Raw genomic sequence first — 72089 nt, 5'->3', positions numbered from 1 at the left:
AGAGCTGCTCTAGAGCCAGAGAAACCAGGTCAACAGAGCTGCTTTAGAGGGAGAGAACCAGGTCAGCAGAGCTGGTTTAGAGCCAGAAAACCAGGTCAGCAGAGCTGCTGTAGAGCCAGAGAACCAGGTCAGCAGAGCTGCTTTAGAGCCATAGACCAAGGTCAGCAGAGCTGCTCTAGAGGCAGAGAACCAGGTCAGCAGAGCTGAATTAGAGGGAGAGAACCAGGCCAGCAGAGCTGCTCTAGAGCCAGAGAATCAGGTCAGCAGAGCTGCTCTAGAGCCATTGAACCAGGTCAGCAGAGCTGCTTTTGAGCCGGAGAACCAGGTCAGCAGAGCTGCTCTAGAGCCTAAGAACCAGACCAGGTCAGCAGAGCTGCTCTAGAACCAGAGAACCAGGTCAGTAGAGCTGCTCTAGAGACTAAGAACTAGGTCAGCAGAGCTGCTCTAGAGCCAGAGAACCAGGTCAGCAAAGCTGCTTTAGAGCCAGAGAACCAGGTCAGCAGAACTGCTTTAGAGCCAGAGAAACCAGGTCAGTAGAGCTGCCTTAGAGCGAGAGAACCAGGTCAGCAGAGCTGCTTTAGAGGGAGAGACCTGCTTTAGAGCCAAGGGTCAGCAGAGCTGCTTTAGGGCCAGAGAACCAGGCCAGCAGAGCTCTTTAGAGGGAGAGAACCAGGTCAGCAGAGCTGCTTTAGAGCCAGAGAACCAAGTCAGCAGAGCTGCTCTGGAGCCAGAGAACCTAGTCAGCAGAGCTGCTTTAGAGCCATAGAACCAGGTCAGCAGAGCTGCTTTAGGGCCAGAGAACCAGGTCAGCAGAGCTGCTCTAGAGTCAGAGAACCAGGTCAACAGAGCTGCTTTAGGGGGAGAGAACCAGCTCAGTAGAGCTGCTTTAGAGCCAGAGAACCAGGTCAGCAGAGCTACTCTAGAGCCAGGGAAACCAGGTCAACAGAGCTGCTTTAGAGGGAGAGAACCAGGTCAGCAGAGCTGGTTTAGAGCCAGAGAACAAGTTCAGCAGAACTGCTTTAGAGCCAGAGAACCAGGTCAGCAAAGCTGCTTTAGAGCCAGAGAACCAGGTCAACAGAGTTGCTTTAGAGCCAGAGAACCAGGTCAGCAGAGCTGCTCTAGAGCCAGAGAACCAAGTCAGCAGAGCTGCTTTAGAGCCAGAGAACCAGGTCAGCAGAGCTGTTTTAGAGCCAGAGTACCAGGTCAGCAGAGCTGCTTTAGAGCCAGAGAACCAGGTCAGAAGAGCTGCTCTAGAGCCTAAGAACCAAGCCAGCAAATCTGCTTTAGAGCCAGAGAACCAGGTCAGCGGAGCTGCTATAGAGCCAGAGAACCAAGTCAGCAGAGCTGCTTTCGAGCCAGAGAACCAGGTCAGCAGAGCTGCTGTAGAGCCAGAGAAACCAGGTCAGCAGAGCTGTTCTAAAGACAGAGAACCATGTCAGCAGAACTGCTTTAGAGCCATAGAACCGGGTCAGCAGAGCTGCTTTAGAGCCAGAGAACCAGATAAGCAGAGCTGCTCTGTAGCCTAAGAACTGGGTCTGCTGAGCTGCTCTAGAGCCAGAGAACCAGGTCAGCAGACCTGCTGTAGAGCCAGAGAAACCAGGCCAGTAGAGGTGCTTTAGAGGGAGAGAACCAGGTCAGCAGAGCTGCTTTAGAGCCAGAGAACCAGGTCATCAGAGCTGCTTTAGAGCCAGAGAACCAGGTCAGCAGAGCTGCTCTAGCTGACACTGACTGACTGACTGACACTGACTGACACTGATTGACAGACACTGACACCGACTGACACTGATTGACTGACACTGACTGACTGACACTGACTGACACTGATTGACTGACACTGACTGACTGACTGACACTGATTGACTGACACTGACTGAATGACACTGACTGACACTTATTGACTGACACTGACTGACACTGATAGACTGACACTTACTGACTGACTGACACTGACACTGACTGACTGACACTGACTGACACTGACTGACTACTCTCTACTACTCACTCTCTACTACTCTCTACTACTCTCTCTCTACTACTCACTCTCTACTACTCACTCTCTACTACTCTCTCTCTATTACTCTCTACTATTCACTCTCTACTACTCACTCTCTACTACTCTCTAGTACTCTCTCTCTACTACTCACTCTCTACTACTCAACTACTCACTCTCTACTACTCTAGTACTCTCTACTACTCACTCTCTACTACTCTCTACTCACTCTCAACTACTCTAGTACTCTCTAGTACTCACTCTCTACTACTCTCGACTACTCACTGACTAGTACTCACTCTCTACTACTCACTCTCTACTATTCACTATCTACTACTCACTCTTTACTACTCTCTACTACTCACTGGCTACTACTCTCTACTACTCTCTACTACCACTCTCTACTACTCACTATCTACTACTCACTACTACTCTCTACTACTCTCTACCACACCCCCTCTACTACTCTACTACTCACTCTCTACTACTCTCTCTCTACTACTCACTCTCTACTACTCTCTTTACCACTCTCTACTAATCACTCTCTACTACTTACTCTCCACTACTCAATCTCTACTACTCGCTCTCTACTACTCACTCTCTACTACTCTACTGCTCTCTCTACTACTCGCTCTCTACTACTAGCTCTCTACTACTCTCTCTACTACTCTCTACCCCTCACTCTCTACTACTCTACTACTCACTCTCTACTACTCTCTCTCTACTACTCACTCTACCACTCTCTACTACTCACTCTCTACTACTCTCTCTCTACTACTCACTCTCTACTACTCGCTCTCTACTACTCTCTACTACTCACTCTCCACTACTCTCTCTCTACCACTCTCTCTACTTCTCACTCTCTACTACTCGCTCTCTACTACTCTCTACTACTCACTCTCCACTACTCTCTCTCTGCTACTCTCTCTACTTCTCACTCTCTACTACTCACTCTCTACTACTCTCTTCTACTACTCTCTACTAGTCACTCTAATACTCAGTGGCGTCACTAGGGTTGGTGTCACCCAGTGCGGGTAACTCATGGTGTCACCCCTCACGACACGACTTACCCCATAAATCCATCCTCCTCGAGGAGATGTATTCATCTGTGCAGCACCCACGGACGGGGTCCTTCTTCTGCCATCATTTTGAGTTACAACACAGGCCTTGTGCATATCTCCTGGCTAACTCCACCTACCTCCCACTCCCACCCATCCGCAGCCTTAAAATGTGCTAATCACTGTAGCTTTCATGGCTTGTTCAGCTCTCCACGCCATCGGCTTTCCTTCACAGTTACAAGATGACATCTCCTGAATCCTACTCCAGCATCTTACAGGTCCGGCCAGGGTAAGCATTGTGAAAATACTGCCCTCACCTCAAGGCTCCTGAGTCCGTATATATGGGTGCAGTCTGACTTTTCAATACTCTACTTATGTAACTCTGGAAATACAGGGAATTTTAGTTTTTTTTGCAGAGTTTTATATAGCGCGAACTAGACCCGAACTGAACCGGGTATCAGAGCGCTTTAGATAGCACCAGTTACGTTACACAAGGACACACATTCATTTTGTTAGGCACACTTGCAGCAAGTTAAGTAATCAAAAAAGGTCATTGGCAAATCTGTGAGACTTGAGCTTGATGGCTTATTCAGTATAAAATGCTATGGCTCTACCAACATGTTCACAACTGCAAGCTCACTCCTGGAAGGCACATACACTTGTGTGCGAAAACCATGCGGCATTTTCGGACTTCGCCAAACAGCAGGCAAACTCCCAATGTACCTATGCTGATTGTGTAGAAAGGAAAACCCTTGTTTTCGTTACCACTGCACAAGAGCAAAGAACAAAAGGAAGTGCTGACAGGTGATGTCACCAAAGGGAACAAATTCGACAAAGAGGTTCTATGGGACATCTTAAACAATTACCGCAAAATGTGAGCTTTCTATGATGTCACAAAGACCCGCCCTGTGGAAAACATCTTCTTTTTTGACAGATACCCACGGAGAATGTTGTTATGATATGGTTCCCATATATGGTAATTATTAACACACAGTTCTTTGTTGTAGTTACAGGTAAAAACGATGTTAAAATGATTATCAATGGAGAATGGTATTTTAACTGATAAGAACACGTCTCCATTTATATTTAGCTTACTTGTGTTTATGCACACCACAAAATCGCTTTTTTCATTTGAAATATCTTAGCCTGTGTTTATTCCGGTGTATTTCTCTTTATTTCATTTTTGTGTGGAAGTCATGTTTTCCGGACTGTTCCCTTTATGTGCGTTGAGGTCTTCTTGTATTTTAGGAAGTAGAGGGTGCTTAATGGGAATTTCTTTCGGCCGAATATCACATCAAAGCAGTGAAAATCCTGTGTTTGGTCACTGCTGTGACGTCAGACAATGAATGTCTGTATTTCGAAAAATAGTGAGATAGTGAGTGTATACTGGAACCAAAAATAACAAAGATCAACTTCTATAAATCACTCCATGCACAACAGCTAAGATTTCTTAACCCACTTCTTTCTACACAACAGGGGTGTAGCTGTCAATAGAGTACAGCACAGTGGTGCCGCCCAATGCAGGGATGGGGCCAGTGCACCCCAACTGTGGCTGTCTTTTACTAACCAATGGAGGAATTGGACCCACATTCTTGATTTCATACTCTCATCTAAAAGCATGGTTTAAAAAAAAGGCTCAGCACACACTCGCCCAACATTAGCATCATGTTGAGTCCACAAAAGCAAGCTGTCTAGCATGTGTTAACCACAAGGAGCAACAAAAAAATGGAGTAGGGTGGCACGCTCTTACCTGATCTTAGGACTAGTTTTAAGAAATGTACAAGGGTGTTCAGTCGAGAACAGAAGAAACAGAAAGCAAACAATCAGACGGCGCAAGGAAAATGCTGCTGCATGTAACTCAAACTGTTCAAGCATTTATGTTATCCTCGAAATCACACTACTTAATTTAATTCCATACACTGTCTGTTTTACAGTGCCTGGAATGCGGTAACTGGAGAGATCACGAATCGTTGTGTGATGTGAGCATAACATGAGTATAAGAACTGTGCAGGTGTAAAATGGACGAAGCAGCTGCAAACTGGAGTGACATCTTCGTAATCACATGCATGGAAGCGATTACAAAATAAAAAAATAATTTCGAGCGGGAATGCAAAACCAACAAAATGATTAACAAAGTTAAACATGCATTAAGTTACCGACGGGATCAACAAACGAAAGTGCAATACCGTCCAGGCTGCCGTCTTCCTTATTTTTTATTATTTTATTGAGTTAATGTGATTTTATATAGCGCGAACTTTACCCGAAGGTGTCAGAGCGCTTTACATAAGAGCCAGTTGCAAAACATAAAGACTAAGGATTACATGCGTTACATAAAAGATACAAACAGGAAAAATTGCAAATGTACAAGATGTAAAGTCACACAAAGAAGAGACTGGTGATTAGAGTTATCTCTATATACCATATAGCACTTTCTGTATGTCAGGTGTAGGTGCACATGTTATAGATGCATATGTGCAGTGTGACTTATGCTATCTATTAAACGTGTGTGTTGAGTCAGTCCAGACGCCCCTCCACTCCCAGAACAATTTTAATAATTTTCTTTATGATACTCTGTTCATCTGCACGTAAGGTTTATGGCCGTGGCATTTTCCAAGCACATCAGTTAAAATCACGCTGAGTCCTTCTGACCAACAGTAGAGGTGTTCACACTTGTAAAGTAATTGTAGTGTGCACTCTTTGAGGTGTTAAGCAGTGTCGTTTTTATGTCGATTACATTCTACTCGTAAAAAGCCGAAATTTGGCCTTCACACTGCGGCACGTAGGCGCAGCTCTTCTGTGATTTATTTACAGGCCCTGGTGTTGCCGGGTCAATGCGTTCCTGTCTAGCAGGCCTGATCAGATTTAGGTTAGGGGCCCGCCCATTCCCCCTAATGCAACCTGTACAGAGCAGCCTGGCTTGTAAACCTACCCGATCCTCAGCTTGCCGCTTACCTCCGGCGACTCCATTCACCGATGCCTATTCCTCCTTCACAATTTCATAGCAAGTGAAGTGGTGGACGTGGGCAGTGATAAAAACGGCGGGTCCGGGAGCCACGTCACGTGAGTGACGTTTCGAACGTCGTCAACGTCCGGACGCCAACGTCGTAGCGGTAGCCTTATTGTCCAATAATCTTTCCCGTGGCCGGGTAAGGTTAAACAGACATTCAGTAATATTTTGTTTTTGGGCAGGTGTCACCCCATGTCAGGGTGTCACCCGGTGCGGTCCGCACCCCCCGCACCCCCCTAGTGACGCCACTGCTAATACTCACTCTCTACTACTCTACTACTCACTCTCTACTACTCACTCTACTACTCACTCACTGCTACTCTCTCTATTACTCTCTACTACTCACTCTAAACTCTCTAATACTCTCTACTTTCTACCTCTCTCTCTACTACTCTCTACCTCTACCTCTCTACCTCTACACCTCTACCCCTCTACCTCTCTACCTCTACCTATCTACCTCTCTCTACCTCTCTCTACATGCATACATATGCACATATATATATATATATATATATATGCATATGCATTTATATATATGTATCTGTGTATATACATATATACATACATATATAAACATATATATAAAATGCATATCTATATAAATACAAATATAAATGCATGCATACATATACTTATACGCATACAAATGCATGTTATGTACATGAACGTTTGAAAAACCCTAATACAAGCAAAGCTAAAAGCCACCTAATACAAACAGAATTGCTTTAACTTAAACGAGGGCGAAACCTATTGCATTTTCAATGCTTGTTTACTTTGGTACCATCAAGAAGGCATTCAGATGTGTCACACATTTGCCATAAATTCGGAATGTTAGCACTCTAGTTGCTCATTAGATCACTGTAATAAAGATACTGCTCACCAGGGAAGTCAGCTGCTGGTATTCAAGGTGCATGTTTCAGTCTGCATGTCAGAATTTTTTTATAAAATAGAAGAGGATTTGAGAAGTCAAAATGTGCCCTAATTTTTCTTTCTGCAGCACTAATCATAATTTCTGTGGCAAAATGAACCCCCTCATTTTGTTCCTTTGCAAATTAAATGTTTTAAGTGTTACCACTTTATTCCAATCAAGATGGCTTCAGGTGTGCCATCATTTTGTCATAAGTAAGACTGTTAGCGTTCTAGTTGTTCTTTAGAACACTCTGGGACATTCTGTCATTGGGCTATATTTGGGCTACATCTGAGAGATATGTGTGCTACATTTGTGCTCTTTTGTCTCTGGTGGCCATCTTGGGAGATGTATTTGTTATGAAGTTTCCTAATTTCCTCATTTACTACAGTCTCCTCAGTAGGAAATACTTTCAGTTTTTTACTTTGATTCCATCAAGGAGGCATTTAGATGTGTCACACATTTGCCATAAATTCAGAATGTTAGCACTCTAGTTGCTTATTAGATCTCTTTAGTAAAGCTACTGCTCACCAGGGAAGTCTGCTGCTGGTATTGAAAGTGCATGTTTCAGTCTTCATGTCAGAATTTCTTAATGAAATAGAAGAGGATTTGAGAAGTCACTCAAAATGTGCCCTCATTTTTCTTTCTGCAGCACTAATCATACTTTCTATGGCAAAATGAACCCCCTCATGTTGTTCCTTTTTAAATTAAATGTTTTAAGAATTACCACTTTATTCCAATCAAGATGGCTTCAGGTGTGCCATACGTTTGTCAAAAGTAGGACTGTTAGCGCTCTAGTTGTTCTGTAGAACACTCTGGGAAGCTGCAGTAGAACACAAAGGAATCAACTGACAGTCTCTGCTCTTGTTGGATGTACATGTTTTACTGAGAATGTCAGACTTCATTCTCACATGACTGAGAAAGATAATGTGAATTTACCGAAAATATGCTCTCAGTTTAGCTTATAGATCACCTTCCAAACCTCTACGGGAAAAGCACGAGAAAATAGTTTTCTCTAAAACATGATTCATGATATCCCAGCAGAAGGCTTTTTCACGTGGTAAAATCACCTTAGAACACACCACAATTCCTAAAATTACTATGGTACTATCAACAAATGATTTATAATGTAACTAAATTCTTAAAACCTTCTATTAACTGCAATCCTTTTAAATGAGGTGCTATCACGTTTATTGGTCCCAAGATGGCTGCCAACAATTTCTGGTTTGGAGTGTTGACAGACAGTTGACAGCCAATCAGCATGCAGCTCGTGCTCGGAATGCTAGATATATATATATATATTTTTAACTTTTGATTTTCTCAGGAACTACTGGAGGGATTTACACCATTTAAGCAAAAGCGTGATCTGCGAATCAGACTCTACCATTTTGCCAAATTTCTTGTAATTCCGTTCAGCAGTTCAGGCTGTAGCCGTGTCTAATCGTCCTACGGAAAATAACATCGGGAAAACACGTTTTAGGACCCCTGTTTTTTCTCAGCCCCCACTTGACAGGTCCCCCCAAAACTTTTAGGGAAGGAACGGAGCGGAGTGGGCCATCTTCTTTGAGAGATTCGTCCACCGGCGCCAAAGTTATTCCAAATAGAATGTTGTGGATTTCCTATGGAAACTAGGTCCTAACTATAACTACCTACTGGCGACTGCCAGTAGGTAATATATATAATATATATATATATATATATATATATATATATAGCCTTGTGAACATTTCTATTTGATGTTAATCAAGATGAGTTCCAGTTTTCATAGTCCAGCCAAGATTGCAACTGAAGGTAGGGGTGGGTGGGCTCTGCACTATTAAATATACTTTTCAATGCTTATCCAGATTGTGTCTTCAGTTACCACCACATGACTGTCTCTGTCCCTGCAGGATGTCAGGAACAAGTTGTGGCAGGCACTTTGGGCCTGATTCACAGAACTAACTTAGGACAAAATCCTAAACTTACTACTTTTGGTATTCACAGAAGGCATTTAGTAGTAGTAAAGTTATGATTTTGTCTTAAGTCTGTCTTAAGTCTGTCCTAAGTTTGTCTTAAGTCTGTCTTAAGTCTATCTTAAGTCTGTCTTAAGTCTGTCCTAAGTTTGTCTTAAGTTTGTCTGAAGACTGTCTTAAGACTGTCTTAAGTCTGTCTTTAGTCTGTTTTAAGTCTGTCTTAAGTCAAATTTAAGACAAAATCCTAACTTTACTACTACTAAATGCCTTCTGTGAATACCAAAAGTAGTAGGACAGACTTGAGACAGACTTAAGACAAATTTAAGACTGACTTAAGACAGACTTAAGACAAACTTAAGACAAACTTAAGACTAAATCCTAACTTTACTACTACTAAATGCCTTCTGTGAATACCAAAAGTAGTAAGTTTAGGATTTTGTCTAAAGTTAGTTCTGTGAATCGGCCCCTTCATGAGTCCTTGCATCCTCTCTGAGGCCTATTCCTCACATTGGAAGCATGACATTATTAAATTACATTTTGTAAGATATCTCTGTGATATTAGTAAGGAATAATCGGATTAAGGTTCTAATTTTGGAAGGTGGATTCTGAATTCTTGCTATGCAGCTTGGAACTGGCGAGTCTCTTTGATAAATGATCTTGCATATTTTACAACATCCTCTCTGCTTCAATGTGGTGATGGAAGTTAATGTGACCCACCTGGAAATTGTGTGCACTGAGCAGTTCAGACTTTCTTTTGTGACCTAAGTGTCTTCTGTTTGGTGCTATAAGTGTAAGAGAGAGTAGAAGGAAAAGCGCAACTATTAGCTGTTTTCTTGTGTGGATGTCAGTGAGTCAAATCAGTGAACATTATGATTGCAGATGGGCAGGTTGTTCAAATATGCATCTCTTGAAACTGAGCCTTCTTGTTAAGCATGCTTCTCAAGCCATGTTTCTATGCACACCACCTTATGTTTTTTAGGATTTGAAAACCATCACGCTCAATCAACTTTCAGGATTGCAAATCATATTCTATGAACTGACTTTCTTGGATTTGATGTACTGCAAAGGGCATGGTGGAGCAGAGGTATGAATAACACACATATGATGATGTTACAGTGTTTAGAAGATTATGTCAACCATTGCATGTACTCGTTCTGATATATACACACAACTGCTTGTGTTTTTGCAAACTCTGCAAAGCTATGGAGAATAACTTAATTGGTTTACTATCTTTTCCTCTTTTATGACAAAAAAGGGTGTAAACTTCTACTTTGAAGTGTACAAGCCCACTTTGGTACCATTAGTAACTAGGCAGCTGTCACTCCACCACTTCTGTTTTTTCATTCACCTGGAGAGCCATCCATTAATAGGTGACTTTGGTTTAGAAGATTCAATGACACAATATCATGGTAAACAATAAATTTGACAAAAATATTGTCCAAAATATTGTTTACCACAATATTGGTCTATACGATGAAAATATCTGAAAAAATATATAAAAATAATGTCATCCAGTTTAAAGTAGTACATGTTAAATATCATAATACATAAAAAATAATAAAATACATAAAAAATAATAAAATATAAAGTAAATAAATTCCACTAATTATTTAATACTAAACATGCACACATGTCTATGTATTTACATGAATATATATGCACATATATGTAGTATAATATAATTATGAAACTATTTAATGTAATTATATTAAATGACATAGTTCAATATATTAAATGTACGACTATAAAAATCATATATATGTATATAGAAATATATATTATACCAAATACATTAAAAAAAATAAAAACAATAAAAAATTCACAATAAAACTCTCAAAAACGAATTTACTAAAAATACTTTGAACCTTTTAAAAAATAAAAATAAATAATGTAAAATATTCAAAATTATATATACATTATATTTCCCCAATATTAAGGAAAGTGTTAGACTCTAAAAATATTGTATCTACTATTCCCACTAAACAACAATAAGGAAAGTGTTGAACTTCATGGGGGTTAACTTTACTATTACCACTCCTATCTAAACAACAGTAGAAAAAGTGTTAGTCCTAATGAGGATGAACCCTCCGTATTTGACTCATTATTTGCCGAGCTGCCTCTATGGCCAGAGTCTCTGATACATTGCAAGGATTTTAATGTTGTCCTTGTCCCAGAGTAGAGTCCACATGTAAGGAGGTTGCAATGCAACAATAGGGGTAAAAAGCACCACAGAGGAGCATTGTGGCAGTTCACTAGCTTTTATGCTTTAGAGGATATCTTGTGGTCGTGTAGGTTATTGTACCCAAGTTTCACCTATTATTCAACATCGCAGAGGTCCCTGTCTAGGATTACTATGTTTTAATGAGTCACTCACTTCAAGCTTATGCTAGCATTTGCATGAATCCACAAATAATATTGGATCATAACTCCATGTCACTCTATATTGGCACAGACCTGCTACTAAAATCTGACGAGCTGGCACCTGGCCTTTTGATCGTAAGTTGGTCCTGGAGGAGGTACATATCCTGGCTATGGGGAGGGCCATCAGAGAATTTTTGGATATTAATATCGGGTCCGCACCCACAACTGTGGTTTGGGACTCTCTGAAAGTCTTATATAGTGAACAGACATGGACCTACTCAAAATATCAGCAGAAGTGACTACGTAGCGAGGAATCCCAGACACGACACGCTCAAGGTTCGAGGCCAGAAAGGTCCATAGGGTCATAGAGCAGGATTGACAAGGGGTCTCAGTGGCGTTACAGCAGATTCAGGTCTTGCAGGCTACCGTAAAGAAACGCATCTGGATAAGGTTAAAAAAAAATCCGGGCCAAACAACTGCTTTATTTCGAAAACAGTAAGAAGATGGGCCGTCTGCTGGCCTTCAGGTCTAGAGATAGAGCCGGTAGTAATCTGATTCGGGGAGTTGGTAATAAGTGAGATAAATGAATGGTCGATCAGAAGGGGATCAGGGCGTTACTTAGCCAATTTTATCAAAATCTACATAATCAATTGCCTCCATTGATGATGTCAATGACTACATAGAGGAGCACTGTGATTGTAAATTGAGTCAAAGGCAGTCTGATTGGTTAGTTAGAGAACCCCATCTCTTTAGAAGAGATGAATCAGATATTAGTCAACTAGTACTAGCAACTAAGATCCTTCTCAGGAGTTTTAGCACCCATTCTTAGAGACCTTTTTAATTCCACTGATTTCCTTAACCAAGTCCCCCACTCATGGGGTGAGACCAAGAGAGTTATCTTTTCTAAGAAAGGGAAGGATCCAACAAACCATAGATCTTATCTGCCAATATCTTTGATCAATATATATTACACTAGAATTCTGCCCAATAGATTATCCACAGTGATCATTCATTTGGTAGATCCTATGCAAAATGGGTTCATCTCGGGGTGTGATACCACCTTGCATGTTAGCATAACTATATTTGCTCTGGAGTTGGCGTCAGTGGAGGAGACCCCTATAGGATTGTTTATGTTAGATGCCGAAAAGGCATTTGATTGGGTCTACTGGCAATTTCTCTCGGCGATGATGGCTAGGTTAGGGAGAGGTTCGGGGTTATTACCCGGATTCATCTACTCTATAAGGGGCTACCAGCAAGGACCCATTGAAATTACATGTCAAGGGTACCTGTTATCACCACAACTTTTTGCATTATATTTGGAGCCCTATACCCAGACTCTATGACTAGCTGACTCTATTCATTCACTTTGTCTACATCACTTGGTGTTCAAGGTATTGGCTTATGCCGAGAATGTCACAATTTTGACATCATCTCCAGTGGAGGCTTTAAAGGTAGTAGAGTCACTACCAATGGAGTTTGGACGGGTCTCTTGATATAAGCTTAACTCGGATAAGATGTTGGTGATTTCTAATGTCCCTGCTCTTGATTCAGGTTCAGTCCCCCACTGACTTGAATATAGAATTGTTCATACGATTGGAGGAAATAACTAATTTGAACTATGACAAGGTTTATAATCACTCTTGGGAGACTTTTAATAAAAAGACTCGATTGCACCTGGGGCTTATAGAGAGGTGTAATCTTATTAAAATTATCATATTATACAGGTATCTTTATCTCTTTAGCTGTATAATATATCTTCTCAAGGGTTTCTGTAATAAGATTGAATCATTGCGGTAACAGTTCATATGGAGCTATAAAATGCCAAGGTGCAAGATACAGTGTCTTCAGCTGCCAAGGGAGAGCGGCGGAATCTCCCTACCTGCTATCTGAATCTATAAACTAGCACTGTTTATGTTCTGACTTACTATGGTTCTGGGCAAGGAATGATGGCCGCTCGGGTAAATTTTTCAGACTATCTACCGTGGAGGGCAAATATTGAACCACACAGAGGCATAATTGATACTGTTTAATTTAAGCGTACTAGGTTGAAGACTCCACATGTTGGCAGTTCGGGCTGGACTGTTCCCATGAGTCACAGGGTCAGACTGATTTGCATATAGCCATGTCTGAACTGGGGTGGCAGAGTGGGCTAAAGAACGGTGATGGATTAAACCCAGATCTTTTGACTGGGTGTGAGTGTTTGATTGATTCAGATGCTCCGTCCATCACCACCCCCTTTTGTACCGCTTTTGGCCGCCATGAGTGTGGCAGGGTATGCTCAGATGTGAGTCCCTTGCTCACTTTGCCACTGGATTCAAGCAAGCCGGGCTGAAGACGGCTGGAATGCCAGACACCGGTCCTCGGAAGCTTGTTTCCGGTCCAGGGAAGACATGGCTTGGCAGTTCGGGCTGGACTGTTCTCATGAGGCACAGGGTCAGACTGATTTGCATATAGCCATGTCTGAACTGGGGTGGCAGAGTGGGCTAAAGAATAGTGATGGATTAAACCCAGATCTTTTGACTGGGTGTGAGTGTTTGATTGATTCAGATGCTCCGTCCATCACCACCCCCTTTTGTACCGCTTTTGACCGCCATAAGTGTGGCAGGGTATGCTCAGACGTGAGTCCCTTGCTCACTTTGCCACTGGATTCAAGCAAGCCGGGCTGAAGACAGCTGGAATGCCAGAAACCGGTCCTCGGAAGCTTGTTTCCGGTCCAGGGAAGACATGGCTTGGCAGTTCGGGCTGGACTGTTCCCATGAGGCACAGGGTCAGACTGATTTGCATATAGCCATGTCTGAACTGGGGTGGCAGAGTGGGCTAAAGAACGGTGATGGATTAAACCCAGATCTTTTGACTGGGTGTGAGTGTTTGATTGATTCAGATGCTCCGTCCATCACCACCCCCTTTTGTACCGCTTTTGGCCGCCATAAGTGTGGCAGGGTATGCTCAGACGTGAGTCCCTTGCTCACTTTGCCACTGGATTCAAGCAAGCCGGGCTAAAGACGGCTGGAATGCCAGACACCGGTCCTCGAAAGCTTGTTTCCAGTCCAGGGAAGACATGGCTTGGCAGTTCGGGCTGGACTGTTCCCATGAGGCACAGGGTCAGACTGATTTGCATATAGCCATGTCTGAACTGGGGTGGCAGAGTGGGCTAAAGAACGGTGATGGATTAAACCCAGATCTTTTGACTGGGTGTGAGTGTTTGATTGATTCAGATGCTCCGTCCATCACCACCCCCTTTTGTACTGCTTTTGGCCGCCATATGTGTGGCAGGGTATGCTCAGACAGGAGTCCCTTGCTCACTTTGCCACTGGATTCAAGCAAGCCGGGCTGAAGACGGCTGGAATGCCAGAAACCGGTTCTCGGAAGCTTGTTTCCGGTCCAGGGAAGACATGGCTTGGCAGTTCGGGCTGGACTGTTCCCATGAGGCACAGGGTCAGACTGATTTGCATATAGCCATGTCTGAACTGGGGTGGCAGAGTGGGCTAAAGAACGGTGATGGATTAAACCCAGATCTTTTGACTGGGTGTGAGTGTTTGATTGATTCAGATGCTCCGTCCATCACCACCCCCTTTTGTACCGCTTTTGGCCGCCATAAGTGTGGCAGGGTATGCTCAGACGTGAGTCCCTTGCTCACTTTGCCACTGGATTCAAGCAAGCCGGGCTAAAGACGGCTGGAATGCCAGACACCGGTCCTCGAAAGCTTGTTTCCGGTCCAGGGAAGACATGGCTTGGCAGTTCGGGCTGGACTGTTCCCATGAGGCACAGGGTCAGACTGATTTGCATATAGCCATGTCTGAACTGGGGTGGCAGAGTGGGCTAAAGAACGGTGATGGATTAAACCCAGATCTTTTGACTGGGTGTGAGTGTTTGATTGATTCAGATGCTCCGTCCATCACCACCCCCTTTTGTACTGCTTTTGGCCGCCATATGTGTGGCAGGGTATGCTCAGACAGGAGTCCCTTGCTCACTTTGCCACTGGATTCAAGCAAGCCGGGCTGAAGACGGCTGGAATGCCAGAAACCGGTCCTCGGAAGCTTGTTTCCGGTCCAGGGAAGACATGGCTTGGCAGTTCGGGCTGGACTGTTCCCATGAGGCACAGGGTCAGACTGATTTGCATATAGCCATGTCTGAACTGGGGTGGCAGAGTGGGCTAAAGAACGGTGATGGATTAAACCCAGATCTTTTGACTGGGTGTGAGTGTTTGATTGATTCAGATGCTCCGTCCATCACCACCCCCTTTTGTACCGCTTTTGGCCGCCATAAGTGTGGCAGGGTATGCTCAGACGTGAGTCCCTTGCTCACTTTGCCACTGGATTCAAGCAAGCCGGGCTAAAGACGGCTGGAATGCCAGACACCGGTCCTCGAAAGCTTGTTTCCGGTCCAGGGAAGACATGGCTTGGCAGTTCGGGCTGGACTGTTCCCATGAGGCACAGGGTCAGACTGATTTGCATATAGCCATGTCTGAACTGGGGTGGCAGAGTGGGCTAAAGAACGGTGATGGATTAAACCCAGATCTTTTGACTGGGTGTGAGTGTTTGATTGATTCAGATGCTCCGTCCATCACCACCCCCTTTTGTACTGCTTTTGGCCGCCATATGTGTGGCAGGGTATGCTCAGACAGGAGTCCCTTGCTCACTTTGCCACTGGATTCAAGCAAGCCGGGCTGAAGACGGCTGGAATGCCAGAAACCGGTCCTCGGAAGCTTGTTTCCGGTCCAGGGAAGACATGGCTTGGCAGTTCGGGCTGGACTGTTCCCATGAGGCACAGGGTCAGACTGATTTGCATATAGCCATGTCTGAACTGGGGGGGCAGAGTGGGCTAAAGAACGGTAATGGATTAAACCCAGATCATTTGACTGGGTGGGAGTGTTTGATTGATTCAGATGCTCCATCCATCACCACCCCCTTTTGTACCGACTCCACAGGTTTACCATCAAATCTCCGTCTATTTAAATACGTTTTTTCATGGTGTTCCCCAGTATAATCAATACACATTATTAGGTTTTATACTGAATCTCCCTTTATCCATACATAAAAGTGCCCTCTGCTGCCTCGGGAAGCTGGAACTGCATAAGTTAGGGCAATTTTTTGAGGGCGATACTATGCTCTCCTATGAGGTACAACAACAGCAGTTTTCACTTCCTCAGGAAAGCTTTTTTAGATTTCTTCAACTGTGACATTTTTTGCTGGGCCTGGAAGTGGTAGAGATTAATTGTGCACAGAATTATTTCTTGAATTCCTAATGGATATGAATTATAAGGGGATTATAAACTCATTTTATAAAATGATCCTTGCATCTGAGGTGGAAGGTAGAGTTGAGTTATGTCAACTTAGGGCTGTAAAGTGGACCACCACTATGGGAGATATGATGACGCCTCAAGAAATACAAAGTAGTAATATCATGGCCCATACAGTCCTCAATGTGTCTCAAGCCCACCATTTTAAGTTTGTGAATGATTTATGCTAATCCCCATACCAGTTACATAAAATGAGGATAAGGCAGCACATTCAGGGCCCAATTACTATGTCAGTCAGAGTTGCCTCCGACCAGCACCGTTTCATGGCAGGAACTGACCGACCATAGGTTGATGGTTCCGACCATGCAATTAGGCTGCCACCGCACGTAGGGGCTCATTACAATTTCATGGCAAAGCCTCCGACCGACACCGTCTCTGACTCTGGACCAACTAAGAGGTGGCCGGCGGATCCGACTGCCTGATTACGATGCGACAGAACACTGTTCTGTCATATTTTCTTTGTTCCTTATAGGAGCTTGGGTTACGCCCATAAACTGGCTGTAGCACAAACTCCTGTGGGGAAATGGGCGTGCGTGTGTAAAACCCCTCCACCCTGTCCCAGGCAAGGCTTGGTGCCTGCCATACAGTGCAGGGTGTTACAGGCCACCAACCATAGGCCGCAGGGGTAATGGGGCCATGCTAGTGCCCCCAAAGTCGCTCTCCGACAGCCTTTCCATGTCGGAAAGGCCGGCAATGAAAGGCTGGCCGAAACTGACATCGTAACCCCAACGGCTGAAATGCCATCCATAGGGGCCATGGTGTGGTTCTGACCGACAGGAACTGGGTCGGAATGATCAGCCGGTGTACGGTCCGACCGAGAACATCGTAATTAGCCAGTCGGACCATAAACCGACTAAATCGGTCGTAAGGGCTAAACGCGGTTGCGAAGGTTCTGACTGGTGGTCGGAGGCTTTCCGACTGACATGGTAATGAGCCCCATAGTGTGGTCGCAAACTTCCATTATTCAAAGGGAGCTTGTGTGGCAGGCTGGAACCCCGCACAGCACAAGCTCCCATTTAAAAATGGAAAGTTTTTATACATCCCTGCACCATGTGTCAGGCACCTCACAGTGCCAGCCACACAGTGCAGGGATGTTTAGGGGGTACTGTAGGTACCCAGTTGCAAAATGCGGAGGGCCAGGTGGTAAGAGGGCTCTAAAGTCAGTTTCCAACAGCCAATCAATATCGGCAAGGAAGACATGGATTGGCTGTCGAAAACCGACATCATAATCCTGACGGTGGAACACCGTCCTTAAGGGATTATGAGGGCTTTTCCAATTGGCCCGTTGGAACCATGTCGGATTCCTCAGGCAGCTTAAACTCCTCCTGCTGTCATCATAATACGATGGTTGGACTTTAAACCTACCATGTCGGGTGGAAAGCCTCCGACCAGTGCAGTTCACATATTGGATGCTTGTATCCGTTAAAAGGAGTATTGGGACACTATCTTTTGGAAGCTGTATGGTTTATTTTCTATTGAGTGCCGATTGGGCTATGAGTTGATAATACTTGGATACCACCCTCGGATCCCATCACCTTTATCAGGGTTTTACTTTTTTGCTATTACATTGGCTAGGCTGGTCTTGGCATGACCCTCGTTATTAGCCATTGCCCCTGAACCCAAAAGGTGGTTGCAAGATATTTTAAATATTTGTTTGCTTGAAAGGCTAATTCTCAAAAACAATTTGCACAGAGTGAGATTAAGTCATATTTGAGACCTTTTACGAGATTGGGAGTCAGAGGAATTGTTAGACCTGACATCATTGGCGTGAGTCTCCCTTCCATTTCTGATGGATTGCCTCCTCTGTTTTGATATGTTTTTGCTGGATTTATGCTTTGGGCACTGTGCCACTGCTAATCAGTGCCACAGTGCAAGTGCTCCCTATGTTAAATTGATGTACTGATTGGTTATTCCACAATTGGGTTATTTAATTTACTGTCAGCCCCTAGTACAGTGCACCATGTGTGCCCAGGGCTTGTAGATCAAATACTGCTGGTGGGCTTGCAGCACTGGTTGTGCCACCCACAGAAGCAGCTTGTAAAGTATGTTGCAGGCCTGCCATTGCAAGGCCTGTGTGCAGTCTAGCACTGCCATGTCGACTTAGCCAAGTGCACCCACTTGCCAGTCCCTAAACCTTCCCTTTGCTTCATATTAGACACCCCTATGATAGGCCCAAGTGCAGGGTGCATTGTAAGTATAAGGTAGGACATGTTCTGATGTGTGTAGTGTTCTAATAGTGAATTACAGCCATTTTCGTTTTTCACAATTGAAGGCTACCTGCTCTCATAGGCCAGAATGGACAGTTAAGATTGTTACATTCTTACAATCCTAACTGACTCAGGGAACATGGTAGAAATTCTAATTTAATATGCCTGAACTCAGAATAATAAAATACATCTTTTAGTAAAGTTTATTTTAATATCCTGTGTTTGCAAATACCATTTTTAGAAAGCAGGTATTTGCTTGCCTAACCATTTAAGCCCGCCTCTGCTGAGTTGTGTATTCCTTGTCTGGGTTTGTGTGTGACAGGGCTGGGGAAAATCCAGGAGACAGTCTGGGACAGCCCAGTAGTGAATAGGGAGATTTACATCCAGATGGGAGGGAGGAGTGCACCTGGGACCTGGATAGGGCTGGGCCTTCCCTCTACAATGCTGGCTCCACCCCCTGTGGCTTGTCTGATGTCTCTGCCCTGCACAGTGAAAGGAGAAGAGGAATCCTGTCAACAGAGTGCTCCTGAGCTGTATCTTCCCTCCCCTGTGCTGGCTCCACCTCCTGTGGGCGGCTGATGTCTCTGCCCTGCACAGTGAAAGGAAGAAGAGAGTCATGTCAACAAAGTGCTCAGGAACTGGTTTGAGCTAGGCAGAGGTCTCTCTGCCTTCAGAGAACAAAGGATTTTGGGGTGTAAATATTGGGACCCAGTCCCACAGACTTTAGATCACTTCTGGATCAAGAAACCTCTCTGCCAAAGAGAAGAACCAAGGAAGCTGCGGGAGTTAGACTGCCCCTCTGCCAGTGTGCTGTTTGCTGGGTTGGTCTGCAGTGGTTGCTTCATTGCCAAGGGAAAGGAGAAGGAACTTTGTAAGGACTTTCATCTACAGAATATTCTCCAAGGGCTTGAACTGTGCTTGCCTCCTGCTGAAGTCTCAGGGCCAAAGGACTTCACCTCCAAATCCCTCCTGAATTTCCTTGCTGGGAATTCTGACTCCAGTCACTTGCGTGCCGCTGGTAGCTGGAAGCGCGACGCATCGAGAAGTAGCGTGTCGCCGCCGCAGCTGAAATCATCGCAATGCCGGAGAAGCGAACCTTTGTCGCATCTCCCTGAAAGCGTGTGTTCATCAAAGCTGCCTGCTGTCGCATCGCCGGAGAAGCGTGATGCCATTGAGAGAGTCGCCATCGCATCGCCGGAGAAGCGCGTCGCAGGGTCTGTCGCGGCTCCAAAGTACAGAGTCGTGGCAAGGCTGCCAGGGCGTCATCGCATCGTCATCGCATCGCCGCATCAAGGGCACCATCTTCTCGCATCGCAACTGGATCATCGCATTGTCATCACATCGCATCAAGGCGCCATCTTGCGCACCGCAACATTCCCGCAGGCCGAGAATCTACGCATCACCTCCGCACCGGTAAGGCTGATGATGAGTCCCCTACTCTGCGCAAGCATTAAGGAAGGACACAACCGTTCCCCAGGGTCACGGAACCGACGCATCTCGACTACTGCGAGTCTTTTTGTCTACGTTGCGTTACGCATCCAGGTACTTTGTTGAGAACTTTGTCGCATCTACCATCAACTTGAACTAAGAGACTTTAATCATCTTTTAAGTAATCTTAAGTGTAGTATTGTGGATTTTTGTCGTTTGTGGTCTTGTGTTTAAGTCTATATAAAAATACTTATTTTCATAAAACCTGTGTTGTGTCCATCTGTAGTGTTATCACTGTATTACTGTGTATATTAACAAATGCTTAACACACTGCCTCTAAGATAAGCCTATCTGCTCGTGCCAAGCTACCAAGGGGGTGAGCAGGGGTTATTAAGGAGTGTAATCCCCTTATCCTGACTTAGAAGTAAGGGTCCCTATTTGGACAAAGGTGAATACCGTTGCCGACTAGAGACCCCCAGATCTAACAGGAATGTATTTATTGAAATCTATACTGATGCACACAGCACTTTTCTGCACTTCGCTTTTGATATATATAAAAATTGTTTTTTATCATGCAAGTTTTGCGAGACTCTAATTAAAAAAACAGTGTTTAACTTCAAAGGGGTTAGATTTATTATTTCTACTCCAGACTAGGCAACAACAGAGTGGTTAAAATTACTAGTACCACTCCCGTCTAGGCAAAAGCAGAGAAAGCATTGGACTTCAGAGAATTTATGTTTACTATTCCCACTCCAGTCTAAACAACAGTAGGGTAAGTGTTTGACTCCAGAGGGGTTAAATTTACTATTCCTACTCCAGTCTACGCAATAGTAGGGAAAATGTTGGATTGAAAAAGGATTGCATACATGAATGCAAATTCTATTAATTTAGTATAATTTTTTGAACACATAATACAAAACATTATACAATTACAGTATTAAAAAATAAATCAATAAACATATTTGTTAACAAAAGTGAAATATATTAACCTATAGGGTAACATAAATAAATAAATAAATAAAAATGCATATAATATTACTGTCCCTAAAAAAACAATTATGAAATCATTATTTTTATTTCAATTAATGCATTAAACATATAATACATTTTAATAACAAATATCATTACAAAAAGAAAATTTCACAAACGCCATCAAATATATAAATGTTTTAAACAAACTAGTAAATATATAAACATTGTAGATAATGAATTTCCAATTAATTAATTATAAATACATTTCAGTCAATATAGCAAATATTATATATTTTTTTTCTTTGAAATCTATAGCCAAAAAGAAAAAAGCACAGCATTAAAAATACATGCATTAAAAAAGTATAAACACTAAAATACATATTAAAAAAATAAAACATTACAACAATTAAACAATAATGAAAACATCAAGTAATTTACACAGTGAATAATGAAATGATACCTAATTTTAAAACATAGCATTGAATTAAAAAATATTCAGTTTATTTCAACTTCCCGTCCTATTCCCCTACAAACCCAGCGACAACTAAAATATAATTAAAATACATTTGTTTTAAAATATTTACATAATAACAATAAATTAAATAATTAATTAACAATTAAAAACTAATTATCAATAATTTTCCATTTTTTATAACTTAAACTCCTTCCCATTCCCCTAGAAACTCAGAAACCTGCCTGTAAAATATAACTTACTATTACTAATAACAAAACTAAATTAACAAGTTAATATCAATTTTAAATAAAAAATATAACACTAAAAATTTACATAAATAATAATTAATTGATAATGAACTAGCAATTAAAAATTAACAATACATTAAAAATATTTCTTATTTAAATAACTACCCACCCTATATCCCTACAAAATCAACAACCTTTTACAACACAATAAATTATAGCAACATAAAAAAATGTATTCTAAATAACTTAAAATTTCTAACTCTATTTTATCACATTAACAGCAATTATACATCAATACTAACACCTAAATTTAATAAAACAACTAAAATATATTAAAATAAATAACAAACTATTTCTAACAACCATCTTTCTGGAAACAATATTATCAAAGATATACTTAAAAACAATATTACTTACCCAAAAAACACAATATTCTTGACAACAACATTCTAGACCAATATATTTTTGCATTACAATATTTTTTCTGATATTAATGTATTCCCATATTTTGAACTTTATATTTTGTCCAAAAAATGGTTCAGAGACTTTAACATATATCTGAGGGTGAGCGCATGCACAAATTTCAGTCCACATAGACATTCTTAATGCATCACTCGGGTTAGAAAGGCAACTTATTTCTGAGCACTTAAAGGTATCCATTGAGTATTAGAAGGCCATTAAATTAGTTGAAAAACATGTTAATGAATTTGGTACTGGATGTGTAGGCATTTTTTATAACAGACAACAAGTGCATAAATCTGTAAATTGTTATGCCACTTTATTATGTGTGCCAGCTGCCTCATTTTACGGTAAATATTTTACAGGGCAGTTAAATAGAGATCACTTAGTGGTTAGGGGTTGTAACAAAAAGTTAGCAGAAGTTGCTAAGATCATAAAACTCACATTTAGAAAAGGCCATTGAGTAGGAAGCTATATTGTGAAACGAGGGGGAGAGACAGACCTTAGTCTTGATATGAGCTGTGGCTGAGTGCCCGCAAAAACCAACCAATATAGCAACTAAAAGTATACAGTTTTCTGTAAGGGATATCGAGCTTACCCGTAGTAGCATTCAATGAGTGGCAAGCCCTTCCCAAGAGAAAAGTGTGGTATACAACAGCAACAACAAAACTGCATTATATTTAAGAATGAATATGGTAAAAAATTCCCAAACCTACTTAGTTAAAAATAGTAACATTTAGGGCCTAATTACAATGTCGGTCAGAAAGCCTCCGACTTCAGTATTATGATGATGGTGGCCAGGGTTTAAACCAGCCGGGGAATCCGACATGGTTCTGCGGGCCCAAGAAGCCTGTCAGCCAGTCGGAAAGGTCTCATAATCCATCAAGGATAGCGTTTCCGCAGTCGGGATTATGATGCCCATTTCCGACAGCCAATCCATGTCTGACATGGATTTGCTGTTGGAAACTGACTTTGGGGGCCACAAACAGGGCCCCCTGCCACTCTGCATTTGGCCCTGGGTGCTCCCCTAAACATCCCTGCACCGTGAGGTGCCTGCCACACAGTCCGGGGACGTTTGGAAATGTAAATTTTTCTATGGGAGTTTATGCTGCGGGCAATCTGGATTGGGTCGGTTCCCCTTCCTGAATGGTATCACATTGCCCCACATCGTAATCAGGGCTTTAATGTTTAAAAGACACCATAAAACATAAAATAAAATAGGGTTTATGGATCAGGAATTATAAAAATATTGAATAGCATTACAGACACCATCAATGTATCATCAATGATTTAATACGGTATTTAATAGTGGGTGCATGAAATAAAGCTTTGATTGAATCAATATGTGCCATGCCAGTGTTTTCACAATTACGCCACCCTCATTAACCAAATTTCCTCCTTTTAGCATTTGCCTGGACAAGCTTTGTTATTGTGCCCAGCTTGGCTGGAAGGCTGGGTGGAAAATAAGGTGTATAATGAAGTTTTGCAGGTTCAAGAGACTTTGGAATTGAAACAGGCAAAAGTGCGTTATGACTGTAAAATGTGTGTGTCTTAGAGAGGAAATTCGTGACTGGCAAGACATTATATCCTTGGAATATTTTGAAAAGGATTTCAAAATACCATGCTGGGCGGATGAATGAAAAGGAATGTAGTGAAGCTTTGAGGGAAGTTTATTTATGTATTTTTATTTTATTGTTTGGCCATGGAAAATCTGGACGAAATGTTGTAATCTTACTTGTTGTATGATTTCATCACATTGCCAGTATAGGAAAGATTCAGTATCTACATCTGTCAGTTGTATCTTAAGATTCAGCCATGTATTTGCACCTGCTGGCTCTTCTCCTTAAATTACCTTTCATTTTTTGATGTGTTCTCCTTGCTGGGTGATTAAAGGCTTGACATTCCCGATGTGCCTGAGTATTTACAACCAACCAGTTTAAACGGCAGGAGAGAGGTGCAATAGCAGAGGAGTTAGCCAGGATACATAGCCCCTCCTCTGTGAAGCTAAACAACTCTCTCTAGGGATATCTGTAACTATGGGCTGGATTATGATAGGGGGTGGTCGTACCAACTCCGCTATCAAGGGGGTCAGGGTATCACCCGACAAGCAGACGGCAGTCTGACCACCGAATTAGGATGCAATCCCTGTGTTGGCAGTCATAAAAGTGTTCTTTAACACGGCGGCTTGTGCGGCGGCCCAGGAAAAGGGCCGCAGCACAACTCGCAGAGGAAAAGAGCACTTTGTGCACATTCATGCACTGTGTGGTATGCAGCAGGTGGTGAATGGCACACAGTGCATGGATGTACGTTGAGACACTCTGTGTGCTCCCTGGGCCCCTTTGCAGTGTCCAACCGGGGAGGCAGCCCTGTTTGGGGCCCCAGAGAGGCTTTTAAGCAGCCTTTTCATGGTGGTCAGACCACCATGAAAAGGCTGTCGCAAAGGGACATCGTAATCCAGACAGCAGTGCCTGCCTCGGCATCGCCACCATTCAAGGGATATCATTTTGACCCAGCCTGTCTGAGGCAGCGGTCTCCCACCCACAATGGTTCTGGTCCGACCACTACTATCATAATGCTGCGGTCGGACCAAAGGGCTGTCTATCTGTGGGATGGCCACTGAGAGCCTGTCGGTGGCGGTCCCACTACATCAAAATCCGCCCCTATGTTTTAAGAGGCAAACCTTAAAACACAAAACCGAAATAGGCTAAGTTTGTTTGCATTCATTTTGATGAATATCTTATGGTATTAAAGAAACTTGCAGTCACTGAGCACAATACCATTAATATACAGAAGTGTCTTGAATTTAAAGGCTGAGAAATGTGAGAGCCAATGTGGTTTTGGTGTCCTGAAATGGATACATTGATTCAAGAGCATTTAAAGTCTAGTCTGATCTGCACACAATTTAAATCCTGTACAGAAAGACTGTGGCTCTCATTATGAGTTGGGGATCCAATGGGCTGTAGAATCAGTGGTGGCGACCTGGCCGCTGCGTTAGGACTTTGGTGGTTGGACCGCCACTGGACTGCAGCTTAAGCCCGAGATCCACGATCCCTGGCAGTGGCGCAGCGGTCTGAGGCACCAAATATGCTGGTGGTGCCGCTGCACCAAGACCAAGCATATTAGGAGTTTCCTCACGGAAACACTTTTCATTGCAGTGTGACCGCCATGAAAAGTGTGGCGTTGAGGAATCAAAGGGGGCCTCTTTTGCCTCTACACCATGGGGTGCATACAGCGGGGCACATGTTATACCCCCTGTGTGCATGCATCCACAGTTCCTGCAGGGCATGAACTTGACAGCCCATGCCCTGCAGAAACTGCCTCGTGATGCTCCCATAGCGTTGACTTTTTCAAAGGCGCCGCAGTGGGATCACCAAAAAACCGCCCGCCAGAGTAAGAATAAGTCTTACTCTGGCAGAACAGGGTCAAGACAGATTTGCATATGGCTGGGTCTGAACTGGGGTGGCGAAGTGAGCTAAAGAACGATGATGGATTCAACCCAGATCTGTGACTGTGGGTAAGTGTCTGAAAAGTTTCAGCACTCTGTCCATTATCTCAGTGTGTTTGCTTTGTTCGCCCTATGTTGGAAGTGTATGCCCAGACGTGGGTCCCTTGCTCATTGTGCCACTGGATTCTAGCTAGTCTGGCTGATGAGGGGTGTTACCCCAATACCGGTCCCAGGATGCTTGTTTCCGGTCCAGGGAAGACCTGGCTTGGCAGTTCAGGCTAGACTGTTCCATGAGGAGCAGTGTCAAGACTGATTTGCATATGGCATGATCTGAACTGTGGTGGCGAAGTGAGCTAACGAATGATGATGGAATCAACCCAGATCTGTGACTGCGGGTGAGTGTCTGAAAAGTTTCAGCGCTCCGTCTATTATCTCCTTGTGTTTGCTTTTATCTGTCTACATCAGGATAAGTGGCCTTGCCCCCGTTATCTCCACTCCTACCCATGCAAAAAACCTGTTTTCACCAATTCTCCCCAACTAAGCCAAGTGACTTGCATTGTTTAGCTTTTAAGTTTGCCTCTTCATACTCAATCTGTCATTCGTTTCTGAAAGCCATCCTTACTGCCTCAAAACTGTGATGCGCCTTTCCCGTCTCATAACTGAACCCTCCCTGTATCTAAGACCTTTATGGGTAAAAACCCTTAATTGGTTTGTAATTAACAGGTAGACCCACTCTCTTATTTCACTCTTCTGAATCCACTGGAAATGTGACATATGAAATTGAATTCCATAGAGACTGCCCTCATGCTTGCCTCTGTAATCCTTATTCACTTAACCTTGCAGTGTTTTTCACACTGCTAACCATTTTACCGTGCTTTTGAACTTTTTCTCTCTTGATGCTCCATTAATGGACTTGAATGAATCTCATCTTAAATTTGAAATGCTCGTTTTCATTCCAACATAGGACTTGAACTGATCCCACCCTAAATTTCAGATGCTTGTTTTCAGTCTAGTAACTAACTCTCCTTCGAGTAAACGAGCCCTCTATGGGACCAGTGCTCTGCTCTCCTTATACAATATTTCTATTTCTTTCGGGGGATGTTGTATCTCCAATGACCTCTCTTCCCATTGATATGCTCACATATCCCGCATGTTCCCTTATTTCATAGCCCAGTTTCAGTACAAAATTTCAAAGTAACTAAAAAATAGTCTTCAGAAGTGGATGGTGCTCTGACCTCAAACTCTGAATTTCTCAAACACAGAGCTCCTCCGAATCCTCGCCACATCTGTTTCTCCGAGCATGCTTCCCCCTGCCAAATCTACACTGTGGCACACCACAATAAATGTTGGGGTGCATTTCAACTCCAGCTTGGATTTTGGCATGTGCAACACCTTGGATACCACAATCACCTGATTTCAGCTCTTTAGTGACCAAAACGTTCTCCATCATTTCTCATTTGACATGACCACAAGCCAGATAAACTCTCTAATGTTCAGCAAATTCGACTATGGCAATAGTGTATTTGCTCCCTAAAACAAAGTTATCCGTTTCATCAAAAGGACCGTCTGTCAACTCACTCTAGCCACATAGCCATTTACAGCAGAGTCCCACCTTACTTCCCCTAACACCTGACACACAGACACCTGCTTAATCTATACACACTACTTGCACCTTCTAGCTGTTCACTGTTCCGACTTAAAATTGCTTCCAGTTTGTGATGCTTCCAATTTCCTATACCACAACTATGGAACAGCCTCCTAACCCTCTCCGATTCTAAGGTACCACTAATTCTTCAATCCCACTCTAGCGGTTCATAGACTAGGACTTAAATGAATTGGCTGCGTCATACATTTATGTAAATAGTAGCCCCTCCGTCAGGATCGTTAGGTGTTTTTGATGTCTCGCTATCAATAACACATTTTTAACTCGAGCACATTTGTACTCTACTATTGAATTTATTTCAAACAATGCACATTATTCCTGAGTAGAATTCTGACCACTTTACTGTAATAATTGAAAGGTACGACACAATTTCAGTTAATACTCGTAAGCACTTAAACATATGTAAATAATTCATAATGACGAAAGGTGTATAGAACATTCGATTTTGACAGGTTCCGTCATAGAAAATAAAATTGCTCAGGGCCAAAAATGGCTGGTACGACCCAGTTCCAACATTCCAATGCATGTCTATTTCTCCCTTTTTATGTGAACATTTACTCTCGGTGTGAGACGCCTTCTGTTAGCATTATAGATAGCCCTTGTGCCTTGGGCTTTGCAGGTTGTTAAAGGCCCTCTTCCTTATTATAGCCCCTGCCCCCCGCGTCTTGCAGCTGTTACAGCCCTTGGCAGTAGGTCATAATGCTTTATTAAGGTCCAACTAAGGGTTCTGCAACACGATAAAGCACAAAGCCAAATGCTCAGTTGTTTATAATTGTCTCCACCAGAACCCTAAGATTGTTGCATTATATAACCATAATGCCACTTACAAGTTATTTCCGTATCACATGTAGCCACGTGCTGATTTTTTCAGACATTTATCCTTTTTTCCCAGTTTGGAAAGTTGTATTCAACTAAATTACGTCATCCTCCTGCAATACACTCTTTAAATTATTGCTTATATTTTCAAAACCACAACAACAACGCAACGGATTTAATTATAAATACTTCGATGCAAACTTCATTATGGAGTAATGTTAAAAAATGAAATACCGGAAGATTAAAGCGTGCTTCTATGGGTGCTGTTGGATATATAAATTCTGTTCTAAGGACTTCACATCATGAAAATATTTGAGGAGAGGACTAGGGCAGTTCTTTGTGATTAAACTTTTAAAAATCGTATTTTTTATTTACCTTTTATTTGTGCACTGTCACGTCATCTCATGGCCTGAACTATATTTCCCAAAATGCCTGGCATTACAGACGCTTTGATGATGCAAGCAGCTGGCCAGGTCTCTTGTCTGAGGGGGTGGTGACACTGTGACACAGTGGATGCTATGTTCCCGGAGTTCCATTTATGTCTCAAGCAGAAACCTTTAGCAGCCGTCTCCCCAAGGTTGTACTGAAGGAGGTTGTGTAACACGATGCCACACACCTGATCCATCTACAGCAATAATAAAAAATTCAGAGGGATCTGAAAACGTGATATCAGGAAGAACCTTTAGATTCCTCTGCACACAGCTCATTTACGTGACGTGCGTTTGTGCAAAACATATCCAAGTTTGTTATTACTGAAACTCTTTCAGTTTAGTTTTCTAATGTAAAAAAGGATAAAGTGCCCACAGAGTCACTTTTGGAAATGAACAAAGACATGAGTCCTGAATGCTCCACAATGAATTATTGAAAGTATAAGATCTTGAGGGTGAAGGGACTGTGTGAGGATCCATGTGAGGGAATAACCTACTACAGGCCTCTGTGTTCATGTTTATTTATCCTGTGTATAGTTGTCGTGGAGTGTAGTGTACGATAGGCATCTCCCACCCTATCACATGGTCAATGTTTAGTTACAGTAGTTAAAATCAACGAAATTAAAAACATATAAAAATAAGATAAACTTGCTCTACTATGCTAACTCTAGACACATAATTTAAATAAGGGAATATTGCGACTCCTTATTAATTTTGCACTGATGTGCATATCTGCCACCGCACACAATGGCCATTAACTAGGATTTGCAGAACCTGCCCCTTTAATAAGTGACTGCACAAGCAAGGATGGAGGCTTGCTAGGGAAAACAGACCCTCTTCCCTGTATTTGCAAAATGCTAATTTTAGAGCCAGCTTTGACTTTCTCAGCAATTTCATGTACTAAAAAATAAATAAAAAATACAAACATATAGAGACGTTTGGTCAGCCCTCTTCATCTACTGGTCTGTTCAACTGTCATTCCCAGTTTGCTTCTACCCAGCACACCCATGTCTTGCTTTTGTCTACAGTTTTTTTAGGGTTTTGTCAAAGATTGTTTTTGAGTATTGCTGTTTCAGTGTCATTTCCAAATGCAGAAAATGAAGCTACATGTGTCAAGGTCGAATTGGAAAATAACAGATTTCTTGAGAATTTCGGAAATTGAAGGACATCCATCTTGGGCTGGACTGGAAACAGCAACCAGCCCTGACAGTTTGCTGCTCAACTGGGAACTAGAAGCGTGCACGGTTGGGGGTGCGGTGCTAGCAAAAGCACCGATTCCGCTTTGCTACAGGGGGCTGATAATGCAGCACTGCTGCAAAATGGCCCCCTGTGAAGAACCCGGCCCCACCCCTCTGGCTTCACTGGGGAAATGCCCTTTGCCCGCTACAGCCAGTAGCCCTAAATCCATCTATGAGCCTGTGCAATAGCCGTGCTATATATAGCATTCTACTTGCCTTTACCTTGTGGCCTTATGCCAGGAGATCTTGTTTCTTATGTGTTTGCCTTGTGCCTGAACAGACATTCCAGCAGCGACAGTTGGTGGTGGACGGTGTGGCTGTTAGATGTACACGAACAGCAAGGTACTCTTTATTATCCCAATAAAATTACTTTATTTGTGTAATCCGAATTCGTCATTTTTGAGGTGCAAATCAATGTCAGCAGATTTGGTGACGAGCTGGTTCCTAACTCCTGACCGCCTGAGGTTCTGAAAGTGCACTAAGATAAGAGCCCCTCTGTGAGTTTCAGGCTAGTGTTAGAAAAAGGCCTTTTCTGCAGGGTCTCACCCACACTTTTTGTCTTCCTCCTCTCCTTTTCGCTGAATTCGTTTTCGCTGGCCTTAGGACTGACTCTGAGCACTTTACCACTGCTAACAGTGCTAAAGTGCATGTGCTCTCTCTCTCTCTCTCTCTAAAACATGGTAACATTGCTCATACACAATTGGTATATTTAATATACTCATAAGTCCCTAGTAAATTGGCACTGCACACGCCCAGGTCCTGTAAATTAAATGCTGCTAGTAGGCCTGCAGCACTGATTGTGCCACCCACGAAAGTAGACCTATAAACTTGTCTCAGGCCTGCCACTGTGGAGCCTGTGTGTGCAGTTTATGCTGCCATGACGACCTGGCAAAATAAATCTTTTCCAGGACCAACCCATCCCTTTTTATCCATATATGTGCCCCCGAAGGGAGGCCCTGAACAATCCAGAGGGTGGAGTGCAGTGTATTTAAAAGGCATGACATGTACTTTTAAGTTTCAATATGCTGCAGTGAAAAAACTCTCAAAGTCATTTTTCACTACTGCAAGGCCGAGCTCTCCATAGGATAACATTGAAATTAATATTTTACATTTTATAAGAGTAATTTCCATTTGGGAAAACATAAACCCACAAGACTGGTGTCTCTTCAATCACAATATAAAATCTAAACTTATGGTGAAGTCTGATTTCAAATTGCAATTCATAAATGCTACTTTTACAAAGTTGGCATTTTCTTGAATAAGCCATTTGGTGCTGGTAGCTTGTCTCTGATCACATGACTGGGTGTGGTTGGCAGTTGGGCCTTGTGTATTCCTCCTAGACACCCACACACAATGGGAGCTTAGGTGTGTCTCAAGGGACATCTCTGGCAGGCTGGGACGGAGGAGCTGGGCACAGCCTCACTCACCCAGGGGTATCTTGTTGCTAATTAACAGATGTTTATTGTTACCTAACTCAATGGTACTCATTTTTTGTACCTCAAAAGGATGAAAAGCTGAGTGAACTCACCAGGATTTGAACCTGTGACCTTGAGGTTGTACACAGGCCCCAACCGTGGATGCATTAGTCCACTAAGCCACCAGACCCGGCTTACACCTGAATAGATTGTGTCCTGTTCACACACAAACGGTTGTATATCCCTCTAGTGAATATGGCTCCAGGGCAGGAATGGAGAACATCTGTGCACTTCAAAGACATGTCTTTGAAGTCTCCCCCACTTCAAGGGCACTGTTGGGTAGAAGTACTGGACCTCAGACACTGCCACTTCAGTACACTTCTGGACCTGTGGATATTCTGCTAGGAAGAAAGACAGCTGTGCTGCTGAAAGACTGCTACTCTGATGGACTGCACACTGCTGGACATCTGCTTTGCTGTGCTGATCTTTTGCCTGCTGGCCTTTTGCCTGGGTGAGAAGGACTGGACCTGCATCACTCGACCCCAGAACCCAGAGTGACTCCAAGGGCTAGCTGGTTGGCCTCCTGATCTGAATCCTCAGGGACATAACAGGCTTCCAGCCCCTGCACCTGGACTCTGTCATCTGTGAGTCTTCCCTGCCAAGTTGTGCAACCCCAGTCCTGGAACTTTGAAAGTGGGCTTAAGATGCTTGCCCACGAGACCAAAGTATCTTTCTTGCTGAGCAATGTATCCCATAGCAGAATCGATGCATCTCCTTACATGAGCGGTGCATCTCTTAGCAAAACTGACGCATCACTTTTGCTGCATGGACTGGAGCCGTTGCAAAAGCTGCGGCCTCCTGCATCTTGGGACAGTTGCATTACCTTCAGAGCCACCACTGCGCAATGCTTACCCCGGTGTAAGCCCTCATTGACAACCGCCTCGAGGATGATGATGGAACTCTGCATTGCAGCTACACCACTCATCTGAGCATTGTCTCTGCTGCTCCTCGTGCAAACTCAACACTAAACTTCACATCACAAGCCCTGTTGACAATATCCTTGATGTAGACCCAACAGGACCTCGCACCGCAACCTCGTCACGTCTTGGAAGCCATACAAAAAAATTGCATTGCCTCTGCTGCATGAAATATCTTTGACGCAGATCAACGAGATGCTCTGCAACCCGGATTTAAGGTACTTTGCTCAGCGGGCCTAATTGGGTCCCTGTAGTCGGCCTGCGCTCTATCACAGTTGGCCTGAATTTGTGACTTTGCCCGGTGTGAACAGATATCCCCAATTTTGCTTCTTGTCGCTATTTTTCACTGTAAACTTTAAAAACCAATATCTCCAGTTCTGCTAATTGGATTTTTGTCATTTGGGTCTTGTTTTTTTATCAAAATCAGAGTTGTGTTTCTAACTTGGTCTGGAATTTTTTTGTATGGTGTTTTCACTGTTTCACCTGGGGATCCCTGCCTATTTGCGAATGGGTTACCGCCTACTTGAATTAGGTGGTAAGATGCAAATGTTTTACGACCGCATTTCGGTCACAAAACATTCCTATATACCGATGCGATTCAGAATTAGGAAGGGACGCCCTAAACATACCCCTTCCTAATAGCGAATAGCTAACCCATCTTGCAATTTGGTACTAGGTTACCGAATCGCAAAATAGGGTTTGGCACATTGGGAAAGCATTTTTTCCGGTGGCAAATGGCCCAATTCTGCGAATCTGCCCTTTTGCAGCTTTAAATCGTGTACTCTTGTGGCCCTATATTTTTAGCTAAAGGTAACAAAAGATTGATGCTTTCGTCAAAAGTTGTAGCGCGTTGTGAATTTTTATGAAAGAGGTTTACTAGTGCTGTGTATATGGATGAAAGAAAGCTAAACACATACAAATCAGCGAAAAAAAATGTGAAGGTGTGTTATCACTGTGGAAACACAAACCCTAGTACATGTCCTACGTTAAAATGGAAGTGTTCAAAGTGTGGTAAGCTTGCAGATTTTGCAAAAGTGTTTAAGGCAAGGAATTCACTAGTTATGCATAAGTGAAGAACGACAAAAGTTGTCACTGTTGAAGATGAAGTAAGGACAGTTGGTGAATGCGAAATATTGTTTTCAAATATAATATCAACTATTTCAAATTGTAATTTGCTTTCAAAATGTAAAACCTTCTGCGTAGTTTGTATAGAGAACATCCAAAGAGAAGTGTTGATTGATTCTAGTTCCCTATTACCATTTTGGCGCAACAAATCATTCTCAAAAATCGGGACAATGTGACTCTTGCAGCATGTGATGTCAATCTGAAGCGTACAGCGAATTTGACATATAAATGTTGGCCTTCTTTCGTGATGAGATGTGGATTAGTGACAGACATATTAGTAATACATTTTTCGGGATGCATAATAGTTAGGATGTTTTAGACTGACACGATCAAGGAAGATTAGGCTTATCGTCAGAGGCAATGTGTAAAGCGTTTGCAACACACTCTCACAGAAACACAATGAACACACCACAAAAGAGACTCCACACAGGATTATATAAAATATATAGTATATTATTCATAACATAGAGCAATCCGACATGTACCATAAATACTGTGTATATTGTGCAAATACTAAAATAGTTCTTGCTGTCCTGACAATGCAAGAATCAAAATGATATACATACCATTAGTGCATGTAATGCCAGTATAGATTAGGGAAAGAAAAAACACATAAATCACCATATTTTACCATAAAGTCATAAATACGTTGCAGGCAGTGCAGTCTTGTTCAGAGGCAACCACATGAAATCCACAAGTCATCACAAAACACAGGGCCCAGTGCATCTGCTCCTAACAGCAGTATTACAACACATTTCGGAAACAAGAGTATTTTTTCTTTTTTTAACGTAGGGCTCAGGGACATCTGGGCACCTACTACGTATTATAAGGTAATTCACGCAGTTTCGTTTCTAGACCAGCGAAGCGGGGGCCTCCATCATGATCTCCCCATAATGTGGAGTCAGGCCAAGTGCCCTACTGTATAAGTGCCAGGGGGGCACACTACTAGACCACGTGGGGGACCTCGTTCAGTCTCTGCGTGCCACACACAACTGCCCGCGAATGTGCGATGCAGCTGCCAAGCCCAGTACCTTCTAGGCGCCACCCAGATCTCTCCTGAACTGGGCACGGCATCCTCCGTAGCAAAGAGCGGCTCACAACCACGATAGGCATCAAGTAGTTGAATCACACAATATGAAACCAGAAAATCTGGGTTCAATTGGGGCTTTCACACATAAACAAATTGTGTGATCCTAGGACTAGGTAAATATTTTACTTCACCAAGTGTCTTTTTTTCATTATCACATATATATGACAGTACAAGTGCATGAGATCAGGAACGGCACCGTTCGAAAACCTCATATTTGATTCAAAAACTATACTGTTGCTCCATCTATAATAAGAATCTAGGCCACAAATAGAGTATATGTGACAACTGATTTACCTCAGACTTAATTTAATTGTCACCATGGTGTGGAGAAGCACGAATATTTCTTAGCCGATACAACAATCACTTTTTAAAAATGCCTCTCAATGCAGTGATATAGTCTGAAGATCTAAAATGAAATGCTTCCACATATTAAAGAAATGCACTTTTTAAGATTTTGATGCAAGTTTATCATATTGAGTTCTTTACATGCCAAATATTTTCATGCATGCTCTCTTCGAACAAATACTGACCCTTAGCTCGGTCTCTCTGTTAACATATTGGCTCACTTGGACGCAGGGCCGGCTGTAGCACTGTTGGTTGTGGTGCGACAATCTTTTAAGGCACTCCTCATTGACCTTCTCAATGGACTCCCTCACTACTACACTCCAACAGTGCCCTTCAGCTCTCCATAGCCCCTCTCCCACATGCATTTCATTTGTATTTAGAGTTACTCATACAAGTGTAGTGTCAGAGCACTGTACATCACACACACATTAAACAAGCAATGAATCATGTGCGTAAATCAGTCTATAGAAAATAATACATAGAAAATGAGAATTACAAGGTGTAGTAATCACATGAAAGAGTGTCTGGAGAAGCACAGACTTTGGATTTAAAACGTACCATAGTGATAATGAGAATGTATTTCTACCTAAACTAAAAGTTTTTAGCAACATTACAATAGTGAAAGACTGGGAAAAACATACGGTTCCACACCTATGCCTTGCAGTTTGTAATCAGCTCTTTGATTACAGTTCATAGGTCACATTGCTATATTAGGATTGTAACTTATGAACTACAAGTAAGAAAAGGATCTCTGTGACAAAAGCAGTAACCAACTGAGCTATCCACATAAAATAAAGTTATGTGATCTGCCTGGCACATGTGCTTTGCAGCACCCTCTAGTCAACTTTATGATGACTCCATACTGCCACCAGACAAAACTCAATACCTCTCCAGCAGGAGCATTAATCACCAGAGCTATCTTGACATTTTTATTGTTGCCTGAAAACTGTCCGACACACAAGGAACTCTGCAGATAGTGCCTTTAAACCCATTAGTTATTTTAAAACAAAGAACCACCCCGCCGCCTCCCCCAGATCAGCACTAGGTGCACAGCCCTAAAGGCGACCCTGCCCTGTTTCCCACCTCTAGCCAGTCTGTAGCAATAGTGACTTTTGATGCAGTCGGCCGATCCAACTGTCACTGCCAGGTCAAGATACGATAGAATATATAAGGGAGGTGTTGCACCCGATACACTCCCCTGCACCGCCCCGAAGATATGTCCCCAACACTGTAAATCCCTGTACTTGTCTACGCCCAACTTCAGGCCCAGCACACCTGATTCACAATGTGTGACTTTGAGTACCCCCAGAGTTGTAGCACTACCCTACGCAAGGCGTGAAAGTGGAGGAATTGTACCTGATCCATCCCAAATACATCTACTGCCACCACCAGTGAATTGAATTAATTGCACCTAGTTTAAAAAGATTTCCCCACTATCAAACCACCTCCTGCCTTTCATTTATACATTTCTATCTCTGTGTCCAGTCAAGCAAAATGCAGGAAGCCACACCAGTGGTAAATCTTGCATGAATGGATGTATTCTGCCTGAGCGATTTTGAAACGGTTTCCATATTGGTACATGCCTCTTACCAGTCAAGGAACTAATGGCTCCAAACTAGTTCTTGAGAACAGGCAGAGTAAGATATCATAATTCATGAGTGAGTTAACCCAAAGTACCCTATCTATGCTTTAGGCTGGGGCATGCCAGCTGGACATAAATGGTAGCTGGGTCACTATATAATTTCTGCTAGGTCTGGGACCCTTAGTCCCCCGTCCTTCATAGGTGCACATTAAAAGGTCCATTCTGACTTTGCTCCTCTTTCTCCCCCAAATCAGCGCAGTTAGTATCAATTTCAGTTTATTAAGGGATGTCAAAGGGATCTGGTGCTTACTACATTGGAATAGATATAAACACCTATGTAAGACCACCATCTTTGCTACAGCTATTCGGCCTGCTATTGACAAAGGTAGCGAGACCTAGAATAAGTCTAGTGAGCTCTGTAGGTCTCTTTTTTTGTTTAAATATCTTTATTGGTATTTTCTGATTTTAAAAAAAAATCTTTTTATTAGAACAGAGCAGCTCCATTAAGACACACAACAAAGCAGTAGTGGAATTGCAATGACAGGCACATATTGCGCAAATATAAATAATACAAACCCCTCAGCTATTTGTACAGTAGTGGTCAATCCCCCGATCCGGTCCCAACTGAAGTAATCAATCATGCCATACACATCCTTACCACCCAACCAAACCCCCCACCCCGACCTAAGCCCCATCCCACCTCCCGCCACACATCAACCCTCCCCTTGTGCAGTAGACAATTATGAGCGTCATAGGCCGGTGACCCTGAAACCAATGGGGGCTCTCGTGGACATATAAGGCATGCTATGCAATGGGGGGAGAGGGGCCCCGCCGGGAATGCCCCTCCCCGTTGTGGAAGCCTCCGGGGAGTCCATTCCTTCTCCCCTATACCTCCTCCATGCCTGCCAGATCTTTTCCCATTTCTTGGGGCAGCCCCAACTACTGTAAATCACCTTCTCCGCCCTCTGGCACCAACCAAGATCACGTAGCCATTCCTCCACAGTCGGTGTTAAATCACTCCCCCAGAGGCGAGCAATATTCCTTTTGGCCACCATGCTTGCCAATGCCAACCACGTTTTGTCACCTTTAGGCCACGTGACATCACCCGTCACTCCCAAACGTGCCAGCGAGCCTCCAGCGGCACTTCCGCCCCTACAACCTCCACCATAATGTCTGTCAGACTAACCCAGAATGCTCTGATTTTAGGGCAGTCCCACAGAATGTGGAAGAAGGTGCCTTCTTCTCCACAGCCTCTCAAGCAGAATCGTGTGGCCGCAAACCCCATCCTATACTGAACCGTTCGCGGGGTGTAGGACCTGTGGAGGATGCGCAGCTGGACCAAGCGGAATCTAGCCCAAATTGCCACCTCCCGAGAACACTGCAGGGCCTCATTCCAGTCGTCATTCTCCAATAAACCACGGTCAGACTCCCACTTTTCCCTCAATGGATCCAGTATGTCCGGGATGTTATTAATAAGCTTTTTGTAAGTGAGTGAGATGGCTTTATCGGTCATAGGATCCAACAGAAGCCTGTCCTCTAGCGGAGCATATTCAGGGGGCTGGTCCCCAGGTGTCATGTGTGTGAGCAGGGTGTGTTTAAATTGTTGGTAATGCAAGAATTCGCCATCTCCCATTTGGAAGTCCACCTGCAAGGTCTCAAATTCCACCAATTGCCCCCTCTTCCATACGTCTCCCAATGTATCTATACCTATTAGGCTCCATTGGCGTAGGTCTCAGAGTTTCACAACCTCTCGGAGAAAGTCACCTTTCCAAAGAGGTGTTTAATTTGTTAACTTCGCTTCCCACCCAAGCAACTTCGTTGTCCGTCTCCACACCCCCACCACCGCCGCGGTCTGCGGAGGCAAGGACCGGCCACACCTGGTCCTCGAGTACAGCGCCGCCAGATAGGTGTCCGTACCTAGGGCCATACAATCAAACCGGTAAGCGGGTTCCTCCTGCGGGGCAAACACCCAACCATTCACATTGACCAACTGCGTGGCCCAGTAATATAGGCGAACATCGGGAAGTGCCAGGCCCCCGTCGTAAGGGCCGTGCTGCAATTTTCGGAGGGCAATCCTCGGACACCCACCACTCCACAGTAGGGAGCGTTGCTCAGACTCCACCGTTTTGAAAACAGACTCCGGGATCGGGAAGGGGGAGCTCTGCAGGATATAGAGCAGGCGAGGCAGGGCCATCATTTTAAATAAAATGGCCCGGCCCATTAGAGAGACCGGGAGGGTTCTCCAGTGCAACACATCGCTGTGGAGGCGGTCCAGTTGCGCCTGGACATTGAGTCGAAGGAATTCAGATTCAGAGGGTGTGACCCATATCCCCAGATTTCGGAAGGCAGTGTGCCAGACCAGGCCTTCGCAGCCCTCCACTGCGTGAGGCTGGGGTCCCGCCAGAACATAGCCCAAGGATTTGCTCCAGTTGATGCGGTACCCAGAGTAGTCCTCGAACACATGTAACATGACCATCAGTCTGCGTATAGAGTCGGACGGCCGCTGGGTATATAACAGGACATCACCAGCATATAAAGATATGCGCTCCTCCCACCCGCCCCTTAAGTCTATGCCCCACACCGCAGGGTCCACCCGCCCCCAGTGCGCCACTGGCTCTAGCACAAGGGCAAAAAGGGTTGGGGAGAGGAGGCAGCCCTGCCTTGTGCCGCGCCCCAAGCGGAATTCACGCGAGAGAGCTCCATTGACCCGAACTCTCGCCAAAGGTTCTGTATAGAGCAGTTTCACCCAGGCGCAGAAGCCTAATTTTTCTAAAACTGCATAAATATATCGCCATTCAATACTATCAAAGGCCATGTGGGCTTCAAGAGAAAGCAACGCCGCTGGCACGTCTTGGCGCTTGGCCATCACCTGCAGAACTCCAAACAGGCGCCGCAAATTAAGACGGGTGCACCTATGGGGCATAAAGCCCGACTGGTCCGGGTGGACCAGCGACTGTATCACCGCACCTAGGCACGTGGCTAGGATCTTCCCCAGTACCTTCGTTTCATAATTGAGGAGGGAGATAGGTCGGTAGGAACTACACATGTCTTGCGGCTTCCCCGGCTTGTGGACCACAACAATGGTTGCTACCCGCAGATCTCTCGGTAGTCGCCCCGTCTCACGCGCCTCCAGGAACATGCTACACATGTGCGGCGCTGTGCAGCTAGCCACACACCCAAACACCTCAGCCGGGAACCCGTTAGGCCCTGGAGCCTTTCCCATTTGCAGGTCCCCCATGGCCTCCTCCACCTCCTTAACTGTTATAGCCGCTTCTAAGGCATCCCTGTCCGCAGAGTCTAGTATGGGTAACTGCAAGGGGGCCAAGAAGTCGCGGCATTCCTGCGCGTCCCTAGTTGAGCGAGACCGGTAGACCTCCTCGTAATACCTCACGAAATCCTCCGCTATCACCACGCTCGTGGTGCTAGCCGACCCATCCGGACACTCTATCCTCGGTACCCAGCTACGGTCCCGGTCCCTCTTTTCTAACCAGGCAATCATTTTGTTATCCTTGTCACCTAAGTCATACCCTCCGCTGTGTGGCGAGTGCATGTGACCTTGCCTGGTCCGTTAAAACATCTCTTATCTCCTTACTCTGGAGGCGTGCCCTGTGCTGTCGGTCTTTATCTTGAGTCGGTGTTAGTCCTGACTGACTCTCCAGAGCATGAAGCTCCGACTCCAACTTCTCCACCTGCACATACTTTTCTTTCCGCCGTCTCCCAACCGCGGCCTGCACAAAATCCCTGGACACCGTCTTAAACGCCTCCCACACTATCCCGGGGGAGCTTACGGAGCCAACATTATCACTGAAGTAATAATCCACCCTCTCTCGGAATTTCTCCTGAAGCTCCCTGTCCTTAAACAAGAAGGCATCAAGTGTAGGCGGCATAGTCCAGGCACGTCCGTGACCCACCAGCTTGACCCCAACCGGAGCATGATCAGAGATGCCCCTAGCTTTGTGGTGACCATCTCGAAAGAGGTTTAAGCAGTGTGTAAATGTAAATATGTAGTTTATTCTAGAGGACGTCCCCTGGGCTGCGGAGACATGTGTGTATTGCCTAGCTCGAGGGTTGTGCGTCCTCCACAGATCAGCCAGGCCCAGTGCCTGTGCAAAGTCCCCGAGGTGGTTAGCCCCCCACCCCGCCAGTGCTGACCGAGACCTCTCCACTTCCCTAGTCATCACATCATTCATGTCTCCACCCATGATCAAGGTCCCTGCAGGCAAATCCAGTAGCAACTTTCCAACATCAGGGAGGGTAGCCGCATGGAGCTTCGGAGGGATATACAGTGAGCAGAAGTTCAGGATGCGGCCCTCCCATTGTGCAGACAGCGCCACAAAGTGCCCCAGGGGATCAGACCAGCAGCGCCCCAGCGCAAGGGGCAGCAAGTTTTTAATCAGGATGCCTACTCCCCTAGAGCCCGTTATGAAGCCAGAATGCGCATGCAGGGTATAGCCAAACCTATCCAGGGCCCTGCAGTGATTACCCAGCAGGTGTTTCTCCTGGAGGAGTACCACATCGGGGCGTGCCTACGCAAATATTGGAGTACCACAGTGCGTTTAATCTTGTTCTGCAGGCCATTTACGTTCCAGGACAATATTTGAAGGTGTTGGGCCTTAGGTGTGTGCGACCCAGCCATATTCTCTGTTAAGCCTAAGAGGCAGCAACCAATTCCCCCCACCACCCCTACCCCACCTGCCAAGTGTGTGCTTCAATTGAGTAAAAACAAGCATGTAATACAAGAACCAAAAATAGAGTATAACATGAGACAAACCAAAGACATTGAAAACAAAACAAAAGATTAGAAAACCCCCCATCCCCACCGTCCCCCAACCCCCAAAACCAACCCCCCTCCCTGCTACCCTGCCACGCCCACCAACCTGGTCAGGCATTCCCTAACAAGCAGAGCGCCTGTAGCCCCACAAACGAAAACCAAGGGGGGTGAGCACCGATACCCAACCCTGTAACCCGAGGACTGCCCTCGGCCCCATCTCGTGGTCTGTAAAGTGCCTCAACTTGTCCCAGTGGGTCCTGAGGAAAACAAATGCGAGCAGTTCACTCCCGAGTCCCCCCCATTTCCCAGATCGCCCCCCATCCTTTGTAACGTAGAGTCAGGTGAGTCAATGTGGGTACCCCACCTCCGGGGAGCTCCTCCACCACAGCCCCTCGTGCCCCGTCATTATCTAGTACCACCTCCGGCTCAAAGCAAATCAAAATATAGGGAGTCAGTATACATCACGTGCACTTCAGAAGACTGCTGCACTGCAATCCAGTCCTGGCCTTATCAGCCCATGTCCGGCGAGGCCGACAGGCTTCGAGCCCGATTCCGGCGGGAGGGCAAAGAAGTCTTCCGTTGTTGACAGCCACTCCCCGCAGACCCCGCCGAGGACGCCGGAGAGGGGGGCATCGTGTTTCTCCAGTTGCCTCGAGATCCTGAGCCTGCCATGCCCCCAGGCTCCTCCAACCAAGAGTTTGCTGCTTCCAGAGAGGTGAAGAACAAGGATTTCCCGTCGATTAGGATTTTGAGTTTTGCAGGAAAAAACAACATATATTTGATGCCCTTTTCTCGATGTGCTTTTTTAACTCCGTCAAAGGTCCGCCGCTCCTGTTGCACCTTCAACGTCAAGTCAGGGAAGAACCTGATGACAGCATTGTCCAGACGTAGGTCGCCACGTTGGCGGGCTGCCTGCAGGATGGCATCCCGATCTCTATAATTGAGAATCCTTCCAATTATCGTCCGTGGCGGGGCCCCCGGGCGCGGCGGGGGAACTGGCGCCCTGTGAGCTCGTTCGACAGCGAAGAATTTCGAGAGACGTCTGGGCTGCAGGTGCTTGAGGACGAGGTCTTCTAAGAATAGATCCACGCTCTGCCCCTCTATCTTCTCCGGAACCCCCATTATACGTATATTATTGCGGCGGGCCCGCCCCTCCTGATACTCCAGCCGGGCCGCCACCACTTTCTGCTGTTGCGAGAGCTGTTGATCCTGCTGCTGTAGTTGTTTAGTAGTGCTCTGGAGTTCCGCAATGTCCGCAGCATTTTGGGTGGCTTTTTCCGATGTTTTGTTCAAGTCTGCCCTCAGCAGCGTCATTTCTATAGCCACCTTGTCAATCTTGAACTCCAGCGTGGTTCCCATGGTCTGTATGGCCTGCATGATCGACGCCAGAGATGGCTCCGGAGTGCTCATCAGGGCGCCGGCCTGCGCCTCGCCCCCGCCACCTGCCGTGGCAGTGTAATTATCCATCGTGTTTGTCTGGGTCGTCATGGATTTTTTGGGTTTCATGACCGCACCTGCGACCACCTGGGGCGTCCGTAGGCACTGGGGGGGGGGACTCCCTCCAGTCCCCTGTTGCGTCTCGTCGCCTGGATCCCACCCAGGAACACTGCAGATCCCGACCGGTCCCTCTCGGGTCTTCACTCGGCCTCACTCCGTCCGCCCCTCAGCAGCCGCTGTGCCGGCCACAGCACCACGTGGGCGCCTTTCACCCGGTTCTGTAGCTTCGGGCTCAGACTCCTCTGCACACTGGAGGCGCGGCGCTGTCTTTACGCCCCCTCGGCCGCCAACGGTACGCCACCCTGCAAGATCCACGTGGCCAGGCAGCCCCAAGGAGGCCCTCATCAAGTCCGGTCACCTCCTCTCCCTCCAATGCAGTTCACGCCGCCTGCCAGGGCCTTCCTCGACCTCCAGGCACTCGCCCCACTGAGGGCCCTCTCAGCACCCCGAAGTCCAAGCCAAGGGGACCATGGAAGGGGGGCCCCGCTCCTCACACTGCCCAGGGGCCACCCCGCTGTGCCCAGATCGCCGTTGCCCCCAGCGCCCCCGGAGCTCCCCCTGCCCGCTCCAGTCCCTGCGGGGGGGGGGAGAAACATACTCCTATTCGCACGGATCGCGCCGCAGTGGGCGCACTGTATGCCCGGCTGGGCTCGCCGCTCACCTGGCGCCTCCCGCCAGCTCAATCCGCCCGCGGCCGGCCTTTGGAACACTCGAGGCCGGGTTCTGGCAGGGCCTCTTCCGCCGCCCAGGCTGCCACAGGCCTCACGACTGTCGGTGGCAGTGCGGGTCTCTCACACCGCCTAGAGGGCCCGGGAAACAGCCTCCTGGAACTGGAGCCCACACCCCGTCCAGAGCCACGCTCAGGGACAGTGAGGCTGCAGGATAAAGAACGGATATCAGGGGCCTCAGGCAGATCCTCGCAGGAGCCGCGTTAGAGTGCGGCCATCTTCGGTGCCGCTCGGCCACGCCCCCCGGTATTTTCTGATTTTATCATATTTGGCATTGGGATTTTACACAAGATTTCCAAATGTCCACAGGAGAAATATAAAACACATGCAACAAATAGCAGTATATGTTACAACAGTATGAGAATATTACTGATATACTATTCTTACTTACAGATACATAAGTCGTGTGGGATACGTGTTGTAAGGTTCCAGTGTGCCATTGCTCACATATATTGCTACATCATGATTTATAAATCTTAATCATGTTCATTTACATCTTGATTAGGACATATCCGATCAGAGCCAGCATCACAGTTCCTGAGATATAGTCAATACTAACGTATGAAATAGTCTGTCTTTCGGACTTGGACATCGTTGTATAAATAGCAGCACATAAGGGCAGTATGAAATAGGAAGCCACTGGAGGATACCAATAAGACATGTTTTTTGAAAGAACATACAATCAAAACTAAAACTTATAATGTAAAAACTGCCATCTATGAGATATGAGTTGAGTCAATTTTACATAACTGAGTGCGAAAGTGTCTTGTCTAATCATCGCTGCCTAATGACACGTTTAGTCGGGGAGTTTAATTAATGCGTGTACATACATATAACTGTAAAACTGCAGTAGGCACCTCTCTACCCAGAGGTGTGCAGGGTTTAAATAGTCACTCATAATGCACCTGGACTCTTGTGAATGTGTAATTTCATGTGTACCAAAGTGTACCAGTCCCACTTAATCGTGGAGCGAGACGCGACTGTGTCTATTGCAGTGCAGCGGATTATGTACCATCATCCTCCACTGCATCACCGCATTGAAGAGCGGTGAGTATATTGTCCCAGTCCAGTGCAATAGGATATTTGCGGAGCCCCGCCGTCTCCTCCCTGTGTAGCGCTGTGCTCTCCACCTGCGCCCATATTATAAGTTAGCATTTCCAGCTAGCCACCTCTGGTGGATCTGCATGTTTCCATTTCTTAGTTATTAGTCTTTTCGCAGTGATTAAACCCAAATCGCGGAATCTCGAGGTGACCTTATTGTTTTTTGATCTGGCATAAAGCCCTAGAAGGCAGACCTTCCATGACAGTACTGTAGGTATGTTGGTGCATGAGGCAAGTGTTGTGACTACCTCCTGCCAATAATGTTGGAGGGACGCGCAAGCCCAGAGCATGTGAAGTATGTCAGCATCTAGCTGCTGGCAGCGTGGGCACACAGAGGTGGCGATATGGAAATATCTGTTTATCTTGTCAGGTGAGAGATACACCCTCTGTATGATAAATGTTTGTATAAGTTTAAACCTGAAGTTTCTCGGTATGTATCTGGAGCCTGCCAGTACAGCGTCCCATTCCTTATCAGTCCAGGGGTGGCCTCTATCTGTTTCCCAACTAACTCGGAGCCTTTGCATTGGTTTCAAAGTATGCGTGAGAAGCTGCTCTACCAGCCAATGCACTACATGTGATCCCGCTCCCATTACGTATAGATTGTAATAAGAGATGTGTCAGTGGTTCGGCTGTTAGGTCCCCCCAGGCGGTCGACAGAGCCTTCAGAAGGGAAGCGTGTAGGAGGAATTGACCTGCCGGCAACTCAGTGTCCTCGACTAGTGTCTCGAACCTCAGTAGTTTTCCGTCCCTGTATAGATCGCCCAGAGTGTCTAGTCCCGCAGCATGCCAGGTCTCCAGGGCTGTGTCCAATGTACCCAGTCTGCCCCATGGCGTACCCAGCTACTGCAGGAACGGGGCATACCAAAGGGTCGCACGGGTGAGATATAAGCTCCTCTTGTAACATTGAAGCGCCAGCCTCAAGTGTAATTGTTGTGGCCTTGGAAGTTTCGTGATGGGTGGAACAGATAACAGATTTGAGCATGGGTCCAGGGCTGGTGCGCAGTCGCTGTGTCCTCCAGACACCTACCGTCTGATCATTTCGTCTCCCATTGGAGTTGGGCAGCTAAATAATACAGTTCCATATTGGGGACAGCTAGCCCACCCTGACTGGTGGAAGTGTACATTTTCCACAGAGCCACTCGCGGCCTTCCCTTATTCCATATCAAGGCCCGAAATAACCGTTCTAACTCTCAAAAGATCTTGGGCGGAAAATAAAGTGGGAGATTTGAGAAATAGTACAGCAACTTGGGTGATGCGACTAATGACGTTCAGAGGGAGTGTCTTCCAGAATTGCATTTGAGCTCGGAGAGCCGAGATTGCTCTTACCAGATTGCCCTCTAATAAGTCGTTGGACATCCGATATATAAAAATACCGAGATATCTGCAGGTGGTGGGGTACCATGTGAGGGGCGATGCGTTTAAAACTACAGCTTCCTCCGCCGTATCAATACTTGATGGATAGATCGCCACTTTGGCCCAATTAACATGGAGTCCAGTTTTCTCCTCAAAGGAACTATGTATGTCTGCAATGGACGTCGGGATCGCGGTGACATCCCGAAGATATAATAGCAAAATCATCTGCATACAAGGAAACGGCATGCAGCCCATCTCTCAGCCGTATGCCCCACGCTTCCCCATCTCTCCTGAGCAGCATCGCCAGCAGCTCCATAGCAAGAGAGAACAGCCCTGACGCGTCCTGCGCCTTACTCTGATGGGGTCCAAGATCAACCCACTGGTGCGGAATCGAACAGTGGAACGTTGATATAATAGATAAACCATATTTAAATAGTGCTCTCCCAGGTCAAATTTACCCAAAACTGCCGCCAGATAAGGCCGTTCTGGAGATGGCCATCTCCAGGTCAAGAACCAGGCAACCCGATTGGGGCCAACTTTGTGTTGCGTATTGCTGCACTCTGAAGAGCCTACAGATATTAAGAGATGTGCACTGGGCTGGAACAAATCCATTCTGGTCAGGGTGTAACATTGTTTTTATTAAAGGAGAGAGACACTTAGCCAATAGTGATACAAAGATTTTATAGTGTGTATTAAGGAGTGCCAACGGGCGATAAGGGCCCAGGAGGTCAGGATTTTTATCAGGTTTGAGGAGGGAGACTAGCAGGGCCTCATTTTTTGTGGTGGTCAGGGTAGAGTCGTCAAGCACAGTTTCATAGAAGTTTAACAGCTGCGGCACTAGAATGTGAGTGTATGCTTTGTAAAGTGCAGTTGGTAGACCATCGGGTCCTGGTGTTTTCCCGTTGGACAGCAAAAAAATGCTGTCATGGAGTTCTTCTGAATTGAGAGGGGCGTTTAGTTCATCACTCTGGGTGCGTGTAGGTCTGCCAGTTAAACCTGTATCTTTAGGGGCATAGCTCGTATGCATGACTTATACAGATCCTGATAATGCTCTACAAATTCACCATGGATATCTCGTTGCATATAAGCAATTCCGCCGTTTGCCATCCTCACCGATACTATTGGCGCTGATGACTCATTCTGGCGGATGGGCTATGTAAGTAGCTTGCCTGCCTTATCACCCATGTTGTGCGTCCGTGCCGAGTGAGCGGCATAGTTTAGACATCTCAACCACTCTAATAGGCGTGCATGTTCCTCTCTGCATACACCAAGCCGCCCTTGGGCTCCATCTATAGCAGCTTGCTCACTAGTGGCTAGTTTCTGTTCTAAGGTGGTGAGTTCCTTTTCTAATTGTGCTCGCATACCTTCCTGTTTCCCCAAACAGTGCCCACTAACGACCACTTTAAGGGCGTCCCATTCCACCAATGGCGACGTGACTGTGCCTGCATTGTCTTCACAATATTGTGCCACTGTGGTGGCCAGTAGGTCTTGGAAAGGCCCGTCTAGAAGAACATCCTGCTGGAGGCGCCACATTGGGATTGGTGAAGAAAACAGAGGAAGTTGGCTGGACAGGACAATTCACACCAAAATATTCTACAGGCACGTAGTCAATTTGTACCACGTGGCCACTGGATTTATATTCCAAACACATTTATTTTTCTTTTTAACTGAAATTCCCAAAAGTTTCAAAAACAAGGGCAAAATCAAGAAATCGTCAGAACAGTTGGTTCATGTATACAGTATCTACAAATATACAAATATACAAAAATACAGCATATACAACGACGAATCAAACGAAGCTGATGATGACACACCAAAAAATAAATGAAAAACATATAGTGGAACAATTAAATTGCAGTTATATACAGTGCATAATTAGTGCATAAACAAAGGAAAGGCAACCAGTCCTTAGAACTCGAAAACCAGGGGACAGGCGGTATACAGATGGAAAGTGGTGCCTGCCTGTCTCCCAAAGCCTGTGGCAGAGTGAGTCTATGGGGTTACACTGCTAGGGTCCAAAGTCAAGAAGTGATTTATATCCTAGCGGCACCCTTTGAAATTGCCACAGGGTGGAAGTGTCGACGCGTTTCGAACCTAGATGTTATAGGTTCTCTTCAGGACAGGGACTGGGGACGGTGATTCTGCAAAGGAATACGGAATTGGTGTCAAATAATAAATCATAATGCTGCAAGAGTCTCATCTGGCTCCAAGAGAACAGAAACTATATTACCTGCACAGGGGCACAAAGGCTGCCGTAGTGTAGGTAAATCTCAATACACAGTCAATTCTGAAAAAACATACAAAGGAGTACTCAGCATGGTAACAAATTGTGGTACCTCAAAACAGAAGTCAAACTGGGGTGGCATGGAACTGCGTGGATATAAATCGTACCTGTGATAGGCGTGATCATGGACTGAAACCGCAAAGCCCGCCGCGCGGTGCACACTCGTGGTGATGGACAACTCACATATTGTAGCGCAGGTTTAGTTGGCTACATGCGTAACGACAAAAACAGAATACCCAATATCAGCATGGGTACAGGATGTTGCGACCCAGATTACACGGCCAAAAAGTGACCCAGAACACAGGAGAGTGAGTTCCTACCTGAGTTGAAAGTTGTATAACGTGGGCGCCGGGTCACTGAACCAAATTCAAGCCGGCAAGCGGTATCGATTAGACCGCGGCCCACTGCAAAACAGATGGAAGCGGTTTTTTGTTAGTTTAACTCCCAGGACATGGGTTTGCTGCTAACAGTACCGCAAGTCACAACCAAAATACACGGAGCACTTACTCGTGTAGAGGAAATCAATCCGTCAAACCGGGCAGGGTTCAGTCTGTGGGTGGAGCGCCGCGCTCACTCAGATATATTTAAAACAACCGGGTCACACGCGGCTGGAGGGTGTGGCCAATTGAAACTGCTGAGGGATACTGGTAGGTGTAGTTCAGGGTGTGCCACGCCCGCAGTGTGGACAGTAAAAATTATGTCACAGTCTGCCATCCTCTCGTATATATCAAAAAAGGTTCAGACTTCACCATAGTCGTTACAACACTATACACATTTCGAACATATGATTTCATTTGACATTATGACACTCATGCACTTTTTCAGCATATAGTTTCATGATACAGTGTAGCACTCCCAAAACTAGCATTGCGGATTCAACATACCAACACAGCGTAAATATCTTCACAATATTACAGGTAACACGTATTCACATATTGTCAACCCGACTCTGTAGTCTCATAGCTGAGGTTTAGATTTAGTTGACAGAACCCAACTAAGGAAAGAGATGAAAAGAAGAGTGAAAAGAAGAAGTAAAGTGCAGCGCAGCCAAGCTCAACGGCATCAATCAAACCATGAAAGTTCATAAGCTGGCAACTTCAGACAATTCGTTCAGGCCAGAATTGGATGTGTCAAATTTCAGTATGAGATAAGCCTCTTTTTGGGAAAGGCGAAAGTCCGGATCTCCACTGCCACCCTTGATAACAGCTAGAACAGTCCATCTTATGTCGTGAGAGGAGTGTTTATGTTGCAGGAAATGGGAGACCAGGGGAGCTGTCATGGTTTTGTTGTTAATCCTTGACCGGTATTGGATGATTCTTTGGCGAACCTCCTGTGTAGTTTTGCCAATATACAGCTTCTTACACGGACATTGTATTGCGTACACAGTATACTTGGTCTTACAGTTCGTGTGTTCACTGTGGCGCCAGAACTTGTTCCCATCCGTGAACAAGGAGCCTTCTATTGTTAGGTCGCAAACGGAACATGTCCCGCATTTGCGGTGCCCCTGGACTGGATTGGCTCCAAAAATCTTACTTTGTAAGTCCCTCTTCGGAGGTGGACGAGTAGATGTAATCATTTGGCCAATACTCCTGTTCTTCTTAAGAGCAAACAAAGGAACCCCTATATCTGGAAGGATTTCCTGAACCAGGTGCCAACTTCTTTTGATGATTTTTTGGAGTTGGTTAGTATGAGGACCAAATGTGGAGACACATACCATCCTGTCCGTCACTGGTCTGGGTCTCTTCTCTAGAAGATGTTCCCTGGGTGTCCATCTCGCTCTCTTCATAGAGTGCTTCAAGAGTTTATGCGGGTATCCTCTTTCTTGTAGCTTGGAGGTCAGTCCTTGTCCATGCACCTCGAATTGTTGATTGGTGGCATCTCGGCCTCCCATTATAGCTCCATCACATGCGGATTGTGATCAGAATGGGTGTTTCCCATGTAGGAGGAATCGGGAATACATGGTAGGAGGTCATTCGACACCATGAAGCGGTCTAAGTGCACATGAAGTCTATGGGCCCCAGAGTAGTAGGAGTACACCCTATCCAGCGGGTTCTTGAATCGCCACACATCAGCGAAACGCCATTGCTCAGCCCAGTGTGCCAATGCTTTTGCAGCTGCGTGCGTGTCTGTGCCAGGAAGGGAGGAAAAGAGCGGTCCAGTGAGACATCCAGTATGCAGTTATAATCACCACCCAGGATCATTGGTGTATCGTGCCATGTGGATAGTTTTTGCGATATCTGGTCCAGGGAGGCTGCCTGCTCAGTGTTGGGTGCATACAGTGAAGCCAATACTATCGGTCTACCATTCAGTACACCTTTAATTATAACATAACTACCCTCCCCATCCATCATTGTGTCTGTCACCCGAAACGGAGTGCCCGTTCTTACCCATATTAGTACCCCACGTGCATAAGCAGAATAACCTGTTGCGTACAATTGCCCCCTCCAACGTCTGTGGAGGCGTGTGACTTCTACTTGGGGCAGATGTGTCTCCTGAAGGAGTGCTATTCGTATGGGATGGCGTTTTAAGTAGGAGCATATGAGGTAGTGCGTGCTGGGGTATTAATCCCTCGCACATTCCAAGTTCTTACCTTGATGGGCGCCATCACCTATAAGTGTCAGGGGTGCAAGCAATCCCTCCCGAACTGAGGGTGGGAGAGGCTGGCAATGTGGAACCCATGCTGAAGCGCAGTATCGGGTGCGGAACGACTTCACAACAATCATACCCTTGCTGAATATTGATGGCGTAATAAACATAAAAACAACTCAAAATAAGAAATACCATGAGAACAATTCTGCAACAGGCAATCACCCAAACTTGTAGTACACTAGCACACAGTGAGCTCTGTAGGTCTATAATCAATGTAATCATATTCAATTAATGCCATTTCTGTTCTGTGTGTATCAGAATTATCACTAAATACCGAAATAAGTTTGTCTCCACAGGTATCTCTAGCACTGGGAATGTCTGCAACAGTAGGCCTATTAAGCTCCCCATTGGAAACATAAGTAATAATTTTCATTGATTCATAATCCAGTTTGTTCACTAACTTCTCCTGTATAGTCATAGGTGGTGGCATGCCAACTATAGGGTTTGTTATATATGGTAGATATGTAGTAGAAGATCATCGTCATACAGTGAGACCTGATGTTTTAGCTGTTTGTTTCTATTGCCCAATTCAAAAGATCAGCTTTGAGTTGGCATGCCGAGGGTTCTGCGGTCAAAGCAAATAATATTGGCGACAGAGGGCACCCTTGTCCATAGCTAGATCTCACTCCTCCCAGATCAATAAATTTGTCCTAACTCTGGCAAAGGGTGGTATGAGCAGTTGAGCTATTTTTATGAATGCAAGCCAAAATTTTTGGTTCTTAACAGAGCAAACAGATCATTCCAGGATACAGACTTTCTCTGTCTAATGACACAATTGCCAGATGTTCTGACTGTTTTCCATCGCCCCCATTATATAACTCAACCTCCTTATATTACGTCTAAACCCAGTCGGGTCTGTATACACTAAATGGGTCACCACCCCTTTGGCTTTGTAAGCCAGTAATTTGCCCAGTATTTTGTTCTCCACATTAAGAATGGACAGAGGGTGATGCACCTGAGGCATCCTGTTACAGATGACTGATTGGAAAGGAGATAATAAATCACTATGTTATTTTGATGATCAAAGCAAGACTCTAGTTGTGAAAAATGAATCTGGCATCAAGAGTGACATTGGTGTACTTGTAGATGATTGCAACGAGGTGTTGGTTGATAAAGTATGAAGTGTGAAAGGTTTCATGCACACAATTATTTTAAATGAAAATGCTATTCATGTAGCACACAGAGTTAGAAATGTACTCTTTAGTGTGCCTTGCCACCTGACGTAAAGACTGGATGAACTGTGGAAGGAAGAGATCATTAAACCAGTTGATTGTCCCAAGTGGATTTCTAGTATTGTGAAATCTGAAAAGATCAGAGTGTGTTCTGATCCTAGAAGCTTTCCAAAAATGTACTTGCTTACTGTTATCCTTTTTTAAATCCAAGAAAAGTCGGTTTAATTGGGGGATGACATATTTCTTGTACAATAGATCTCAAAGCTTTTTACCATCAGGTACAGTTAACTGAATAATATCAAACCTCACCACATTTATTAGCCTGTAGAGTAATTTCAAATATGTTAAATTACTGTTTGGGTTTGCATCAGCTGGAAGCATTTACAAAAATTAATGGCTAGGCTGTTTAAAGACATAGTGGAGTAGTGCCATATCAGGGTGATATTTTTATCTATCTTTGCATCCAGCTCAGAGAAACATGATTACATATTACGTTAAATTCGCAGCATTCTTCGGATCGCGAAATGACAGTATGGAAAAACATAAATATATTCAATGTATGAGAGGTAGAATACCTGGGGCATCTATTGCAAAGTTATCCTGTGCCCTGGGCACCCCACCCTTTCTGCTGACTGGTACAGGTGGTAACTGACTCTGACTGACCTTGGGCTCTGCCTATCCAGGCCCAGGGTCAGTACTATGCTGAAAGAGATACTTAGAATACAGTGAGGACACTTACATACACTATGGGTTAGAGTACCCCTATGTTTGGGCACGTTGGGTACCCCCAGAGTCTCCCCCAGGTGCCCCAGGGGTGGAGGGTCAGGTATTTATAAAGAGGTCCCTTACATAATGTGTTTAAGATGCCCGGGGTTAAGTGAAATTGCACATTTCACTCCCAACGTAGTGGTAAAGTGCTTCCCAAAATCGACTTTTGTACTAAGAGCACTGCGGAGTGATGATCTGCAATATGTTTACATATTCAGAACCTGTAAAGTCTCCCCTAGGTGTTCCAGGGGTGGAGGTTCCTGTGGATATAGGCAGGGTCCTTATAAAAGTGGTTTGTTTTTATAAATTCTGGTGTTGGGAAAATGGGCCAAGTCATTTGTCCCATTACAAATCTTCTGCCACATAGGTTAACATGGCAAGAAGTTATTAACTAATAATTCCTGCTAGGAGAATCATAAAAATTCCATTCAAGGACTTCTTAGAATGGTATTGTGAAATCCAACAATATGGTATTGTTGGATATATCCTAAAGTGTACAGACAAGACGTTATAAGGCCTTCTTGTCTGTAAGCCAAAATTCAGCCTTCCAGTTGTCTGTTCTGTTTGGTCAGAGTTAAGTGGATTACCCACACTTCTTTGATGAGGCTGATAAATAGACCCTGTGGTTGGAAAGCTCTTCTGGGAGGGCATAGTTCGGTTACATAGGAATACCAGAGCTGGGGGAGGGGTCGTAAACAATATTCTTCAATGGAAGCCGGAGCTAGGCAGGAGAAGCCAGTTTTCACACCTCTACTCTTTGAACCCAGTCAGATGGTAGGATTAAGGAAGGAATGAGCAGTTACAAGGGGGAGAGACTATGAAGACAAACCATCCTGCAGGTGTGCTTAGCCAGCACTCCCTGCTGGAAAATCAGCCATGATGGGTTTTGGAGAAATGGTGCTCTCTGGGAGAAAATAGTGCCACATTTTAAAGGATGTGGTCATGCCCTGGGGTGGTGGCCTGTACCTCACTTGACAGGAGAACCCTTCTGGTTGACCCAGAGTACTTGGAATAAGTATCCGAGAGGGACAGGAGCTCTCAGATATGTTGCTTGAAACTCAAGGCAGAAGAAGGGTCCATGCTGGATTTGCACCAATCAGGCTCTGCACTCTGAAGACTGTGCCTGCTGCGTGATCTAGAACTATTACAGCCCTGTGGACTGCATTGCTTCAAAAGGAGTGAAGAGTGGACTCCCTGCAAGCTACAGGTTAACAGAGCTCCCCTGGGAACATCACCACCAAGAATCCTCAGCCTGGAGTACTACCAGGGAATTTGTAAGGGTTTTGTCCAAGTGGATTGTGGGAATTGAAGTCCCAAACTGTCAAGGACCTTCTTGGAGCTTCCAGACCCTCGGAGTAAGTTTTGGACAATTTGGGACCCTCAAAGGAACCTCAGGAAGAAGTTCCAGAAGTTTGGAGAAGTTTGGAGCAATTTTGGAAAAAAGCTCCACATGTGGACCAACTTGACCTGGCCAGCAATAGCCGACGACCCTCAACCGTGAGCCAGTCTGCCATCCAGGTTCATCCTGATGAAAATCTCTGGAGGTCTGACTTGAAGACTTTGACCGATAGTAAGCTGAAACCCAAGCCAGCGAACCCTCACCAAAGCGGGCCTGGTAAAGAGCTTTGAGGGACCCCTGAAGAAAAAGCTCTGTAAAGGTTTCAAAGTCCAAATGTAGAAGAGGTGACCGGGACCAACCGCAAGAGGCAAGCCGCCCACCTTCAACCACGAGCCAGCCTGGATCCCTGGTTCGTCCTGCTGTAAAGTTCCGGAGGTCTGACTTCCACATGTTGCCAGGCAAACCGGCGAACCATCACTAAATTTGGACTTGCTGAGAGCTTCGTGGGACCCCGGGAAGAAAAGCTCCAGAAAAGTTTCAAAGTTAGAAGGTAAAACTTTGACTGGGGGTATGGCTCCATCGCAGTTAGCCTGAAACTTTGACTTTATTCCGGCCTAGCGCGACCAGATGTCCCAATTCGCACAATAGGTGCTATATAGTGCTGAATCTTTAAAAACTCATATCTCCGGTACCCTACATTGGATTTTTTTCGTTTTGATGTCATTTTAAAGATAAAAATACATCCTATTTTTATAAATTGGTTTTTGATTTTCTATTGTGTGTGTGTGTCTTAATTATTTACTGAATTGGTGTCTGTAAATTTTTAATGCTTTACATACCTGTCTTTGAAGTTAAGCCTTTCTGCTCACAGCCAAACTACCAAGGGTTGAGCGTGGAAATAATTTTCTAAGATCTGTACTGCCCTATATTGTGTTTGTGGCCTTATTGCCAGTGGGGGTGGGTGTGTGTGCGTGTGTGTGTGTGTGTGTGTGTGTGTGTGTGTGTGCGTGCATGGGTGCGTGTGTGTGTGTGTGTGGGTGTGTGTGTGTGTGTGTACATATATAATATAAATACCAACAATTCCTCCATTCTCAATAAAAAGAAGTGCACCGGCTCCGGCTATGTCACTTTAAAGTTTGTTTAATTCATGAAGGTATACAAAGGCAAGAGATTCACTATCCCAACGTTTCTGCTCAGAAGAGCCTTGATCACGGGAAAGTCTATCTGTTTTTCAAATCGCCCATGTAACTCTTGATTCCATCACATGGAAACATTGTGCTTAAACATGAGTGTGCAAATATTGCGCCTAGAAAGTGACAGTGCTTACAGAAAAATAAGAGAAAGGAAAGTATTTCCAGCCGGAAATCCTATTCTCATAAAAGTGCCAGGACTTCTAACTCATATTTTGATATTTTTCCTCTCATTTTAAAACACAAATAAATCTTAAAAAGTTGTGTGTTATAATAAAAAAACCAAAAACCCCGGGAAGCGTACAAATTCTGCCTCATATTGGAAAAGCTAAAATGAGAATGATGTTAAGAAATATATATAAGTCTGATCCAAAGTACTGAGTATAGACAGATGACATAACATTTAATCTTAAGAAAAACCAATTCCACTAAAACCTCCTCTACTATAGCGATCAATATTGGTACTTGTGTCAAATTATAAACAATAGTGCAAGTCCTCTGTGTTATTCATGCCATTTGGAATCTTACTGTCTAATTCAATTATGGTTCTAGATTCCAACTGGCGTAGTTTCTTTTCTCTATCACCACCTCTCTTCTGTTTGGGAACTGCCTTTATAACATAATATTGAAGACACTTCAACTCATCATTATGTTCACTTTTGTAGTGTCTCGCGACTGGGTATTGGGGGTCGCCAATAACAATTGCACGTAGATGCTGTAAAATTCTGATGTGCACCTGTAACTTCGTGCTGCCCACATAATGTAGGCCACTGGTGCACGTCAGAACATAGACCGCAAAGTCTGTTCTGCAATTGAAATTCCCATCAATAGCAACATCTGTTGGACTAAACGGAGTCTTGTAGTGGGTGGTGTTGATCCCAAACTTGCAAGCCCTGCAGGGCTGCACTTGTAAAACCCCGTCCTGGAAGAGAGCCACATATTGGTGGTAATAATTTCAGGACTATTCTTCACCATTTGTGATCGCATAGAAAGACCCTTTCTAAAAGTGATCGTTGGTGCTTGGGGGAGTCTTGGGGCAAGTACCCCATCAGTCAAGACTATTGGCCAATTTTGCTTTACAATTGACCTAATTTTCCTTTCCTGCCTACTATACGTAGTTATTATTCTAGGTGTATCTTCCACCATATTCTCTGATTCAATTATGGTATCTACTTTAGGCAAAAGGGAATCTCTAGATCTTGTATTGACTTTATTCAGAGCTACTTGAAGACATTTTTCATCGTACCCCATGGCGCAGAATCTGGTAAGGGCTTCACGAGCACAAATCTCAAATTCATTTTGATCACTACAGATTCTCTTGAACCGAAGTAATTCACCAAAGGGGATGTTATTTATAAGGTGCTTGGGGTGCGCACTACACACGTGCAAGATAGAATTGCCTGCAGTGACTTTTCCATAAAGTGTAGTAGCTATTTTTCCTTCCTCTATAAACACCTTAACGTCCAAAAATTCAATACTGCTTTTATCCATATGAGATGTAAATTTCAAATTGACTGAATTGTGATTAATTCCAGCAATAAAATCAGTAGCACTCTTGGCATCACCCCGCCAAACAATAAAAATGTCATCTATATACCTTAGCCAACAAAGTACATGTTCATTGTACATCTGCGCATGCACATGTTTCAGGACCTACTCCTCCGACCAGCCAACGTGTAAACACGCATAGCTGTGGGAGAAGCAGGCCCCCCATCGCCACTCCTCTTTTTTGAAGATATATCTCTTCCCCGAAGACAAAAAAGTTGTCATTTAAACACCATGTAATGGCCTCAATAAGCATCTTATTATGTGCATAACATTCTGCCGGCCTGGCATTTAAAAAGAATTTAACTGCATTAATACCCGCTTGATGTTCTATGCTGGTATACAGCAATTCTATGTCTAAGGTAATAAACATGAGATCTTCTCACCAAACTATGTTGTCAACTTTTGTAAAAAAAAATTCACCAGTATCTTTTACATACGTGGGTAAAGTTTTCACAAATCCCTGCAAAAAAAAGCCCACATATTCAGTGATGTGTTCTCCCATACTACCGTTGCGGAGATGATAGGCTTGCCCGGTATTGGGGTACAGTTTGTGTGAACCTTGGGGATGAAATATATCCAGGGCACTATTGGAATTTCTGCTTTCATAAATTTGAATTCTTCATTGGATATCATTCCATCTCTTTTCCACTTTGACAGCAGGTTGTTCAAGGTATCTTTGGCCTGGGTGTAGCGACGGTAATCAACCCTCTCATAGCAAGTCATATCATGGAGATGCCTAAATGCTTCAGTAATATAATCAAGTCGTGGCCAGATGACAATGTTCCCACCTTTATCAGATTTAGAAATCACAATTTCTTGAGTTTTACTCAGTTTCTGTATCAGGCTGGCATTCTGTTTTTCATGATGAGATTTAGCACATTTTTTATGCTTCCCTTGATGGTGCAATTTTTTCATTTTCTCTGTGATAACTTCGTGGAAGATGTCGATGGCATCTTTAGGCATGTTTGTGACTAATGTAGATTTAGCTTTAAATGGGCTCAAACCTGCTCCTTTTTGTTTTATATTTGCGTCCATGAGAAATTCTAGCGTCCCTTGATATTCAGTGGGATGTTGACTAGTGTTTGTTCCAGTTCTGCCTAATTCGTAAACTGTGCGCAAAGTTGGAACATCTGATATTTGGAAACCACTGCCAGTATTGCTCACATTTACAACTGAAAGTGGTTTGTCCTTCATTCCAACTTTAATAGTGAAACACTTTTTTAGCTTGAGTTTATGAAGGAAACAAAAGATATCTATTCTGGTGGTGACGTAATTAAAATCCGTTACTGGGCAAAAAGACAGGCCCAGCGCAAGCAATTGTTTCCAACAGCATCACAAACCGGAAAAAAGTAATTGAAACCAAGGAAAACTAACTCAAAGCTGTAAGTAAAGCATCTAAACCTGTAGATAAGGAAGCTTTGCGCTCTTTTCTTGAGTTAGGAGAATATTATGCTTTTTGAGTGGGGGATTTGCTATGATTGCTGAGCTATTAAGAAGTTGCTAAGAAAGAAGGAAACATTCATGTGGGAAAGTGAACAGGATGCAACTTTTAAACAAGTTAAAGAGTTCATTGTGAATGCTTCCCCTTTAAACCCATTTATTCAGGGTGAGATGAGTGCGGTAATTGTAGACGCTAGTGCAATCGGTTTGGGAGGTGATCTATGCCAACAAATTAACTCACAAAGACGGCGCCTTATATCAGCATAAAGTGGGAGAATGCGGTAGCCCTTTACTGGAAAGCCTGCAGGCTCAGGACAGAGATGAAATCAAATAAGCTGTAGCTCTGGAGACAGTAAACAGCAGAAGCCCCGTTTTAAAAAAACCATGAAATACAAGCATTGATGTGCTGAAACGCCTAACACTTTTGTGATGTGAACGAAAATGGAGCAGACAAGCTTCCAGTGTCACAGTTTCCACTCAGATTAAACTTATAGATGTATTAGAGATACAGCGTCTTATTCACAAATTGCATCTGGTAGTTCGTTGAGTACTACAACAATAGTAGTGGTGGTGGTGCTGGGCCTAGTGTTTGGTGACTTGTACCGTGATCCCGCAAGAATCCAGAAAGTCTCAGCCACCATTGTGAGAATGTTATGTTATGTTAAAATTTGATAAAGCGCAAACAGCTGCCCCAGCAAAGAGGCGTCCCGGCGCTAAAGAACCACAGAAACTCCACGGAGGACAGAAGAAGGAAGCAGGGGACCTAAAGGGGAGAGAATAGGTGGGTTTTGACGGCTCTCCGGAAGGCAGACAGATTTTCCAGTGAGCGAATGTTCACTGGCAGGGTGTTCCAAAGTTTGGCTCCTAGCACTCTGAAGGAGCGTCCGCCAGTACCAGCTAGCTTTGTGAGGGGGTCCGTCAGTAGTTGTTGGCCTAGTGAGCGCAGATTGCGCTGTGGCACATAAGGTGTGAGGAGTGGCCGGAGAAGTTCTGGACATCCAGTCTTAAGGATTTTAAAGATCACGATGAGAGCTTTAAACTGGATTCGGGACTCGATAGGTAGCCAATGCAACTTTCGGATTGTAGCTTTGGCTGAGCACCTGCGGGGAAGCCCGACCAAGGTTCTTGCCGCGGTGTTCTGCACGCGTTGCAGGCGTGCTATCTCTGCTTTGTTGGCGCCCAGAAGTAAGACATTAGCATAGTCCAGGCGAGAAAGAATTGTGGCTTGGATGATCGTTCGACGAACCTTGGGATCAAAGAAGCCGAGTATGGGATTAAGACTCCTCATCAGGCCTACACAAGTGGCCGCTACTTTTTTTGTGGAGTCTGGAAGTTGAGTGAGGAGTCCATCCAGACGCCTAGGTTTTTGACCAAGGATTTAGGGGGTGGAATGGTGCCCAGCGACGATGGCCACCAATGCTGGTTCCAGTGGCCAGTACTCTTTCCGAGGAGCAGCACCTCCGTCTTGCCTGCATTAAGCTGCAGGCAGTTATCCATCATCCATTGGGCTACAGCAGCCAGCCCATCCCTGAATCTTGCTGCAGAGGTAGAGGGACCCTCGGTAAGAGTGATAGCCAGCTGCGTGTCATCAGCGTATGGCACCAGCGTGAGGTCCCATTCTCTGGCTACTGCCGCAAGCGGTTGCACATATAGGTTAAAAAGGGAGGGGCTGAGTGCAGAGCCATGAGGGACTCCCTGTCAGATGGAGTGGGACTGGGAGAGGAAAGGAGGGGCTGATACCCGGAAAGTTCTGTCCTCCAGGAAGGAGCGGAACCATTCCGAGGCACGGTCCGAGATACCCACAGTGGCCAGACGATTTAGCAGAATGTTATGAGATACCGTGTCAAAGGTCGCGCTGAGGTCCAATAGGATCAGCGCAGCACTTTGACCGGCATCAAGTATCGTCGGAGATGTTCCGACGTGGCTAGGAGGGCAGACTCAGTGCTGTGGCCCGGCCTAAACCTGTTTTCAGATGGATCTAAGGTGTTATTTAGATCCATGTGTTTGGACAGGGTGGTGTTTACGTGGGCCTCTGCGAGTTTGGACATCCATGGGAGCAGTGAAATGGGTCTGAAGTTCTCTGGTTTGGAGGGATCGAGGGTCGGTTTTTTAATGATGGGAGAGACCCATGCTTGCTTCCAGGCAGTCGGGACACTGGCCGAGGAGAAGGACAGATTCAATATAAATGCCAGGGAGGGTAGAAAAAAGTCTAGGGATTCGATGAAGTGGGCCGGTCTCATAGGGTCTGCTGGGGAACCAGATTTGACTTTTCTACAAAGTATAGTCAGGTCCTCATGAGAGATTTCCGGTATATGCTCCATCGTGGTGTCATTATTAATGGATATAGGGGAGCTGAGTGATGTAGCAGAGTGGTGTGGGAAGGATTTATAGATATTTTGTACTTTTTCAACAAAAAATGAGGCAAGGTCCTCACATTGCTGCGCAGACATGATATTGGAGGAAGGAGACCTGTTACTCTGCAGCTCATCTACTAGTTTAAACACAACTTTGGAGGGGTTAGGACTAGAGTAAATTTCTTCAGCATAGAAGGCGGCCCTTGCGGAACAGATGGCTTTGTGATATAGCTTTTGTTTGGAACGATAGACAGATTTGTCTTTGTTACTGTATTCCCGTCTCCATGCTCTTTCGGCTTTTTTACATTCCCTCCGCATGGTTTCCAAGGTGTTATTGTACCATGGATTGGAGGGGGAGCTGCGTCCCTTAGTCCATTTGAGAGGGATAAGGGTGTCTAGTCCCTGAGTGATCCAGTTATGGAAGGCAGCATATATAGTGTTCATGTTTATATGTGCTTCTTGGTGGAATTCTCCTAAGGTGGAGTGCAGGTCATTGGTTGAGAGTTTGTGCCATGCTCTTTTGAGGTGACGGGTAGGTTCAGCACTGTTAAACACTTCCTTAATCAGTATCGTGAATTTGATTAAGTGATGGTCCGTCCATCCCATGGGTTTGGGCGCCTCTGTTATAGTCTCCGGGAAGTTAGTAAAGACAGGGTCTAGGATGTGTCCAGCCGAGTGGGTGGCGTCCTGGATCAGGGGGTAAAGTTGTAGGGCTGACAGGTCGGCCAGAAGGTTTTTAATGATGGGGTCTTGGTTTCGGTCGAAATGGAGGTTCAGGTCTCCTAATATGGTGAAGTTTGCCGAGCTCACCACCAGGGAGTTCGCCACTTCAAGGAGAGCTTCTATGAACTTAGGTGAAGGACCGGGGGGTCGATAAATATAGAGGCCGGATAAAGAAAAATGGGGACCCGCTGTGATCTTAAAGCGAGCGCTTTCACAGTTCGGGATATGTTCTTTAGTGAAGGAGCAAAGAAATTGCTTTCTATAGATGACAGCGATGCCGCCACCTCTGGTGTCTCTATTTATCGATTTCATATGATAGCTCTCTGGTAGCGTGAGGTTGGTAATACTCGTTATGTCATCATGTAGCCAAGTTTCGCAAATGAAGAGGATGTCAGGATTTTCTTCAAGTAGGAGAGTGTTAACCTCTTGATGGTGCTTACAGAGTGATCTAACATTGAGTTGTAAAATAGTGAGAGGGGTAGGTTTGTGTGCAGCTGAGAGGCGCTTGGGAAGACAGGGGTTTGGTGTGGAAAAGTGACATGACTTACAATGAAGGTATGTCTGTCCGAGATATCCCGATATCATCTCGCAGTTCCTCCCAGGATTCAGGGCGATAAGGAGGTCTCTATCATAGCGATAGACTTCCCGAGTAGTTTGGCCAGGGGGACAGGCGAGAGGCGATGTCTTAGCGATGACGGGCGTAGACGGGCTTGTCTTAGGCGCGCCTTCGGCGCGCCCCGCTGCGCCCGTCCGCTGCGCGTACGGTGAATGCACATATTATCAAGGGGAAGGAGTGGTGGTGGGCGTGGCCTCGCGGCTCGCCGGCAATGGCGGCGGGAAATGTTTGCTGCTCGGGTCCGCAACCAGCGCTGAATCCGCTGTGCGGTGAGCTCAAGGAACAGAGTCCTGAGGTGCCAGAAAAAGAGTAAGTGCTATTAAAATCAGCAAGTTGTAGTGACACATACATTTTTAAAAGAAACAAAGAACTCCCGGCTTACGCCTCAGGAGGATACGTGATTCTGACTGCAGGCGCTCGTGATCAGCGTTTTATGCAGGACAGGGTGGTGGGCGTGGCCTCAGAGTGGGCGTGGCCTCGCGGCTCGCCGGCAATGGCGGCGGGAAATGTTTGCTGCTCGGGTCCGCAACCAGCGCTGAATCCGCTGTGCGGTGAGCTCAAGGAACAGAGTGCTGAGGTGCCAAAAACAGAGTAAGTGCTATTAAAATCAGCAAGTTGTAGTGACACATACATTTTTAAAAGAAACAAAGAACTCCCGGCTTCCGCCTCAGGAGGATACGTGATTCTGACTGCAGGTGCTCGTGATCAGCGTTTTATGCAGGGCAGGGTGGTGGGCGTGGCCTCAGAGTGGGCGTGGCCTCGCGGCTCGCCGGCAATGGCGGCGGGAAATGTTTGCTGCTCGGGTCCGCAACCAGCGCTGAATCCGCTGTGCGGTGAGCTCAAGGAACAGAGTCCTGAGGTGCCAGAAACAGAGTAAGTGCTATTAAAATCAGCAAGTTATAGTGACACATACATTTTTAAAAGAAACAAAGAACTCCCGGCTTCCGCCTCAGGAGGATACGTGATTCATAGGACTAGACCCATTTCCTCTCTGTCAGTCATTGCCAGCCCCAGGGAGGAGCAGTTGGTGTTTCCAGGCAATGGATGGGAACCACTGTTGGAAAGCCTACATTCTTGAGTTCAAGAGAAGATTGAGAACTTTGAAGTTTGATTTGGAGTGATATGGGTGCATTTTAAATTCCAGCAGAGCCTAGTGAGATCTTGTGATTTTTTTTCATTTTTGAAAGATGTTTTGACATGAAATCTAAAGTGAGATATCCAAGTTATTCCTAAGGTCTCCCCTCTCTACGTACACTCTTGACATAGTCGTTTTTCTGATGTATGTAGCCAGCGTCATATAACCATAAACACTTAGGTCAGTGCCTAATAAGGAACCAGTTATATATGTGATAGCTCTATTTTGTGTATCTGAGAAACACTTTATATAAAAAAGACAGGAGTACAGTTGAATAGACTATCTTTTGCCCCAGAATGCAGGAATATTAAACATCTTTACCAAAGGGACAGTAACTCGAGAACATTGAGAGAAGCATCAACATAAAAGAAATCTGTAAGAATAGTTGGTTTAATTTTCAGGCAATAACACATGTTATATCAATGGAATGTGCAATGTTAAGTTTGTCCTGCTTCTAATCTCCGATATATTGAAGCTCCATAATTAATCCAGTGATGTGATTTTATCTTGCTCTAGATGTCCTCTTCCACTGTACCTTCCCTCAAGCTCTTCACCCTATATAGCTACACGGGTCATCTGAGTACAAAACCCCAGCATCTGTACTGCTGGCTGGAGGGCTTCTGGAGGGAAAGGTTTGTGAGGATTCCCATCCATGACACAAACAAACCACTTCGCGGCCTGGAAATGCAAAAATGCCTTTTCTAATGTACTGATCTGGATTTAGGAGTTAACAAACTTTTAGTGGTTGTTAAAATGGGTTCACCATCTCATACCGATTCAGGATTTGGGAGGGACAAGTTGTAAAGCATCCCTCCAGAATACCAAATTGGTAGTAGAAGCATCAATGTTTTGCAGCAAAAGTCCGGTCACAAAACACTGAAAAATTCCAGACTCCTGAGTTGGGGTGGAAAGCCACTCACAGAAGGGATGGGCCCCTTAGGTCCACGTCTCCTTCTTCCCCTTTGTCACTGTATAAAAACAAAAGTTTGTTTCCAAGAAGGCAGTGGCTCACGTGACCACTACCAACTATCAAACAAACTTTAGAAAAAGCAAATTTAAGCCTTTAGTAAACTGGACTTTTGCAGCTAGGAGTGTAGAAGAGTCCTAATGAACTACATTCATACATTCTCTTGGAATATACGAGGGATGATTTGAGGTGGTCCACAGAGATTTCAAGGTGAAAAGGGTCCTTGAGAACCAGGGATAGTTCTATGTTATTTCCCGTGAAAAGGCATTGATCATTTGCTTATCAAAAAACGGATTCTTTTTGCAACCACATGTCACAATCACGTCCTGGGCTTCACCCTACAAAGTAGTTATCGGGACAGACAGGGTTAAATGGCTTCTAGGAAATAGACCTCACACAGTTAGACCTAGGTCTGCACAGGATCAAAATATATAGAACCTAACATAACACTGAAGCAACAAAAAAACTGGCCATAGCAAAATCCAGAGAAATCGACAAACAAAGCCTACAACAGTAGGAACAACTCAAAGACATCCTCCCCTCCTATGATTTAAAAGGTATACAAAAGGTACCCGAAAGTATCATTAAGTAGGGAATGCAGGAGAAATATCCTGGGCGCAAAGTTACTGGCCCTCCCAAACAAAGATCTTCAACTGCAATGGCTCATTGACCAACAACAGCCCCAAGGTGTAGATTATACAGTTATGAAAATGAGTCCTTCACCCATTTTCTCTTCTGTTACGTGATGCTTGTTAACCCTCGCTCCACCCTCCTGAACCCCTGCTTTCAGTTCATGGGTGCCATACTTGCATGGAGTCGATATCACTTTGTCTTACCACTTCCCATTTCATAGTCTTGCCTGGATATGGGAATTTTTTAAATATAATTTTAAACTCATTTAAGGAAAGGCCTTAGACATATAGTATCACATTATTTTAGACTGTTTGATGGATTTATCAATGGTATGATCTTAATGTTGTGTATGTTGTACACTGCATCAGAGTTATGAAATACGTTTTATTTGATTTTATGATGATGCTGAGTGTATTGTTGATGATTTTAACTAATCAATGTTAGAAGGTGGTTCTGACCATCTGAGCCGCCCGGATTTTTCGCTTTAGGAACACCGTATTGTTGAGCTTTTACTGTGGGAGAGCGTCATAAGTTGCGACTCACCCACAGTGAACTCATGATGAGAGAGACAGCATGTGGATTTTACCGGGGTCCCCCTGGTGAGAGTAGGCCGCTGTGCTGCAGCCGGGGTAAGGGGCACCGGGTTGGTTACATGCCGACACATGTGTACATGCGTGTGCACACGTGTAGGTGTTGCACAGGGGAGATTCCTGGCGTGCGCAGCCCAGGAACAGGTACCGATTGAATGGTATGGCAGGAATTATACAGAGCTGGGTAGTGACATGGAATAGGCTTTATACTATGGGAGGAAACATGTAAGGGAAAGTCAGTGTGTTTTACTGTTTTCACTGAAGGACCACTCCATTATTCTCCTATGAGGATGGGGATCACATGGGGTAGTTTCACTTCCCTAGGGCCTACAAAGTCCAGACAAGCACTAAAGTCCACTGTCACTTATGTGAGAAGAAGTATTCTGCTCAATTCAAAGCCATACCTGTACTGCTATTGTGTCATTCAGAAATGTCATATTCCTCTGACTCAGCTTATAACCAGAGCCTGCTGGGTGTTACCCTGCCAGGCTGAATTAAATGACCTTCCTCCCCAAGCTGTAGCATCAGAGACCTTGCCCTTCATGCGGCAAGCATTCCAAGGGCAAGTGTCCCCTCTCCAAGAGGAAGAGAAGGTGGGTGGAGCTGTAGGTTATCAATCAGCAGCTGTCACCTGGTACCAGGCACCAAGCTGTTCTGGAGAGAAGGCCGCAAGGTGCGAAGGAGGCTTTTCAATAACCATGTGGCATGAGACTCCTGGACGATGCCATTTTGAACAATCCCAGAGGCCTGGGCTTGAAGGAGGGAGCAGGGGCAGAGGGGTGAGGTGTCACTACATGATAGGTCAGTGGAGCCCCCTGTCAGCCACCTTCAAATTCTTTTAAAAGGTCTTGCACTGGAAGAGGAGTTCTCTCTGGGGTGGGGTTTGCTGAGGAAGACTGGTGCTAGAGCCTGGCCCCATGGGTAGTTGGAAGGAAGAACCCCCTGACTGTCCCAGGACCCTGAATTGCACCAGGAGGGGAGTCCATTACCAGGGAGCCGAGGCCTGGGCCTCTGTACAAGGAAAAGAGAGGTCCAGGAGTAGAGCCAGGTGAAAGGCTGGTGCAGGGAGCCAGTGAAGAAAGCTCTCTGCTGAGTTCACCCTCCCTGAGACCAGGAGGGCAAAAGAAAGTGCTCGGAGTGGCTGGGGCACGCCACTAGGAGCAAGAAGAGGCCAAAATGGAGCAAATCGGCTGCCTGGGGGCCGAGATACACCCCCAGAAGGTAGGCGACCTTTGATTTCAGAGAGGACTGACGACGAAGCACGTGGGGCTCCGCCACCGGTCCAAGATGTGCCCCAGGGGCTGCCCCCACAAGCAGTTAAGTCAGGGAACGCCGTCACGCTCACCGTGAAATTGCCCCCTGGCTAATCTGGAGACAGGGGTGCACTGTGTTCCCCCCCCTGGAAAGGGTGGAAGGGGTCAAGGATCCTCAACTCCGAGCCCCACCGAAGTCAGGGGTATGTCGCTCCCCGCAAAGAAATTAAGTCAAGAAGCGCTGTTGCCCTCCCCGTGAAAATGGCCAAGTGGGGTGCCAGGAGCTCACCCTTGCCCCTGAGGAGAACAGAGGAGAGCCATTGTGCCAGAGAAAAGTGGAAGACGCCTGGGACCCCAAACTCCAGGCCCCGGAGAGAGCAGAAGTCGGGGAGCGCCATTGTGCTCCCCGTGAAGGATTGCCTGGGGGCCAGAGATGTGAAGTGAAGGGGGAGGACAGGAGGGTGTCGCGGCATTCCGCCGCAGCAGCGGGAAGGAGTGCCGTCGCAGACCAGAACGACAGGCCGGCTCCCGCAGCAGCATGCGAGGGTGTTGGCTAGTCGGGAAGCCCGCGAGGGCAGCTGGGGGTGGGCTCCCTGAGCTGCCCTCCAATGTACCGAACCAGCCAGCCGAGGGGTGCCCGGGTGGTACGGGGCCACCGAGAACAGGCAGAATCAGCCTTGGGTGGGCTCCCCTTACTGCAATCGACTCACCTGGGCACAGGAGGGGTCTGTGTGGGACCAGACCCCCCAATGGGGAGAAGAAGCAGTGTGGGTCTACCAAAAATTGAGGCGCGGCTCTCCCCGAGAAGCGGGGGAGCCGCTGCTACATTATGCAGGAGAGATCAGCAATCGCGCCCCATAATTTCTAGCGAGGCAGGAGGAAGCCTGCAAGAAACCTGGCTAACTTGGCGTTTGGTGGCCCCCAAAGGAGGGGGCCACCGCTAGTGATGTGAAAAAGTACAGGGGGAGCTGCAGGAGCTATGCAGCCTCCACCAGCATGAAGAAAAGTCCCTCCCTAATTCTCAGGGGGACTTAAAAGGAACAACCACTCAAGTGCTCTGCCAGCTGTTAACTGCATCCTGGGGATCCTGGGGCTGGAACTTTTATTCTACAGCTGTGAGTGCGTTAGGGACTGCACCAAGGTATGAAGGGCTGAGCTGGGGATGTCTGGAGAAGGGCATCCCCTGGAGGTGAAGAGGTGCAATTGCATGAGAAGTGCATTTATCAATGTATTTCTATGGTTGGACTGAAAGTCACATGTGTAATGTGAAGTCATAAGCAAAGTGGGGTTACTGGACAGTCCTACTAGGGTTTCTTGGCTGTATATGCGTAATCCTCTGTTTATAACTGTGATGCCTTTTAAGGGCTTTTATTGCAAAGCATTAGAAGGGTTAACAAAGATTATAACTACTGTCATTTTAAAGTGATGCCTAAACGTGCATTCTTTCTGTTGCCTTAGGTGAAGAACAACCCAAACTGTTAGCCCCAGGATGTGGAGGTGTATACTGTATGGTCAGTATGAGATCCTCAGTCAGGGTTATGTGTCACCAGGGCTGGTGTGCCCATTTTAAATGCTTGTTGAGATAATGGGGTGGGTCGCCATTGGGATGGTGCCAGTTGGCAAGGCCCTCCCTCCAGGTTATACTCAAACCACTGCATTAGGGGGCAAGATGATATGCATACATTGAAGTGGTGGTACTAGACCCCCCCCCTGCAGGAGGGGTGGAAATGTTATGCAATTTCACAAAGTAAGTTTATTATATTTGTAAATTATTGCATAGTATTGAGTAGTGTGTGCTTAATAAATGTACTCTTCCTTTTATAAAGCAAAGTACAGACTGGGCAATCAATTATTGAGTGTTATTTCTGGGTACTGGTAAATGGTGATTACTAGCCCACACCACCTCCCTTGAGTAAGCTGCTGTGCAATGCTACAATGGGGTGTTTGATTCCCAGTGAAGGACAAATGTAGTCATGTTATTTGTGCAGGCCTCACAGATACTGCCTCGTTTTCCAACAATCAAACAATAAAACGTTTGACGGACTGACTATAGGTCTGCACAGAATGAAAATATATTGGTGGTCCTGCGAAAACACGAGGCAGCAATCTTGAATTGACAGTATGTAAACACTGCTTGTTGAGACCACACTTTCCAACTATTCCAGTTCCCGGTGTTGAGATTCCCTCAGAGTACTCATAGTGAACTCATTCCTTACAGCCCTCTTAGATTTTTCAGTCAGAATAGAATTCCAAACTCAATGCTTGCAGTCATGGGTCTCCAAGTGTGATAGGACTGTGTTCACCCTTGATCCTTGAATTTATAAGAATTCTGTATGGTTTCAAGCTAGTACTGTAGGCTGATGAAGTTATATCTGCATTTTACCATGAACTTGCTATTGTGGGTCATATTAACACACAATTGATTTTCGGCATCACATTTCAGTGTGAAGTCAACATTTCAATCATATCTCTTTTGAAGCTTCCTACTCACAATTTTCCAAGTGGCTACTGGGGAGAAATTATGGTTGCTGCACCACTCAAAAGGAAAGCATCTCTTAAATCTCTTCTTTCCTCTGCAGGATGTTGCCAATATGTAGAGACACAGAGGCTCAGTTTATGAACCAGGAGCTGATAGTGGGATGCCAATGATCCAAAGACTTCATCCACGCGTGGAAAGTCTCTTTTTCCTGGCCCTGGCGTAAGGTTTATAATGTCCTAGAAGATGGGCAATTTTGCTTGGCTGCTTCATTGCCTACATTGGACATAAATCTATCCATCTCCTGCAGATCAGGATGGCATAGAAGCAGCTCATTTTCCTCCTAACCAAGAGACCTCTGGAAAGGTAGAGTTTCTTGCAATGAAACTTGCAGCATTTTGCTTCGATGTACGTGTTGTAGGACAAAGCTTTGCCCTTCTGGGAGTAAGCATCACTAAACCAAACTGAATAAAGAGGTGTCCTAAGAAGATGGGAATTACTTTCAGTGGATATTTTGTGTTGCCCAGAGGGTTTAGGCCTATGGCTCGGAATGTGATTTCTTCCAAACCATAGCCAGCTTGAGGACTTGGCTATTAATAATAAATACTGAGCACTGCATCCTTATTCACAGTCAGGCCGCAAGTATCCTGAGTAACAAAGCCTTTGATGACCTTTGCTAGGTATAACTGCTTGTGCTCATTGGATTTATGGGTGCTGTCTGTGTTGGTGTCCAATTTCACCTAGTGCAACATCCTAAAAGGATGGTAGCCGAGGAGTCAGAAGTGACAGAACCTCACCTGTCCCTAATGGGCTTGCTACAGTATTCAGGAGCAAATCTGGGACAGTGTGCTGAGCTGGTACCAGCAGTGCTAGGAGAGAAAAATGAAAGGATGCTGGGACAACTGGTAACTGCTGGAGAATCTCTAGTAGAGTCATGACCTTGAGTACTTGGAGAAGTACAGGTACCTTTGTGAACTGGTGAGCAGCTGTTGCCAAAGGGTCTAGAGCAAGCACCGTGGCAATGATTTTGTCAGTAAGGCAACCAGAAATCATTGTGAGCTCATTTGGAGGGACGCAAGCATACTGGCAAGTCCAGAGCACATCACAGAAGCTGAACAGACAGATCCAAATTAAGGTCCAGCTGCACTGATCACATGGGCTGGAGTGGTCTAGTGTGGAGCCTATTTTTACTGAGACGCAGAAGGCTAAAAGGGGGAGAGTTGAGCCGCCTGTACTGGTTGTGACCCCAAGGAATCAGAAGCCTGGGACATCACATGGTACGTCCGGGCAATCTCTTGGTCCCTGAGAACCTATTAAAAAAATTAAGAGGTAGGTGTCACATGCTTCTGAGTCTTTGGCGTTGTTTGGACGCAACCAAAGAGGAGGGCTTTTGTTTACTCACATGACCGGGTATTTTGTGCCCTCTCTGAGTTACAACACTTGCATATGGCCTGAGAGGAAAGTGATTGTTAAACTATCTTGAGGCAAAGGCCAAAACATTCAGCTGCCTAAGATCCTCTGTTCCTCCTTCAGCAGTTTTTCTTATTTTTTGAGATGTCATCTAGATGTTGCAATAACTGAGATGTCGCACTAACTGTTCACCACCACAGGCAAGTAATGAAGAATAGACAACAGTTCACATCTCAACGATGAACTCTAAACACCAGCATCCGAAACAGACAGGAGCTAATGTGATGGGCTCAGGTAGAAGGGTGATTGGAAGAGAGAGGTAAACCATCAGCCATCTTGTCTTGATACTATGACCTATTAAGAAGCTGGGTGTTGCCCTAATGTTAACAAGGTACCCATTGGAGAGAAATTAACATATCAACCAGTCCATATCTACTCTCCTGTCTTCTAATGATCCACCTCAGCCGAATGACATATCCTGACTCCAGTGAGAATTTCTTGTTTTTTGTTTTCTCTTCAGGGAGAGCATTCAAGTTGTTGAATGCATGTTGAGGAACACATAGAGACTTGGGTGTAAGGATAGTGTGTATCTGACTTGCCCTTTTAATTTCGACTGTGCCAAAATCCAACTAATTTCTCCTACATCATTCTGTATCTGAATTAGAAGTGCCATGCATCAACAACTACTGTCGGCTCTTAAAATGTGTTCTCTTTCTCTAATTTCACCACTTTAAGATTAAGCCCGACCTATATTTGCTCATTGCACAGCGTGTACCATGTGCTACTGAAATAGACAAAGCTATGTGGATAAATATTTACTCTCACTGGTAGGATGCAAAGCATGCAGGCGGTGATCTATTTCAGCTCACAATGACCCTCAAATAACCATCTCCTAGCAGACAGAAACTACAAACCTTTCTGAAGTAACCACCACTGATCACTTGGACCTGCTATGGAACACGACCAAAGTCTAGCTCTTGGTTCCTCAGTCATATAGAAAAAGCAGTTGCAGAAGGGCAGACGTTTCATAAACTGGCCACGCCCAAGATGCAAAATTTGGAACTTTCAGGGAAGGCATCACCAGAGCAAGAAAATGAAGTGGAGTTCTCTCCTGAGTTCCTCAACTCTCATCTCAAAGTATTAATTTTCCAGAAGTGAGACCCCACAACTACTTCTATAGGTTCAGATTTACAGAACTGTGGCATTGACCTTTCCAGCTCCAATTGAAGGTAGAATCTCACCCCACCTTCCTCTTAGAAGTTATGTTCAAACCACTTTTGGGAAACTGTGTGAGCCTTTGAAACTATTTCCGTCATTATGACTACCCAAGAGGCAAATCAGTAAACACTTTCTTGTGTAGATCTTTTAGGCAGATATGTTCTGTGGTCTTTCCTGCATCAATTATTAGGATCCACTAACTATGTCAACTGTATCTTAGGCAGACTTCCAACTGTATAATTAGGTTCCACTAATATTTGACAAAGCCCCTGATGTTCAGGGGCTGCTGGTTTAGGGGAGCCCCCTCGGCTTCCTGTCATCTTCTCCCTGAAATTCTGTCTGGACATGGAGGGAGCCCTTACAAATCATTCACAGGGAACCCCCAAGGTTTTGCTATGCCCCTACTGC

Source organism: Lissotriton helveticus, chromosome 3_2 (assembly GCF_964261635.1).
Source record: "Lissotriton helveticus chromosome 3_2, aLisHel1.1, whole genome shotgun sequence".
Taxonomy (NCBI): domain Eukaryota; kingdom Metazoa; phylum Chordata; class Amphibia; order Caudata; family Salamandridae; genus Lissotriton; species Lissotriton helveticus.
The sequence above is the reverse complement of the archived record's forward strand: the minus strand, read 5'-3'. Positions refer to the sequence as shown.